The sequence below is a fragment of the Galleria mellonella genome, unplaced genomic scaffold (genome assembly GCF_026898425.1).
Source record: "Galleria mellonella isolate WM207_F2 unplaced genomic scaffold, CSIRO_AGI_GalMel_v1 utg173, whole genome shotgun sequence".
Lineage (NCBI taxonomy): Eukaryota > Metazoa > Arthropoda > Insecta > Lepidoptera > Pyralidae > Galleria > Galleria mellonella.
Genome location: NW_026442016.1, coordinates 3,657,682 through 3,729,770, shown reverse-complemented (window position 1 = coordinate 3,729,770; position 72,089 = coordinate 3,657,682). Strand labels below are relative to the sequence as shown.

Genomic DNA, 72,089 nt, shown 5'->3' with positions numbered 1-72,089 from the left:
ACGTCGGAATTTGCCAATTATTTTTCGTACGAGGAATTATTATCATTGTACGTACGTAAGACGTTCATAGAAAAATTCAATTTTCGTTTGTTTTACTCATTTGTACTAATATTATTCTATAATGTTGTTACGTCTCAGTCTTATTACTTCGTAAATTAATCAATTTAGATTTTTCATCAAAAACATTTTTAGATGAAAAGAAGGATTTTCTCGTCAATGCATATAAAAAAAAATCGAGTAAATTGCAACACATTCTAGAAATAAGAGTTTAAACATTAAAGACCGAATTTCGTCCTTAAACAATTTCTCATAAGAATGAGTTTTATGTGTGTTCATTTTGTAGTTGTATCTTATTCTTGCTGCATAAACTATTTGAAAGGTATCTAACCACCGTTCTCGTGTATTGACGAGAACGTTCTAGAATGAAGCAGTAGATGAGTAGGTATAAGATGTAAAGCGAAGCGAATTACGACCAGTAACACAGCTTCATGTTATAAGCGACAGGTGATCTAAATTATTATATTATAAAACGCTAACCTATTAAAAACAGTTCTCTAAACAACTTCTATGAACAAGGTACAATCTGGGATGGAATATAATTCATACGTTTTTAACGTGAAGACAAATAGAGTTACATAATTATGTCGCTTGTATGATGAATTTACACTTACTTCTCTCGAGAAATAAAAAAAAAAAAACTAATATATATTAAAATTTTAATTAGATGGTATCTGTACATGTGATACTGTAAATATTTAAGAAAAACTAATATAAAGGACTGATACTGAGACCCAGTTATACCAATAGATAATATGCCAATTTATTTTTTAAATCTTATCTGCCTGTCTTACATTTTTTCCGGCATCACACAAAACCTGCTATACCAAATTAGCTGCGGTTTTCACAGTTATGTTCTTGAAGATCTAATTTAAAATCTGATGTATATTTTATCTTGATATACCTTCTAGAAGTGTTTCTTTTTCATTGGTTTTCTTACTTTCATGATCCACGTGTACGAAGAATGAAGTTACAGCAAAAATCTAATATTATATAATTACGAACTTTAATTCCAGAATAAGCATTCAAAACGTATAGAAAAAACCTATTTAAGATGGTTCAAAAATTATAATGAAAAATACTGAGCCCATATTCGTTTATTAACACAACAATATTAAGTACAAAGGAAAACAGAAAATGAAATTACATATTTGTACTGCATTCGACGTGCCATACTCTCAAATAAATTATTTTTAAAATTTCATATTCACATTTTCTTATTTTGTAATGAAAATCACACTTAGTAGAGAAATACTGGCACAAAATACATTTGAAAATATTTCTATTGTACACTTATGATTGAATTCTTGACTGACTGCACAGTTAAAATATTTTGTGGAGATGCAATACTATGTTATTCAGTTTAGATTTTTAAAGTGTGTTCTCATTTCGAATTTTATCACGTAGTGAAACTCCAAGCATAACCTTTCTATAGCTCACTTAAAAACTCGGAGTATCTTATACTACAATAAATAAAAACTATTGTATATATAATATAGCATCATCTACTTCAACTAAGTAGAACTTGTACAATCAGTACTAGTTAATTTATAGATTTCTTTTTTATAAATACGTACATTTTTATACGTATATAATATTCCCATCAATATGAGCAGTCACCTGTTCAAAAATAATTAACAAGAAACAATTAGATATAAACAATAATTACCTTGTAATATTAAGGACCACGTGGACGTAACTTTCTTTTAAGTGAGTATCTCATATTTTATCCCCTTGGCTTTAATGATAGTAACAATGATTAGGAAATAAAGTAATAAAGAGAAAGAAATAATGTAGATATAATAAAAAAAAAAATAATGATGTGATATTTAAATATTACCACAAAAAATATGTGTATTGTACTTACTTAATTACCTTACCGAGAAGGTGTCGTTCTCTAAACTCAAGTTTCTAAGTCACCTTCGTTCTACATACGCACTCACACCCACGTAAATAAGTATATAAAAGTCCTATGTACTAAATTAAGATATTATCTACCCGTTTCATTCTAATCTATTCAGTAGTTTATGTTTGAAAGAGTTACAAACATCATGCTATCAATACAATTTTTCGCATTTATAATATTAATAAGTACGAGTAAGAATAGTTCACCTCCACCCCAAGTGACGAGAGAATAAAGCATAATACAATAGTGAGTTATTTACATGAATTTGCTTGATCAGCATAGGAATAGTAGACTGAAATCTTTCCATTATTAAGTAAATTTTGTACCCAGCTGTAGGTCGTTTAATGAATTGTTAAAATATAAAGTGACAAATTCAAAAGGCTATTCACAAAACGAGACTCAATACACTAGTATATTAAATTAAATAAAACACCTATTTCAATTTCACGACAAAAAACGTTGATGTCGGAGTGGTAAAAATTCACCACTAGTTATAGAATAGTCATGTAAAAAAGAAATCTAGTATCTCTGCATATCCTCAATCCAAGGTTTACTGATAGAGAGTGCTTATGACATTGTATCTGCCTTTTGTACCACATTTTATAGGTCAACAATTATATTTTGTTTACAATAAAAGTTTCTATATCTACACCATGAGAATATTTACTAATCTTTAATAAAATTCTAGTGAAAGGAACTAAATAAAAAATTCGCAAGAATTAACACCAAATTATTATTATTAATTATTATTTGACATGTGAAATTGCGATAAAGCTGGTAAAAAGTATTAATTAGAGCTACAAATAAACGGAATTTTATTGCAATTTGTTTATCCAAGCATATTCTCCAAGGATAATTTTATTATAAAATTCAAAGCCAAAGTTTAGGCAGCGATTGCAAAAGACGATGTGCGCGGTGTTGTTTTAAATCCCGCAACGAGCGTGCTGGCCGGAAAGTTCGGAAATGGAATATTTTTTTACTACGGAATCATCTTAAACTTCCGAAAATTGAAAAGAAGGTTTGAAGTTGAAAATGAGGAGTCGGAATTTCGGCAAAGGGACGATTCTGAATAACAAACAGGTATTTAATGTGCTCGTTTAGGAGTTCTTGTATCGCAACCCCCTTTTATTAGCTGCATTGAGATCATTTAAAGCGGTAACGTTCTCGACTGTGTCGCATTTGCACGTAAACTATCACAAGACTGTGCTGAAGTTGAAACTTGAAATTCAGTAAATAAAAGTTAGTGACTTTACTGCTGAAGAGTTTTATTATTCTTTCATATTTATCATCATACTTTAATTAAGATACTTAGAGAAAATTATAAATATTACCTATTACTCGATTTTCATTAAATAACCAACTTGTTTGTATTAAATTGATAAAGTTTTAATTTTTTATCCTTTATTCCTTATTTTATGTTGATTAGATACAATTAAAACTTTTATTATAATCAAAGTTATAATATAACTCGCGACTTTCTTTGCATAGTCATTGGCAATATTGGAAGAGTAAGAAAGCGATGGTGATGAGTTAGTGAGAGCAAATTAATTACTTAATTCTTCTCAAAAAATATACCATAAATATAGAACATAATTTCGATTATGAGAAAAAATACACAGTTAAATATGTTATAAGTATACAATATACAATTTATATACTATTAAATTTTTAACAGAGAAATAATGTTATATCTAAATAGAATGAGATTTTACAAGACAAATAGGAAGAGACCCATAAAAGTCTAAAATATGTTACCTGAAAATATAATGTCGCATTTAAGAATTCCCTATCAACAGCCCGCAATTCATGTCGAAACAAAAACAATGAAACAGAGTAAACGAACCAAATAATAGACCTGAATTTGTTCAATGGCTTATCAAAAGGATTTGTCACAAAAAGTTCTCATAAATCGTGCAACAAAGTTCACAGGTCGCTGAGCATTCGCATAGGCAGGGTAAACCTCATTTCAGCTCCACAAAGGATAGCTCTAAGCTGTCTGAAGCTCTCATAAGCAAGTTTCATGACGCTAATGCAAGCTGGAAGCGAAATTTGTAGCGTTAATTTTTTAATTTGTCTTTGCATTCATTTCAAAATAACTTCCTATATTTATTTTGTACATATCATAAAGTTTATTATGAGTTTTAGAATAAGTAATAAGTTAATTAACATTATCATAAAGTCTTCCATGTCATGATAGAGTAATAAAACTATGTATCATCACTTATCATCTCCATGGTAACGTATGAAGTAATAAGGTAAGTAAAGCATACAAGTAAAAAAAAAACAAGTAAAACCCTACATCAAAATGTTATTATGATAGATTAATATGTTTCTCTTATAGAGAGAAGTCCAGAAGTAATAGTGGTATTATAAAATGAGGTACTCGTAAGTGCTCGGTGTAAGCGATCACTTACTATTTACGTCACATCGGAAGACGCATCGTCTTATTATTTTTAATAAATAAATTAGTGCATATCACGATACGCTATGAACCGGGCGCATTTATAACATAAACCTTGTAATAATGTTACAAGGTTTATGTTATAAATAAAACAAATAAATATTATTTCCAATTTATTCTGTAGGTCAAGATAAATCGGGAATATTCCCGATTTATCCCGATCTACAAACGCACTGGCACAAACCATTAACAAGAAAGTCATAAGAATAAGGATGAGTAGTGTTTAAGTTTTTTAATTAAGTTTGTTATCTGTAAGTAAATATTAACAAAAAATATTTTTGTTTATTTGCATAACATATCATAAATTAATAAATTGCCGAGCAAATTATCTTTGTGAATAAATATTATTATTTTAAGTGAATATATTCATGAGAAATTACTATTATGAGTAATACAGGTAAATTATTAATTAATTCGTAATAATAGATGATTAATATTTACCATCATAAATCAATTTGTCATGTTATCTTTCATCTATCTAATATATAAAATTCTCGTGTCACTGTGTTTGTTACCAAACTTCTCCGAAACGGCTTTACCGATTTTTATGAAATTTTATTAGAGTTGATATCTGTCTGTCTACTACGTCATTATAAAAAAAATTATTAGATCGATTTCAACAAACATATTATAATAAAATTATACTAAAATTAAATAGTGTAGTTAAGTATATTTTCTTTTTAAATTATATAATTGATCATATTAAGAATAAAAAATTAATAATATTTATCCATAAAAAAATTAAATAAAATTACCTACTTAAAAATATAATTTATAATATAACCTACTAAACTGTTTATTATTTATATCAGAGGTTCCCAGACTTTTTTCTTATAGACCACTGTCAAAATTTAGCTGGTTCCGGTGGACCCTCTGCAGCTACATTTCTACCATTTTCCCAAAATTCAATAAAAAAACGTGAAGATTAGATCTAATTATGGAAATTTGCGTTACGGCTGAGTTCCAACCACGAATTGATAGGTTTCGAAAAAAAGTGAGAAGTGATTGGTTCATTAATTAATTGATTGTGCTGAAAGTGGATGTTAAAAAAGTAAAGTTTTCCAATCAAAAAAGTGATTCCAACCAACATTACTTTTTGACATCTACTTACAGCACAAGGAATTTATTTATTTATGTATTTAAAAGAACACCAAGAGCATATTGCATTATAACACATATAAGAAACATTAAATATAATAAATACAATATTAATGCGCATGCATATTAAAGGTATTCACAGCACTTTAACATAATTATACAGTGCGAGAAAATGAAGTAACAATTATAATGAATTAAATAACACTAGACTACAAATATTTAAAAAGTTGCGTTATTAGTTATAGAGATATACTACATGTATGTATATATCATACGACATACCTAAGATGTGATATATATATATATATATATATATATATATATATATATATATATATATATATATATATATATATATATATATATATATATATATATATATATATATGATCATTAGAGTTACTTATTATTAGATTATTTATATAAATATATTTATATTATTCGGAATCAATCAATTCACACTTATTACATTTAAAAAACTCCTTATTCGGAGTGAAAAGAATAAAAAGAAAAATATTATATTTTTGTGTTGTATTTATTCAAATATATAATTATTACACTATTAATTATTATTGTTATCATATTGAATTGTAATATGTTAGAATTTTCGTGGGCCCCTCGCTTACGAATTGTGAACTCGCATTTTTTTGTCACGCCAACTTAGACCCCAGTCGAGTCTTCCGTGGACTCCTTAGGTGTCCACCAGGGCCATTTTAGGAACTAAGGATTTATAGTATTAAAATAATATTTACTAAAATAATACTATTAGTACTAATAAATTATATACTCCACTAGGTTGCCTTTATCTTTAAATCCATGGATTATCGTGCATGCCCAGTGATTTGGTGTGATAATCAGTATCCCTGTGTAGTTGTTACGTCAAAGAGAACCTTTCTTTGTAATTTACGTGGAGCCCAAATAGCATTATTCTCTTGTCCGGGTACGCTTTATAATTAAATGTTACGAGCTTTCAGTTTATTATTTTACAATTTTAAGTTACAGATTTCAAAACTGTGTTTAATAGGAATGTAGGAGTATATTAGCCAACTTTGTAAATACGAGTAGAAATAAACTAATATACTAAGCAAAAAATGCATTTAAATATTAAAATGTAGTAATTTATTTATATAAACTTTATTGAGTAATAAAATACAGTATAAAAGGTGACTTTAATACTATATAAATATAAAAAAATATTATAAAATATTGCGTTTTTTTATTCCAAAGTATTTCTTTAAATCCTGATTAAAATTATATATTAAAATTATATATAGTTATTTTTAACATTTCATTTTTTTATGTTGATACTGGAGTCGGTATTTGGCCATAAAATAATGCAGTAGATAAAACTTCGTGAAAGTAGTATAAGTATTTTTAAATACAAAAGTGATATCTATTATTTTCCATTCTATATAGTACGTGTACACCAAGTTTCATAGTAATTGGTTAGGCCTTAAGGTACCAAACAAACATACTCACCTTCATATTTATAATGTTAGTAAGGATTTCGATTTACGTAGTAATTAATTAAATTAGACTCGGTATTATTAAAAAAAGGTAATACAAATGACGTCAATGAAAAGGATTGAAGTTGAAATATTGAACATCCTAAATAAGGAAAAGGCAAGAAGAACGGTGATTACAAAGACCTCTGAAATATAAGAGACCTCGATTTGTTCAGACAATAGAAATAAGAACGAAAGTCCCTTTATTTATTTTATAAAACAATATAATAGAACTTATCTTGGAAAGCGAAATATTGTTTACTTATGGGAGCTTATTAATTATGGTTTCGTTTCGTAAATGGTTCGCTCGTTATTGAACAATCTTTAAGAGTAGGTATATAGGTTTACCGTTGATCTGTATTTACAGAAAAGTTACTATGTATACTTAGTGTATTTTATGTATACTAACATTAATTGTTTATTTGTAATTAATAAACTCAACAACTACTTAATCGATTTTTAAAATCTTTCTTCGCTTATAGCTTTATTATTATCGAGTAACATACGCTATAAATTATTGTCGCAAATTATATCTATCCGTGCGTATCGGGACCAGCTCGTTAGTAACTATGCATAAATTTAGTGTAAATATAATAAAATCATAACTATGTGGCCTCAGCATAGAATAGGCTACCTCTTCTTTTTCCATGGTTTCCGTAAGAGGCGATGAAGGGAGGGCAAAGGATAGGCAGCAGCATCCCTCTTAAAACATCTTTAAAGTGTAACTAAGACTAGTAATCCGATTGCCAAGTATGGCAACTACTGCGAAAACCCCCCAAGGGGAGGCTTATGTTCAGCAGTGGACAGTTAAAGACAGATATGTTGATGATAATAAAATCATAATTGAGATGTAAGCGACTGCCTAAAGGTAAAAGTTTTCAATTTGTCAAAAATATGAATCGATTTTCACAATTCTTTTTGCATATGATAGGGTTTACTGTGTTATGTTGGTCCCATTTAAATTTTGTCACGTTTTAAGCTTTTTCAACGTAATCTTTATTGAGAAAATATACAGTCAACGAACATCATTTCAATTTAAAAGAATTAGAGTATTTTCGTAAAATATGTATTCACTGGCCCGACTGAGAATTGGTTCAAGACCTTAACTACATAAAATAATGTGCACCACCATTGAGTCGTGGAAATTTTCAAATTAATTACATTTTTATATTTTATTATTGGAATTTAAAAAAGTAAATATGTGATATGAAGTGACTTCATACCATATTAGCTATTCGAACAACTTTCTGTACTATTTTGATATTTCTTTAATTATTATAATGTCATTTTATGTAATTAATTGAATTCGAAATTATTTTTTACTGAGGAACAAAACAGTGAATGTCTAATATATCAAAAAATAAAAAATATACAAATAAAAAAAAAGACAGTTTTGATCAATTTATTTTAAATTTAAATAATACATAATTAACAGATTGTAACAAATCATCTGTTCGACGAGTGTTAGAATAATATAACCGTTTGATACCCACGGGAGCGTCTACGCCAAATCAGATTCTGATCAAATTACATATTTCATGAATCCTCGGAGAATTTGATGGGTCCACCTAACAAGATGTCCTATTTTTCCTTTTGAAGTAGGAAAGACTGAATGAAATGAATTGGAATCAGAGACTTTCAGCGGAAAAAGAAGACAAATATCATCGAGTTCATTTTTAGAAGTGTTATAAAGTTATAATTCTCATCGTACCTTGACAAATTATTATTGAGTTTAACTTAGGCCTGACTCAAATACATTATTTCGGTATGGACTTAAATTCCAGATTTAATTTATCCAGAAACATCACGTCCTTATTGTTCCTGATGTGAACTGCTGAGACGCCTATTTCCTAGATAGTTAGAATTATGAACCACGACATGAATTAGATTAAAATTTCTATAACGTAAAAACTACCTAACTTACAATTTCTAGATTTCCTTTTTCTTTATATTTTTATTATAAATACTAAAAATGTCACTACTCGTAGATGTTATTAAAACGATGAAAGAACTAATAAATAGTAACAATGGCAGTTTAGACATAATAAATCTGATGAATAGGTGCCTACCTGAATTTCACTAAAAAGGGCTAGGCATGCAAAATTGACTTCCAATTCGAAGAATTTGATTGTAAGTTTTCTAGATTTTTTTATGCAACTTAGAATACCAAACAAGCTGGCGGCCCACCTAATGGAAAGTTATAACAGTCACCTATAGATATGTGCAATAACATGGACATAACAGAGTATACTGTTTCGCCCATGATACCCCCATGCGTTGCCATTTCTGAGAACTCAGGTATTATTCCTCTGTATCTTGTAAATCCACTGCCGAAATACGAATAGGACAGAGGTGCCCAAGCAAACGACTTTTATACAAAGTCTACCTCTGGTAAATGGATCGTGTAATTTACAACTTTTGTCATGAAATATTATAGAATTGTTATATAAATATTTTCCGTCGATTAAAATGAACCACAAGCTTGTTTACCATCTTCAAAAGCAGAGACTAGAAATTATCAAAATTTAATCTGTCTAATCCCAGTTGATAATTACAAATTAAATTCTGAAAATGTAAAATAAGTTTATATACAGTACTTCGTCGAAATACATAATCCGATTGGATGATTGTTTGCAAAATTATTTATATAAATTAATATTGATTTATAAATGATTATAGCTGTGTAACGTTTGCCAAAACTTTTGATTTACAACAACGAACTAATTAAAAGTTGTTTTCATTCTTACGTCGAACCCAAGGGCGGCAGATGTCTGCAGAATACGTTTTTGTGGAATCGCTTCTACAAAGTTTCCCTATTGGATATCTAAATGTTGAACGGTCGGTCCTTATTGTTGGGCCTACTCGTATTTGTAGTTTTATCGCATAATGATTGAATATACGAACAATACAGTTCCTCATGTCCTTTTTATTGCCGTAATCTATTTATTTCATTAAGCATACTTAATTAGTATAATAATTGCCGTGTGTTCCGGGATAGAATGGGCCACCCTTTCGTTTTCCGTGAGTGCCGTATGACGCGACTAAGTGAACTTAAAGATCAAGGGTTGGGCAGCAGCGTCCCTCTTAAAACATTACCAAAGCCTAACTGCGGTTGCCAATCCGCCTACCAAGAGTAGCAACTACTGGCATAACCTCCCTTATAGAGGAGGCTATGTTCAGCAGTGGACAGTTAATGGCTGATACGATTAGTATAATAGCAATTGTGATGTCCATGGTGTCTCAACAAAAAAGGTTTATTTAAAAATTTCCAAAATTCATATCTAAATTTGATTTGTATTCAGCATGTAACATGAATTTAGGTGACATTCAATTATATTAACTATCTATAAAATTTTAATGTTAGATATTTCATACGTAACCGTAAATAAATTTTATTTATAAACAAATTAATTTATACCATCAAGGGCTAGTCTAACATTCAGTTCGTTTCAGACCGTCATTTACCACTAGGCTCATTATATTTTATCATTAAAAAATGAATATTTTATATATATTATTATTATAGTATTTATCACACGATAGTAGCTGAGTTATTTATAATAATGGTGAACTGGTATTGTATGTATGGATTTTTAGAGGCATGATATTCCAAATTAAATCTTACTGGCAAATAAATATGTCTTCTTTTTGTTGTAGACGTTATATCTAAATATATTTCTAAACAATTAGAAACTTTGTAAAGTGAAACTTTCTAAAAAAATAAATAACTATTGCATTTATGAGGTTTCGGAAGATAACAATAAACGAGTAATAAAGTTATAAAAAAGAAATACTAAAGTTTATTTAAGTGTATTGAACTATTTTCTTTAGCTACATAGGCTAGAATAAAATCTTATATAATTCTAACAAACACAAAATCGGTATATTACTTTATGTAAGCAGAAAAATGATTTTTATTCTTATCTCACAAAAATTCCTAAGAACGTCTATCCGATTTTGCTGCCTAATCTATAATGAAGCGATTCTCATCTCGTTCACGAATATGCGAGACCTTGTCTATGTATACAATGTCATATGTATAAAAGATATTACACGGCGCGCCAACCCGGAAAACCGAAATTACCTAAACGCAACATTGAATTTTGGTATATTCGTCCCGGCTGCTCCCTACAGATAGATGTGTTGATGTGGTAGGATTATACCCTATAAAGTCACACGAGCTGTAACACTCTGTAAATTAAATTAAGAACATTCGTATGATTTAGCGTGTTAAATATGCATGTGTGGATGGTAAAAGGTAGAAGGGACGAAATCATATTATATGCACATCGCGTAATTAAACATCTACCTGTGCCCTTGCAGTGCGAGAAAATAATAAAACTTTTTGTACTTCAGTCGGTCTTATTTAAAAAGGTATTTCTTAGAAAAGTACTTAACATTTTCTTCTCTTTATGCCCATAAAAAAAGAACATATTTTTAAACGGAATTTCGTTGTAAGTGTTTACGTACATTTTCAAAATTTCATATCGGTCAAATATTTGCTTAAAAGGGGCTGTAAGAGGATATATAAGTAATAGCACGAACAGACTGATAAATCGATAAAATTGTATATTTATTTAAATTTCTCGTTTGAGTAAGGAGTCCAAACAATAGTCAATATATTTAAAAAAAAATGTACCCAATAGCTATACTCAAAGTAGTTACTTCCACTATCGCATAATTATAACATTTTTTTCAATTTTTAGTAATTTATTAAAATAAACCTTTATTTTATTCTAGTAATCTATTTTTGTACGTATCTATAAAACGTGGAAAAATGTGTTAAAAACTAATAATCTATAATTAATGCCAAACTCGATTAAGAGGGAAAAGATGCGTATAATTTTATGAGCCCAAATTGCAGGTGAAGCGCACTAAATCGGCGTCAGTTGGCCGTGGTGCCACTTAATGTCATTAATGACATTCGCCTTGGGGGACCGAGTGTACAGCGTTTCCATGAAATTTCCATGTAATTGGAATACCGTCATAGTACCTACAAGATCAAGCTTTGGGTAAATTTAAGATTAATACGAGTACCTCTGAAGTATCATTAAACTTAATGATATTTTTTCAGGATTGTCAATTTAACCTAAAATTAAAGAACTCATTGAATCAAAATACTCAACAGACAAAAGATCTTTCATAAAATTTTCAAATTTTTGTGAATGTGTTTACGCTTAATAAACATAATTAAATGGTTCTTAAAATAGAAATGAAACGTGATAACACGAAGCTTGTTGTGAAGGGTGACACTGTTGAAACTATTTTTAAATAAAATTAAACAATTTTTAATTATTATCATCATCTCAACCATTATCCGTCCACTGCTGGACATAGGGCTCCCTCATAGATTACCTAAGGAATGGTCATGAGCCACTATTTTGCCATTGTTTAAAAATTTCTTTGATAACAAACATAAACGTTAACCATAGAATAAGTTGAATATAAATAAGAATTTAGCATCTATTTCATATTTTGATTTTAAAGATTATTTTATTTGCTATTAAAATTTAAATTTTGATGTAAAAAATGACACACATATTTGATATTTTGGTTAACTATCAGAGTATTTTTTAAAATAATCAGAAATGTAGAATATTGTTGTTTATAATTGAAAATTGACAGATAATTCAAGATTCAGATGTTATCACATTTCGGTAAACATCAATATGAACATTTTTAAATAGAGAATACATAGTTTTATATCACCTAGATGTTACATTCAAAAATTAACTTGTATGAACTTTATTATTATATTATTTTGTTTATTTATTATATAAAATAAGCACGTTATTGTGTACGAGTATTAATATACTGTCTACAAACTAATTTAAAGAAAATACAGCAAAATGTTAAGTTCACCATAAGAATATTTTTGACAAGTAAATAAATAATAGGCGTAGAAAAAAAAATTAGAATATTCCGTGAGTTTATACTTACATAACTTCGGTAATGTAAACCACAAAACAAATAACGCGTGCTTCCATTTTACCAAATTTCAGCCCCTAAAGTTTAACGGGGTGTTAAAGTTTGCGAGGTATAAAATTATGTAAGGCCTTTGAATTGAAACTGTGTAAACGTTTGATATCTATTTATATTTGTTAAAGAATAGATCGACAGACGTATTGATATGTAAATGCCATATATGTGTATAATATTTTGCACTAAAGTTCTTTGTATATAGGTGAAATATGTGTGTGTATATATCTATTAAAAAAATATATAGGAAGAAAATAATATGCATGTAAAACTACGGTATATCCAATTATAAATAATATAATAAAAAAAATCTTTATTCAAAAAGAAACAAAAGCCTATAAAACTTTATTTAAGAGAGGATGCACCCTTTATAAACCTTTTTTAAGCTCTTGTTATTTTCTGAAGCTTTGGGTCGTTGTATTTTCTACATATTATTGTGTGTAATTTTCAAGTTCCCTATCTAAATGCTTTTAGAAGCTAGAAGCTCGTAATGAGCACAGTACGTTGAGAGAAAAATAAAGTACTATGGAATCATATATATATATATATATAGTTATATAATAATATTGGTTATTGTGAGAATTTTATATCCTCTATATAAGGATAATCAATAAAAGATAATAAAATTTTAAGCTAAGCTAATGGGTGCTTTTATAATTTACTGTAGCGCGACATAATATTAAACGACCATCACGATACAATCATGCCACCTTGATATAAAAGCGCCGAAATATTGATATTTTATTTATCTACCATTGAAACTTACAAGCCCTAAAGTTGTTGGCTTTTGCCAAAATAATATTGTCAAATGAACCTAAACTTAACAACAATCTGTTTAGAATACCTAAAAGTAACTACAAATAAAAAAAATATATGTTTTATCGAACTACAACAATGTAAAGATACATATATGCTCCCCCGGGATGAACAAGAAAAGGATCCCTATCCGATTTATTCACAAAAAGCTAAAGGATGTCAGATTTGTGAGTCGTCCTTCCTTCAAACGAACAGTGAAATGTCATTTTTGTCGCAATCGTTTCGTAACGATGCCAATCTGTATCGTATTGTTTGTCTTTGTAATTTGAACTCTTTTATTTTTAGTATCACTGATAAATATTGTTTTTTTCCAAAAGCAGATAAAATATTGCGAGTGCAAGTCGCGTCTCGCTCTATTATAAACAGTCCTATATATAATTATGCTTACAAAAGGCCAAAAGTAATAATTTTTTTTTTATTTCACAAAGTCATAACATTTAAATAAAATTAAATTCGTACTAGCATAAGAAAAAAATGTACTATAAATTAAATAAGATATTTAGAGGTACTTGCGTAAATAAATTATGATTTTAATAAATTTTTCGTTTATAAATTATTAAAAAATGTTTAATATCATCAAAGATTAGGAATGAAATTATCGAAGCATTTAAAATAATAATAGTAATAATAAAAACTAAATAGATTATTATTTTAAATAAATCTTCTATTTGAATTTCTGATACTACATTGATCGTAGTTCTTTTAAGTCCTGTCTAAAATCCACAAAATTTTTATCAGAAATCTAAATTTTCTAGTTCTTCTGTAATTCGATTTACAATATGAATTATTATATTATTAGGAAATTTATCATATCATGTAATATGTTATTTTATAAAAGGGCTAATTCAAAGCAAACACATAAATAAAATCCCGAGAGCGTGGGTGACAGTTTTCTTTATTTTTTAATCATACGATCTTTTATGTAAAGGTCTGATTTTGGTGGTTGCGAATGTGTTGTTATTTTGTTTTAGAGCGTTATTATAAACAATACACGTTGAAAATATGTCGGATAATAAAGGAACCAGTAATTAATGTATTCACGTTCTTTTTTTAATATATTAAATATGTAGCAATACCGAGTTTTTAATATTAATAAGAAAGCTGATGAGAGGAAAAAATTCTTCAAGTAGTAGGTAGACGTGTAAGCAAAAGCAAATTTTCTCATCTCAAATAGTAGAAAATAAAGTCGCTATCTGCGTCAATTTGTTTGTCTACTTCTCCGAAACCATTTGGTAGATTTTGATATACCTAGGCTTTACTGTCATTTAGATGTTTTTGCACGGAAGATATTTCTATTTATTTATTCTTTATTGACCATATTACAAAAAACAATCTAGTACAAAAGGCGGACTTAATGCTATATAGCATTCTCTATGATTTATGTATATAATACATAGTAATTCGCAATCGTGCAAAGCCGGAACGGATTGCTAGTGTATTTATAAAAGCCACCCGACAATGATCACAGAGACTCTTTGTAGCTGTTTATGATTAGATCTAATAGCGTTTAGGAGCTCCACTAATACTTCTCTGTTCTTAAAGAACAGATTATGACAAAATGAGATATGACAGTGAATTTACAGGGTACAGAGGAATAACAACCTAAGGAATGGCAACGCATGAGGGCTATTATGGGTGAAACAGTATAACTCTGTTATATCCATAGTACTGCTCACGCCTATAGGCGACAGTTACTACTTTTCATCAGGTAGGCCTTCAGCTTGTTTGCCATTCAAAGTTGCATAAAAAAAATTATTTACTTTCAGAGCCGCTATTTTGGAATGTATAAAATAAAGATATAATAATAAAATTTCAAGGAGACAATGAAGCATAAACCTACACTGATGGTTACCATAACCTATAAGTGTCTAGTAGGGAAATCATGTGCAGATTGAAGATCCTTCCTTTTCAATCGACTTCTAAAGGAAGTTAATTCTTAATTCGATTGTGTTTTACTTTTTATTTGTTATCATAACTCCGTCAGTTGTAAACATTTGGAACTTTTTGTCCGGAATATATCCTATATCGTACAGATTGGTAGATTTTTTTCAAAATAGATTCGTTTGTTTATTTTTTATATTTAAATAACTGATTTTGCTACAATTGAAGTCAGGTTTTTTTTTTTTTTGTGGAAGACAATCTTAAATATTTATCTTTGATGTCTTCAATCTTTAGAAAACTTCGAACATTAAACTTAAAACGTGTGCCTAATTTTCAAAGTTTATTTTATTATATTATTATACTACGAAGGTCTTAAAGACCTTTGTTTAAAATAGAAGCACGTCTCTACCCCAATATGGTCCGACTTCGAACAAAAGTAACGGAGTTAACCCCTACTGAGGTCGATGGAGTAGTTCAGTGTGTTTATTAATAGAAGGAAAACACTTAATATGCTACATTGCTTGAGATTTCAAAGGCTATTTCAGACCCTCATCAAGATCTACCAAATTAAAGCTCCAGGCTTAAACCCACGACCAAACTGCTAAACCAATAGCAATATAAGCAATAATTAATTAATAAAAATTTTAATACATCGTTTATTTCTAAAATTAAAGTTTTAATAAAATCGATTTAATGAATTAATATATATATATATATATATATATATATATGTGTGTGGGTGTGTGTGTGTATGTGTGTGTGCGCGTGTGTGCGTGCGTGCGTGCGTGCGTGCGTGCGTGCGTGCGTGTTTGCGTGCGGGCGTGCGTGCGTGCGTGCGTGCGTGCGTGTGTGTGAGTGTGTGTGAGGGATAAATAAAGAGTAGTAAATAGAAATTTTAGAGACAAAAATATTTCAAAATAAATGGTAAGACAAATTGTAACGAACGACAGAACCGTTCGATTTATTTTCAAATGGTATACCGACTTAAAAGACGTGCAGAATATTATAAAGTTAATTAAATTTGGCCCATTTTAGAAAACGAGTAGGAACGTTCCATTTGACAACAATTTTCTTTGGGATCGATCACATTAACACGAACTCAAGACTGATCAGAAACATTGGTAATGAGCCAGCTTATCTCCAGTTTCAACGCTATAAAAATTGATGAAGCTTCCACAAGCACCTCCATCCCCTATCCCCTTAATGGGACCGATAATTGAAAACTTCGGTTTAATCTGAGACTGCTGCGTAAATTGAAACTCAACAGTGTGGAAAAAAGATAATTACTAGAAATCATTACAAAAACAAGACTTACCTCTGGTAGCTTTGTCGCTTTTTATAATGCTGACAAAAATTATTTGTTTTACAAAAATTTATTATAAATATTGTGTTACGCACTATCAAATTTTTAACATATTTTTATTATAGTTATTTTATCGGTAAATATATCCTCATAGTTTTTTATCTGTATATATTTTTCTACAAATATTTTACTGCGTAAATTTATAGAAATCATTTTAAATTATTTGAAGTAAATTTTTATACATAATTACTATGTATATTTACACGACAAAGTAAAATAATAATATATAAAAACAACAATCAATTACCAACTGCAAGCGTTATTTTTTTTTTTGTTGAATTTGGAACTGTCACAACGAAATTTTGTTATATAAATATGACAATATTAAAAAAAAATCTTACGGAAAAGTGAAAATTTTGTACATCTATGCGAAGCCGGAACAGGCAGTCAGCAAATAATACATGTATACATATATAACATGTATAGTTAAGGTGATCGTAATAGACAAATATAGTAAATTTTAACATCTGACAATTTCGCATTAAAACACTAAGGCCCAGCGCCCGAAATAAAACGAGAATTCCTTATTGAACTTCTAAATCAAACAATTCTCGCTTAAAATGAATACGAAGAATTTGTACAATATTTTTTCATAACGCTTCATTTTATTGTTGAAAAATTATAAGTTACGAAATTGTTTAACAAACTCTTAAAGATTTTATGAAATTCCACTTTTGAAATTATCTTAATAATTTGATTGAAATGAGATAAAATTTATTATTACTTTTTCTAAATAAAGAATGAAATTAATACATAAAAATTGTTTCAAAGTAAAACGCTGTAATTATATTATATAGTATAGGTAGGTATAGCAGGTCCATCGAAATGAAAAGATTTCCATGCTCCAAATTTCTTAGAATCACCTACCCGGATAGCCGTTATTGAGAAACTTTTTCCATTATTCGACTAGAAAACGTTAAATTGAACGATTGTGGTCATTTTCAAAGAGAAATTGCACTTGCTTCTTCTGTTCTTCCTTACAATTTAAACCTTTAAATTGTTAAGTTGTAAGACGTTTTGTGAGGTAACTTCTAATAATAATGAATGAATGAATGATTTATTTCTCTTCACGAAAGTAGGTAGTAACAGCTTAAAATGTCGGTGTAATGAAATTTGTGAGACCTTTCTTGTGAGATACTGTTGTTTGGTGGGCTGGTTTAGAGAAATACATGTGTTAAGTGGTCACCAATGTCGCGTTACCATAGTATAGAGAAATGTAAAGCAGACTTATGATTGTTAAAAAAAAAGATATCTATTTATTTATTTATTTATTTTTTGGAAAACGTACAGCTGAATTACAGTCAATACATAATCAAATTTATATCTATGTTAAGCCATGAATCGTTTTCACATTTGCGATGATGTTTCATGATCTAATGAGGTTTCATTACTTTTATGGTTATTTAATTAGTTTATTGATTTATAAAACTAGATAAACGCATGATCGAAAATGAATAATAGTAATAAAAACGAAATAGATGTTTGCCTCCCCGTTTATTATGTCATTGCGAGAAAATAGTATTTGAAAAAAATACTATAAATATTGAACTTTATTTTATATTATTAACTTTATATTATTACTAGTGTCTGTATACCATGATTTCAGCAAAAAATATAAACAATTATTATTATTAATAATTAAAGAAACAATTAAAACAATAAATAAATATGCAATCATAATTTCTTTACAAATGAATTTTTTTCATGTATATTGAACTAAATTTTACTACTTTTGAAGTAGAATAAAAAGTTATGCAAAATAAAAAGTTGAAATCTTACGTTCAAAGATGAATTATCAAAGACCCATTGAATCAAAACACGTCTTACGAATTCTATCTTAGAATTTAATTAAATTAAAAGGTATCATACAGATTTGTTATAAGACTTGTCATGTTGTAAGTATCAAAATGTTGGATAGCAGGAGTGGCGGATGGAAGACGTATGCACTCAGATGAAAGGAAAATGCTTTGATGGATGTGTAAGGTAACGAAATTGAGCAAAGTAAAGATGAATATAAACGAGGAAATACAATCATAAATAATAGAACTAAATCCATCTTAGTGTACATGTAACGTAAGAAAATAATTAGGTATAAATATATTAGTTTTAAAAAGTAATTAAAATATAACTTACGTATTTCGATGTTACCTACATCAATTCTGTATATTAACTCAAGAATTAGAGTTACGAGTATATTGCGAAAGTTATCAATTTTTTTATAAAGATAATAATAATAATAATAATAATAAACTCTTTATTGCGCACAGTAAAGATGTATATAAAGATAATTAAATAAACTTATTTTTCAATTAGTAATTTTAGACTTGTTATTTTCTTTTAATTTAAATTTAAACTTCAAGGAAAGAGACATACACGCGCATCTAAGACGTTTTTAAAAATAATAGCACTCCCTTATTTGTTATCTTGCAAGAATTTCCGTAAATCATTTTTAATGCTTACGTCACGTAAGAATCGACAGTAAAATTGTATGGTACATTTAATGTTAGTCAATAAATTGAATTTTTGTTTCAAATTTATTGATATTAATACTATTTCTGCGCTTTATTTGAATTTCGAATACCTGGAAAACATAATTCAATTTATAACGAAATTAATGAAGCATATACTATATATTTACAAATTTGTAATTTCTTGATTAAAAGGAATAATGAAATGAGATATGCACAAACTCTCAATGAACTAAAGATCGGCTTGAATTAAACATGTCTTATTTTAAAAATAATTCCGTTCGGAATATTTTTTTTAATATTTTATTATTTTTAAACAATTCTTCATCGTACGTCAATAAACGTCTACCCCAAATAAAATATGAGAATGCAAAAATGCTCGTTGCCTACATATGACTTGGTATAAAATCACATTTTATTCATTCACATCGATCAGACGGTAAGGATGGGGGAACGTGCTTCGTGCAACCACACACTTAACACTATAAATATCCTACGGAAATAAGTATTTGGCGGCACACCAAATTGTATTAGACGCATTGGGGGAGGAAATTTCCTAGGGTTATGATCGGAAGATTGCTTTTCTACCTATTGACTATAGGATAAGAATTATTAAATTCTAAGATCAATATTACATACTATATCATGTAACTTAGTTTATTTTACAGTACTTCAATTCCGTAATAGAATTTCGCCAAGAATTAATTGCTATAGAATTTTAATACATATATTATAAAAGTAAACGTATTCTGGAATAGAGTACGAATCAGTAAGCGTAGTGTGGAATGATCTACAACTAAGTGTAGCGACAAAATACATAGGGTGACTAGCAATAATTTGACCCCAAGAGTCGAAGATTGCAGTCTACAGCGTGTCTTGGGAAAGACGTATCAGACAGTGGAGTGCAGTAGGTTAATAATGGTGATGAATTATTAATAGTAATATATAAGTAAGCGTTACATTATATTTAGTGACAATATTGCATAACTACATACTCGTATATGTAGTATTTGTTTCGCTTAAAAACGTAATATAACAACATACGGAAGAGGGCACTGACTCCTGAAGCACAGGCTTTTCGTATCTTTTTTTTTTATACCACTGAGGTGGCAAACAAGCGTACGGCCCACCTGATGGCAAGTGGTATTGCAGGTGTTCATAGGCTACGGTAACGCGTGCGTTGCCGACCCTGAAGAAACCTCTTTACCCCCCTTTTGAAGAACCCCATGCTGTAGTCTCTTGGGAAAACCTCGGCAGAGAGCTCATTCCACAACCTGAGTGTTCGTGGAAGGAAACATCTCTGAAACCGCGCAGTATGCGACCATCGAGGCTGTAGGACATGAGCATGAACTCCCTGTCGATGGTGAGCCGTACGATAGTAGAAAGTGGCTGTGGGCATCATATTAAACAATTTCTCTGAGCACAATCCATTGTATTATATTATAATTGATAATAATGTGACATGACAAAACCAGTGCTGTAATCGAGAATTTAATAATATTCTAAGTTACGCGCCATATTCGATTACCAATTATATCAATATGTGTCCCCTCAGTCGATAATAATTAGTAATCGAGTATAATAACACTGTAATTTAGTATATCATGTATAATACGGGAATACCCAAAGTATAGCCCTGCTTGATTGATAGCTAACATGATTGATAACTAGGCTTAGTGAAATGTTGTCCTCTAGTCCCTTTAAAGGACGCAACTTATAAGAAGACGATAGATTAAGGCAATCAGAATTATGTAAAATGATATCACGAAATAAGTGATTCGCTACTAAAATCTATAATTATTAAAAAAAAATTATTAATTTTTCATTATTAAAATTATCGTTATTGACAAAAAGTTGAAACAAACAATGCACACAAACTTATATTTTTAAAATAGTAGTAGAAAAAAATATGCTCACGACTATAATCACTTATGGAATAGTCAGAGGTATATGTTGACTGCTGTCATGAACGTACTAACAGACGACAGGGAGCGAGCCTACCACCAGTACTCGTTTAGATATGGTTTAGTATGAGAACTTTTTATTGCCGGAAATTGGAAAGTTTAATTGAAATATAGTTTTTAGTATCGGCCAGTTCACAATATTCCAAATTCAAATAAGTCTATAAGTCGGAAAAGTATACCACCGTATTAATTTTTCACTTTCGCTTTGCATACTTTATGATTTTGCCGGGATTATCTACAGAAGTAGACTACTCTTAGTAGTACTGTACTAGCCTTTGCGCAATTGACTAGTTTCTGTGTAATTTTAATTAGGGGTAGAAAAAGATGTGCTTCCTCTTAATGCGTTTATTTGAATAATGCGTTACAAATTTTGTGGACTGGGAGAATGGGACAATGAGGTCAATCGCTAGAGCTGAAATTATATCACGCGATTTACAGGAGCCCTAATTGGCTGATCCGTTTGACGTAGAAATGGAGCCGCAACAAGTACTATTAGTGGTCGAGATAACTGAGGTATATTATTATACTTTACTTAAATGATCGCGTTTATTCCTGTCACTTATAAAAACCACGACGCATTCAATACGGTAACACAGTATAAATTAAAATAATATTACCACAAGTTAAATTTGTACAAATGTACTCTTATTTCATTATTTTATACACAGAAATACAGAAAAGGATTTCCAGATACCCATATCTATACTCTAGTATCTATACCAATCTTTTACAAACCGCAGGCACAAGCTGTGTTTATTGAGGGATGTTAAGGATAAAGCTTAGGTAGACATATCACGTTAGATACTTATAAAAGTTTGTTTTTTCCATTTCATTTTGTTAATATATTTTGTATAAAACATTTTTACAATATTATTTGTATATTAATATGAGGAAAAATGATAGTGGCTAATTTAATAAGTTTTCTTTTTTTAATAATTGATAACGGGATGACAACCCCGAATGCGTTATTGGTATTCGCTGGCGGGTACCGATGAGGGATGGTAGATGATAAAAGTAGATTAATTAAGCTATCATGACGAATTCCATAAGAATTAACCACGGAGGTTTACGGGACACCAGTAAAAGATGATAGGTAAATCAATGGACTCAATGTGATGAATTCATATAGAATTTATCAATATTGTTACCAGAGGTCACCGTATGGAGGTCGTCCTGATAGAATATGTTACTAGCAAAAAGTCTGTTAAATCTTATTACTAACAACCCCTTTCCCCTAATTTTGTAGGTTAGATAAACATGTACTCGTATATGTAGTCAGATATTAATAAAATAAGTATGCATTTGTCATAACATCCATAATTAAAATAAAAATAAATACTATATTGATTATTATAGAAAGAATGTTTAAAGCATGGCGTCAACTAAAAGATGATGTAGTGATCAAAATTGAGGTGAGTATGAGAGAAGAATCATGAAGGATATCAAGCGTAAATGAGTAGAGCTGTGAAGATGCATGTTAATGTATTCAGAGCCAAAAAAATCAAATAAATTTTATGTTTTACTCTTATGAGAGTCAGGCATTATGAATTATATATGTTTATCTGTGTCTATGTATAGATTACGTTATATCCTCAAAATTTCTTTTAAAGTGTACGAGTATAGATGTATGCCTTTACAATTATAGCTTGAACTAGTGATATTATTTTTTAGAATAAACTACTTAAAAATATCTGTGATATAACCAGATTACTATTGTCTTTATTGTATTATACTGTAAAGTAAAATTTAATAAAAAATAAATAAAGTTCTATTAATAGACATAAAAAAAGATATATCCCTATGTAAATATTTATCTACAATAGCTTATTAAACCTAAGTTTTACAAATATATTTAATGTTACGCATAATATCCTTGTTTATATTTTTTACAAGTGCAATAAAGAATATGTGGTGTGGAGATAGATTTAAGCTAACATGTATCGTATATATTAAGACAATTCCTAATAAATGTTGGAGTATTAGAACATAATTCACGTATTTTACTTGTCTTCTAGCCTTATAAATATATATAATTCAGATATTAATCATATTAGAAATGGTAGATAGCCTATTTTGTAACACAGGAAGCAAACGAGCACGCGGCTCGCCTGATGGTAAGTGGCTAATGCTGTCTATAAGCACCCGCAACACTGGACGAATTGTAGGTGTGCTGCTGGCCTTTTTAAAAAGAAACATGACGTTTCTTGAAAACTACAATGTAATATCGGTTGGGAAATACTGATGCTGGAAGTTGATTTCTAAGTCGTGTTTGCGAATGAAATAAAGAGCTTGGAAAATACTAATTTATAATTTATTTTAATAAATTTTCATATATTACATTAATACGTAATAAATATATATTTCTATTATAGAAAACAGACTTTAATTATAATAAAATAATAATTCATAATATTAATTTTACTAAAACTAAAAACGGTATTTTGATAAAGAAAATATTATCTAAATTATTTTGTAATACACATTATAGTCTATTATTTTGAAGCTATTATTTCATTCTGTCTATTATAACATTTTTCCTTATTCGAATTTTATTACTTTACGGCTAAGCTGAGCTAAGCTGCTCCATAATATATATGGAAATTATAACGGAAAAAATGATAAAGAAATATAATCTCGTATAGGTACTAATTATTTTTTAATTAATGAATAATTAATTATAAATTAATGGTCATTTAAATATTATTGCGTGGTTTTAAAAATTATTGAAATTTTAAAATAATTTTCAATTTCATAACATCTATTAAAATGGTATTATCGATCACGTAAGCAATTTACTAAAATAAAATGTTATATAAAAGTTACCTCTATATAGGAGTCCTATTCATATTTGTACCATTATGCAATTATGCGCTATTATTAAATTTACCTACTTATAATGAATACTATAATAATTATAAAAAAAAATGAGATCATACTCGCAAGAACCTTCAGTGCCAGTAACTGCAGATAAAGCATCGCCTTACCTTAAGTTCTACCTCATTGAATTTTGTAAGCACAATATTGAGCCCAAGTATATGGATATTTTTGCTGATGTCTTGTTGATTTTTTTGTAAATCTTAAATTATTATAATATTTAATTTAATATATTTTAGAAATAAATAATACTATCAATTGTTAATATTTCATGTGTTGGATAAGTCTCTAATTTATAATCCTAGTGGGCTTAACTGAAATCCAAGAGTCGTAAAAAATTACGAGTTTAGATTTTATATGTGAAACTTTGCAGAAAACTTTGTCGTTTTGCTCCCTAAATGGCTTGGTTAACACGGAATACAAAGTTATTTTAATGACATTACCGTGTTTTTATCATTATATTCACTAAAGAAAACATTTTCATAAAACTTCGGTGTTAATAAATATTAAAATTCAATTAGAAAATATTAAATAATTAATAGCAATATCAAGTGTACGCTGTCATATTTTATATTATTTGATAATTCTCGATCTCATAGTGGACCCCAATGTTTCTAAAAATTCATGTTAAACTTTAAATTTAGATGTTTAATCATATATCGTTAAAATAATTTTGTAAAAGACAATTGATTTTGTTATGAAATACACATAACAGACAGCCAACTTTATATGAAAAAAATATACATATTTCGACACTTATATACACACGACTATATAGCAAGTTTGTTTCTTTAACCTTTTAGAGACATAACGACTCAAAACTTAATATAGAATTTAGAATAGGAAATGATCTCGATCAGTCATATGTATTTCTGTCACGCGGACGATGTTACGTGTAAAAAGTAGTACGATTATGAAAGGTACATCAAAAAAGCCCCTTCTCGTGAGATGTACAAAGTTTTATACTTATGAAAAATGTAATCTTTTGAACTCGCTCTCTATAGTCAAACCGTGATTTTTCACCGAAACATGCCTTGAATAAAGGCAATCTATCAACACCTCAGCGGCAGAAGTTTATAACATAGCCGTTTGACACGAACACTTTGCAAAGATCCTTTCTGGCATCAAAGCTAAAGTTGGGAAGCTTTCTAACTGGTTGCTCGCTTGTGCTTATGTACACTTTCCGTAATACGAAACTCGTGAGAAGAATACAGCTACCTCCCAAATGGTAATCTGAGGCTCTATTGACAAGAGGGGTTACTCCCAACCATTGGTGCGTGCCTACCTTATCCTTTATTTTCTAACTCGGCCCATTCATAAGATCAATAATGACTCATGTAACTCGGTATAACATAATTTATACCAATATACATAGAATAAGTTTATATTCTTTGAGTGTAATTAAGTTAGTTATACACGATTATATATGTATTAATAAATAATCGTTACACAGATCTTAACTTCAGCAAATTAGTCGCTGTAAATTTTTCTTTTTCATTTAGTTATTTTACTAGATATTATAATGCCTCTATTTTACATAGATATTAATCTAGAGAAAATTTAAGCGCAGTGTCTCTATACTTTTAAATTTTAAGGTTTCGTAGTTAAGATTTTTTTAATGTGAGTCAAATAATAGGTATTAGTAACAATGGAGCTAAAATGCCTGCTACTGGATTTTGAAAGTAATTAATTTATTTTGAAAGGCATAAATAAATAAAAATCATAAATTTATTTTGTAAAGAACTTAAAATTGCCACTGTCTTTGGATATACATTTTTCATCTTATTAGAATACACTTGCGTTTCGCAACACTATTACTCATATTTACATTTATTACATCAGATGTCGAAGTCTCGACACTATCTACAGAAAGTTCTAAACAAGACGAGTTTCCAGGTGAGGCAAAGGCACTGCCTAAGGTCAAGTTCTAAATTCTGAATTAGAACCAGTCTAGCTTTTCGATAATTAATTGCCTGTAGTTGATATGTCAATCGATAAATATCCGAAACTAAAGATTATAATACATTTATTACTAACATTCATTAAGTATGATTTAACCAAAATAATCTTATCCTACTTTCACAATGCATCTTGGATCAAAGTTTGATTTTCTCTTTTCTCAATCGTATAGTTTTTTTATGAATATCATATCCATTCTGAACAAAACAGAAAGCTCGCCGTACTGATTATATACTAATTGTGTCATTCAAAAAGTTGTTTTTTTTTTTTCGTGGAATAAAATTCTAACTTTATCCATGATTTAGCCACAGTATAAATAATAGTACAATATGGACAGCCTAGCTGTCGTTTCGAGCCGACCTCACCTCTCTCATCTATCTGTTCGCTGCCTATTAGAAAATAGATGCCTTTAGTCTACTCTTCAGTGGCTGCTGATGCCAAAGAACAATAGAAAATATAATATTAACAGGCTACAAAGGGGCTAAATAGTTTCAGCCAGTTTAAAATTTTATCGATATCGAAAGTTTTTTAAAACTTAAAATTCGAAATCGACTGTCGTTGCTTCGCACTAACCTTGTACTTTTTTTGAAGTAACTAAACAATTCACAAGACAACAATATACTTTGGCCTACCTGATTAAAAATGGTAACTATACCTTACAGACATGAATATTAAGTACCATGTATGTCCCAGTACCATGTGTACGTTGCTGTTACTAACAACTAAGGTGTTATAGATTCGTACTCGGTAGTTTGAAACTCCTTTTTAATATAAAAAAAATATTCATAATAGTAATAAAAAACAAAGAATAAGTGAAATACTGGTAATAATAAAATCATTATAATATTTATTTATATTACTGTTGCATTAGATTAACGAATTTTTTTAGCTTATATATCTGTACTAATAACTATATTGTAACTAAGTAGGTGTAAAATAAATTTATTTAAATATTGATAATATGATAATAATTAGTACTGAGGTAACTAAAGCGCAATTTAATGAAAGCCGCACAGCTTTTTTTAAAGTCACAGCTGCACTCCTCTTTCTACAATTATTATTAAAGCGCGCTCCTATTCCCGCGCTAAATGTGTAGTGTTCGAAGCGTAGTTTAAACTTAACAATGGGGTAAACTCTGTCGGTTGCAAAAGAAATCATTAAAATTGGTTTACAATTGGCCAATATATCGTACGTAATATATACTAAAAAACATAGTCAAATTAAGAATTTTTGAATGAAAAAAAATTTCTCATTTTTAAATTGGTTGAAAAATAACACAACCTTTTATTTTTAAAATGAGAGTATGATGGATCATACTATGCTAATATATTATGCTCAAATGTAATTTACGTGTGATAAAAAAATGTAAATTACGACGCCGTTCCTCCATTTTGCGTACACATGATTACAATCTTGACAAAGATATTTGTTAATTTAAAATAAAAGTATTTTATCTTCGCTATTCAAGGGTATAACAAAAACTTGGGGTAAAGGTTTTTCCGGGTCGGACAGCAGGCTGAATCATAAATAAAGAAAGCGCAAAATGTGAAGGCCCATGTATACACAACATTAGGTCGTTTTTCAAAAACATTACGCAGAAAAGCTGACATTGGGGGAAAAAGATGTCTTTTAACAAATTCATAATCCTACTAATATTATTATAATGGATTTTCGTAAACATGTTTGAATATTTATTATTCAGTGACGCTTAAACGTCTAAACGGATTTGAATGAAGCCTGGGACAAAGATTAGATCATCTCCATGTTTACCTATAAGTTCTTGAACTACAGTCAAACATTATCAATCTGAAATATCATTATTTAAACGCCTTATGCTTGCACAGAGCGGCACGGAATCTTTTTTACGCCTGCGCATAAATAAAAAAAGAAATTCATACACAAGAAAATAATATAATAAACAACAAAACTGCTGTGACAAATGAAATAATCACCAGAATACAAAACGTATTAGTGTTAATGTCAAGAAACAGCGAGACGCTTTATGTACCTACTACTTCTGTGTTTTTGATTGTTGATATAAACTTAATGTAGGCATAAACATGAAATGAGTATGAATATTTTGCTTAATAAAAGAGGCATTGTGGCTTTTTGAGAGGCTGTCAAATCCAAATGCTTATTGTTAGCGCATATCGTAATTTTTGTTGATCTTTTATTAAACATATGTACATAAGTATATTACATTATATGGACATATTGTTACCCATATTGAGTTAGTGATTGATAATTTAAATACTTAATCGTCTTATAGCCGTATTAATCTCTACACAGTATCAATATTTTGTATTCATATACATTTCTATATTAGCATATTAGTCTGAAAATTTTTATATCATCATCTTCCTGCCCTTAACCCAATCATTTGCTGTCGGAATAATATGATTTTATCCATATTACAAAAAGATTTGGTTTTTTCATATGAATTTTTTCTTATTATTTGAAAATTTTTATATGTATAACAAAAATATAAATAATATAAATGTTAATAAAATTAATATGAAAATCATATCCCAATAATAAAACCCGTACTTTCTATGTCATATACATAAGGTCGTTTACTATTATTACTTATTTCGAATATAATCAAAGATTACCTACTTTATTTAATTATTATCATTTATTTTAAACATTTCCGGTGCATTTACCTTTATACAAAGAACACAGATTACTGTCAAAGTTGTTAATTGCATGGCGGCACCCACAAACTGTAATAAAGCGTAACTTATGAAGTTTATAATGGGCAAGTAAATCCACAGGTTGGCTACCATTATGCTAATTGTACCCAGCAGATGCATAATACGGGAAACCCAGTATCATGTAAATCTTGAGAGCGATGTTCAGAAGGAAAAAAATACATTTCATTAAGCATTAACAAAAAAATTAATAATATCTTTTGATCATCATCAGAACATGTTTGAAAGTATATTTAATTCCTTAAGTAGGTGTGTTTTGATAATCGAAGTCTACGAATTTGACTGCAAGAGTAATAATTTTCTGAACTATCTGCTAATATATATTTTACTAATATTTTTTACTTGATTTGGAAAAAAAGTATTTTAAAATTCTTTTATGTCCATATATATGTTCTTTTATGTCCATATATTTTATGTAATAATATAATTTATGTAATTCAACAAAAAAACATTTTTCTTCATTGTATACCTATAGGATGAATTTGGAATTATTAGTATATATGTGTTGATTATTATATGTTAGTACTTTTATAAAAGTGTTCAGTTAGTGAAACCGATCATTTTTCCCAAGTATAGGTTAAAGACTATAAAAAAATTTTTAGCCCCTACTTAGTCAAATTTTTTGTCGTCGTCGTATTCTTTTTTTCTACAACAAAGGTGGTAAAGAAGCATACTCGTACAGCCGGTCTAATGATAAACGGTAACTATAGCCTATGGACGCCAGCAACATATGTTGTGTCACGAATTGAATTCATTTTTATTGGAACAACACATATAAATTCATACAATATTAAATGATAATTTAAATTAAAAAATAGTTTGTATTTCTCTCCGTACGTACTAGTAAGTATGGCCACTCGCTGCTCTTTTCACATATTGAGAAATTGTTTGTTGCTGCTTCCAGTAATGAATTAATGTGTCAAATATCCAATATAGGTAACTCAAACATATCAAAGTAGAATCGATAGATCAATTAAACTATTATCCATAGATAAGGTGAGAAACTACGTGTCGTATTAGCGGAGGTGACAACATTGAACTAAAACAGATTATCTCGTGGAACCCAATTATCAATATTATTAGTTTAATAACATACATGGTTAACTATAATTATTCGTCGTCTATTCACAACCCAATATACTGATTAATTGACGATTACTGTATTGAAATTGCCTACAGGTACTATCCAAATTATGTTTATTTATGATATATGAACGATTTGGTAACTGTACTTTCTGTGTAAATAATATCATACACCTAATCGCTTCTTTCCTGTAAATATTATATTGTACTAATACTACTTACTAGGAGGGGAAGGGAAGGGACTATTAGTAATGCGGACTACGAGCCTTATTACTAGCAATATTCCCTGTCAAGTTGACCTACACGTGTTTTCCTCTGGAAACCATCGTGCTGAATTCCAGGCGTATTCATCACGACGGGCTAACAAACTTGCCTCTTCATGCTCAGTTATTATCAACGCAGGTGGAGTTACCATTCCATTATCATTCATTAAAAAAATACTAATTACTAATATGCCTATTATACCAATGCTATAAATAATATCATTAATATTATAAATATTCTTCATATCAGCTGTTAACTATCCACTGCTGAACAGACCTCTCCCCATAAGGCAGATTTTGCCAGTAATTGCCACACTCGACAGGCGGATTGGCAATCGCAGCTTAACTTTTGGTGATGTGATCAACACTGCCAATCTCTTGATCTTTCAGTCTTTCGTCCTTACGACATCCACGGAAGTGGAAAAGGTAAGTTCTGTACCGGGACCACAAAGTTCATTTATAGAAATAACTAAATGCTAGGATCGAACCTATAATCATCACAAAATGAAGTAGTGTATTAAGCTGATACACTATCAAGTTATCTGGAGTGAAAAACACAAACATTGATTGTACCGATAGTACCACTGATAGGGTGTTAGGCCTACCTATTACTTTTTTCTATACCAGACACGTACGAGGATAAAGATTGAAAAATATCTCCCTATTAATTTTAGGTTCGCACTATCTTTTTAGCTATAAGACGGAAATAACAGGCTATTTTCCTTACTCCGCGTAACTAGAATAAATACAGTGGTGTGTAATAATGGAATTAATTTCCTGCAACAAAGACCTTTATTTTCACAGCAAATTAATCGGCCTCGTTTCCTGATAATACAAGACACATTAATTACCCTATATTGGTGGTAGGAAATGGTAACTATGCGGCAGTTCACAATTTGAAAGAGGGATAATTGACTATCAAGGGAGTTACTTCTACTATTTGTGAGATGAGGTATTTCTCTTGTACTAAAAGTTTCCAGGTTGCTTTCGTTATGCACCGAAGTCTCTTATTTGGCTCACCGAACGTCGACATTACGTGCCGAATTACAAAGTAAGTGATATTTTTTTAAAAATAATTTATTATTTTAAAATTATTTAAAAATAATTTAATATTTTTAAATAAAATTCAAATATAAATTTCTAATGCTGAGGTGTATGTTAGAATTCGATTTTGGGATCCCCAGAATGCAATCAAGCGATGTCCGACAAAGCTTTTATCGCTCAATCGAGTGAGGTAATAGTTGTAGGTTATAAAATAGTCAGAAACCCACCATAACAACCAATAAACGTCCTACTACTGGGCATGGGGGAAAAAGAATTGGTAGCAACGAGACTACAGCCCCTTTACTAGCAATATATCTTATCAGGTTGACTTTCATGCAGTTCCCCTGGAAACTATCGTTGTTACTTTTTGTGGAATTCATCAAGATTAGCTAACTGAACTGTTTTTCATCCTCAACTATCATCCCTTACTGGTACTCCGCCAGTGTACCAGTGTACTGATAGTGCGGGCGGGGATCCCATTCCATTTTCACTTATTAAAAAAGAACTGCTGAGTTTGGATCTTTTGCTTTTAGAGAAGAATATTGACCTCTAATTATCACGCTGGCTAAGTAGATTAGTATACAATTTTAATTTTGAGTTTTTCTTTATTTTGCTTTGGTGTTATTATGATTTTGTTTCTTTAATCACCACTGTATTCTTACTTCGTCATCATAGATAATCTAAGAACTACAACAATGTAAATATTACCAGATAGGCGATCGATAGGAAAATGCTTTCTAGTCATATCTAAAGAATCTTCTGTAACCGATTTTCTCCTAATAGTAATAAATAAATGGAGAAACGATCAATTTAGATTTACAGCAATCTGTGGCTCATAAAAATCGACTGTGGCCCATCGCATATATCTGATATATTTATATCGATATCAACTTTTGAAGGGTGAAGCAGGTGTTGCTGAAAGCTACTTTTAAGAAAACCCATAAACTTCTCGTTATTTTGTTATTTACATAGAACATGTTAAATATGCATGTCATATATTCCGGAATATGATAAAGAAATTTGTTTCGGGTAGAGTAAAACACATCGCCTTTGATACAAAATTGCTTCATTTTCATGATGAAAAAAGTAATAAAGTGTTATAAGATAATTGAATATAATATTTTTCTAATAGTTCTCACTAAATATATTTCTTTTATTAGCTTTAAAAGCAGAATGTAAAAATAAAGAGTAAAAGTATACTCGTAAATATTAATTAATAATGATTTTTTAGAATTTCGAATGCTTTGTTTTTATTTTTTCCTATTTCTCTTTTATGAAAAGGCTATTTAATTATTTTTTCTTTTTTTAACACGTTGGAAAACAATACTGAAATAGGGCAAGAAAAACTTTACTGCTTAATTAGAAACTTCATTTTTTTATGCAATTCGGAATGACTAATAAACGTCTACTTAATGGAAAGCGCAACTGTCGTCCTGAAATATAAAAAGTACCGTGGTCATGAACAACAAAGTACACTACCATATTCATGGCATCTGCAGGCGTTACCATTTTTGAAGAGTAAAATCTTACATCTTAGTATCCCATAATTTCATTGCTATAACCCTCCCTTCAAACAGAAACACAGCTATGCAAGTACAGCTGTACTTGTAGCCTACAACCTAAAATCAGCTGATTTTGGGGCTGTAATACAAGTACAAGACAGAAATTATCAACAAGCATACAATTTCTGTACAATATCTTGACAAGACAAATCATATCAGTAGTTTTATGGTCAAAAGTTTCGTAAGTAAATTTTTGATTTTTTGTTTTTGATATATATGTGTGTGTGTGTGTGTGTGTATGTGTGTGTGTGTGTGTGTGTGTGTGTGTGATATCTATTATCTGCATATATTAATAATGATTTATAAAACACAAAAACTTAACATTAAAAATGCGATAAATACACCACAGTTTCACATTATTCTTTCAACCTATATCGTCGATATTTTTCAAAATAATAGGTAGCAGACGTTAATCACGTCTTGAGCTGGTATAAAGCGTTCAGTTCAGCTTACTGCAGTGAGAGCGTTATTTGTCCTGTGCTCTGTTATTTAGCAGTTAAGCTACAAACCTAAGTGCACCAAATGGATGGTAATGGTCAACAGTCTGGCATGTTGAACTATAAATTTATAAAAATGCCATTCAGACCCCTCTGCGCTCTACGACTCGCTACTTAGTTGTCGCTAATGCAGTTTGTGTGACTTTTATTTAACTACTTGTAGGTACCTACTTTTAGTATTACATTTTGTACAAAAGGCAGAACGCTCTAGTTTGTTTTTAATGCGTATTTACAAATGGGAAAATGTGATTAAATTATATTTTAAAACATATTTTTTTAGGAAAATCATAAAAATATTTATGTTGTTTATTCGTTTTTCACGTAATGGACTTCTTAACAATAATTTAAGGCGTGAAGATACTGCCTTAAACTACTAATAATAGTTACAGACAATTAGTATCTAGCTCACTTGATTTTATCATCAGTATTAACTGATAAAAACAAAAGTATTGAGGTCAAGAAATAAGGATATATACTTACAAGTACATGATTAATAATATATGAATTAGATATACATGTAAATATATTAATAAAACTGGAGTTGAATTTAAAATAATTTTAATTAGTTTGTTATTTTAGCCTTCAATCAAAAAGTACACAATTTTGACCATGAAGTATACTCATTCACACCATATTGCAGGTAACAATGAACGAGGAAAAATATTTCACCATAACAACCCATTAATGTCACACTATTAGTCATGGGGCTTTGTTCTTACGAGACTTTGTAGAAATGAATTTTATCTCATAAGGGGTTCGTGTTTAACCACCAATATTTTATACGGTTAATTTAAAATTCATCAAGGATGTTTTGATTAATTTTGAAATTTATAATATAAATTTATTTATAATTAGATTAATAAGGAAGTTTATTACGGTTAACCTGAATTCAATCGGCAGTATAATTATAAATAACAGGGAATTTGAACTTTTTGTGATAAAGTTACATTAAAAAATACGTATTTCTTACTATTGGCTGGGAAAGTTCTTCGAATAATACGTATTACAAAAATAATTTACATGCAAATGATAGATTTTTATACGTTTTTCTACTTATATAAAAGTAACAAAGAGCTTCTTTTTGTATTGCTTAATATTTGTATATCACTTTCAAAGTAAGTGTAGTTAAATTAAATAAATAGAAACGTTTTTGATTAGATAATAATATAGGTTTGAATTTCATTTAAATAAACTCCAATCATTATGATTCATATACATTCTTGTGCAATGCAATACACTAATAATCCCTAGATATAAGCTTGTAATAAAATACAATAATTATAAGCTAATATATCATAGTCTAATACAGAACCTACATATATTTTTTTTATGTTTTTCTTTTATTCAAAATTAAAAGTAAAATAGTAATGTTATTATATAATTATGTAATCTTCATTATTATGTTGTTTTGTCAGATGTAATATGTATAATTTATATTATTTTTCTTAAGAGCAATTGTATTTAACTAATGATATCATTTAAATGAAAGGTTTGTTTAGTGTATGTGTAAATAAATAAACATATTGTATAACTTAACAAAGGTACGGCAGACGAATATACAATTTCTTGGTAAATACGACATAGTTACGATGAATTCGTAATCAAAACGAAGTTAAAATATTGATATTTCAAAATCTAATCTAGAACATGCGATTTTTATCTCTAAAATGACGCTCCTCGATGACTGTACTGCGTTATCTAAGCAATTTTAAAATAAACTTCCTCAAGGGCGCAGTTTGTAACTGTACGCTATATCTAAAGTTCATGTCTACTTCGTCTGACGGTATTGTATGTATAAAATTGGATTCTAAAACTACAATAAATGTTTTTTACATTTATATCAAAAAATAAGAATGCGGGTTCCCTGAAAAGTGTTAGCTATTGCCTTTATGTAATATAAAAGAAATTCGTAAATTATGAATAATATAATTAAAATATGAAAGGATATTTTAATAGCTTCTATTCACTGTTTTTTTTTTATGCAACTTTGAATGGCAAACAAGTTGACAGGCTACCTGATAGAATGTGGTAACCGTCACTTACAGACATGAGCAGTACCACGGGCATAACAGACTATACTGTTTCGCCTATAATACCCCCCATGCGTTGTCACTCTTGAGGACTCAGGTGTTATATTTCTGTAGCCTGTAAATTCACTGCCATATTCCACTCTTCAAACCGAAACACAGCCATGCAAACACAACTGCTTCACGGTAGAAATAGGTCCTCCCTCTGGTAGTTGGTACAGTAATTTAGTATACATTAAAAATAATTACTTGAGACACATCACACAGGGCCATTTAGGCCCAAACTGAGAATACTTATATACCTATTATTTTTTAATACTTAAATACTTTCGTTAAAACAACGAGACCGATACACACATATATACTCATGTAGGTATATAAATGTTTGTACTGTGCGGGAAGTGAACCTGTAACCATAAAAAACTAAAGCGTTGCGTTAAAGCGCTAAACCAACACTAACTTTCATTTTTAATATTATTAACAGGTACAAAGAAAATGTGAAATATAGATACGACTTAAACCTTCACTAGCTGGGATGGAGTACTAGCGAGTTATACTATTAGCTAATGCTCATTCATGATATCGGATGAGCTTAGTACTTAGTACGCGCATAGTAACGTCGTCTGTAAGGTATCTATGTATTTTTGTGCGTTTTCTAGTAAAATTATAAATATTAAAAAAAATTTACTCCGAAAAGAAAAACAGCAACTTTAGACAATCATAAAATCAATATGGGACCAATAACGGAGTAAACATTACCGATCGGAAAAAGAGTCATGAACATCGGTTCAGTAACGGCGTAGTTATCACTAAATTGACACTAAAAATATGTATATATAAATTAGGAAGTCTTAAATTTGAAATACACATTAAAATACACATGGCATCGTCCCGTTATGCAACCACGGATTTGATTGTGTAGTGTGATAATACGCACGGCGAAGCGTGATCGGCGTCGCGCGCGTGGAATCCATTTTACGGGTCATGCAGCGTGGTGCACGGCAGTGTTATACATTGTATTCACAAAAATATGTATAGAAACATATAGGTATATTTGGCCTTAACAATATCAAGTAAGATAATGCAAAACGCATAGGGAAGGGGAAGGGGGATACCTAATAATCGGGTCCAGCGTCTTCTTTGACAGCAGTATACTCTATCGAGTCAAACTTCTCGCGATCCTATATGGAATATATCTATCGTTATAATTAGTTCAGTTAGACCTAACTTCATGCTCACCTATCATCACTAGTACTGGTATTCTACTAGTGTATTCTGATAGCGTCCAATGCTAAACATAGGCCTCCGCTATAAGGGGATTTTGCCAGTAGTTGCCACGTTTGGTAACGGATTGGCAACCACAGTTAGATTTTGGTGATATTTTAAAAGGGGCATTACTGTCCATCTCTCGACCATTAAGTTCCTGTAATCTCTTATTACGCTAATCGGGAAAAAGAAAAACTCAAAGTCGATTAAGAGGGTGGCTCATTCAATGCCGGACTACACAATATAGAGGTAAGTGGGGTTAATATTTCTTTATTTAATAAAAAAAAAAAACGCACGACAATCGGTCGCGATCGAAGTTACATACGTAGATATTATTCTACACACCACCCTGTGTGGTATATGGCAATGCTTTTATCTTTATTCACATCTAAATCAACAATCCTATGTCTTCCTGACCTACGTATAGAAATATAAACGTAAGTTTTTAGATAGATCTCATCAATATCATGCTGTAGAATGCTAAAATAAGGTAACTCAGCATTCCCCAATAGTATTTTCACCGCTATCATTACCTTTAAATACTATACCGTAATACATGTATATATAAGTATAGAACTCAGCCTATATCGACTCTTCTCCCTCTTTGAAATCGTCACCATCACTACTTATCTTAATTAACATTAACCTTGTATACATACATTTTTGAGTCCATCTCCCATATTTCGAGCTGATCCTACACCTGTCTTCAATGGCGAGAACGGATTGCTCTGTCATTTACGCGACCCAAAATTACGTAAAAGGTAACCCTTTGGGCAAGTGCAAAGGAACTATTAGTAACTGAATCTAACAACCCTACTGCTAGCAATATACTCTATCAGGACCTCAACGCGGTTCTCCCTGGAAACCATCGCGGTTAATTCTTGTTGAATTCATCACGATGCGCTAACTGTTCTGCTTTGATTTTCCTCTACCATCATTCACTAGTACCTTGCCAACGTATACTGACAGTGCCAGCGGAGTTTCTATTCCATATTCACCTATTAAAAAAATAAAGTGCTCACTAACTGAGAAATAGTGAAACAAAACGGTTTTAGCATAGATTATGCGTAAAAAGATCTATTTGCTTTGCTTGAATTTGTATCCTAATATTTAGATCAGGCAGGATCCCATTTATTTTTATTACGGGCCCGATATCAGCATACGAATGTGTAACAAAAAGTCCAATGAGATGTTATAACTCTACTCGAAGCTCCAAGGCGGGTATATAAGATAGGTATACTATAAATTTTCATTCATTCAAGTTTGTAAAGATGTTCGGATATTTGTTACTGAGTCATGCTTAAACGGCTGAACGGATTCAAATAAAACTTGATAAACAGATAGACATCTTAGATAAACACATGGATACCTTTAGCATAAGGCCATTATTTAATTAAATTTAACTAGTAATTCTTAATTTTGATAATAAAATACAAAGGTACACAAAAAGTATAATTACAAGAATAGAAATTATCAATTGCTAAATTTGAATATTCATGGTGTGTAAGAGGTGTATTAAATCTTACCTACATACCTTCCACGCAAAAGACAAAGTGACATGCATTTTATTTCAGTTAATATAAAAATGATTTTGAATACGTTTTTAGGCTGGGGTTCTATCTTGAGATTTCAAACCGCAGTGAAGCATTCCTCGACTGAGCTGTCAACGCTATATAAATCCAGGCGACAGTGTTAAGCTTATCCTCTTTTACGCTAATACAAAAGCAATATGTATAAAAGCGAAGGTGATATATAAATATTATTATAATATGAAAACTATATTCCAATATTTATTGAGTCAAAAGTAATTGCGCAAGCATACACTAATAATAGTGTTTACGCTACTCGTAGTACACCAGATGGAAAGCATGTATGCTACTGACCTCTTAAGACGAATTATGCTATTGAAAATTTCGATGTTGTATCTATTCAGTAATCTTATAATATTTTTATTTACTTTTAATATCGTAACTGTAAAACCACGGGGTATTGTTAAAAATTATAATAGTACCCCATGATATTGCATTGTGTGGTGTTCATAGAGTTGTACATATCTATGTAGAAACTAACATTTGCCAGCGTCTTTGGCAAAAATATAAAAAATGCCTATATAAAGTATGTATAATTTGATTAAATTCTAATATTTTTTGTATTTTTAAATAAAAATTAATAAACTACTAAAGAACAATTGAATTATCGTGTTACTGGAAAAATTCTTATTTCGTCCACAAGTCTAATTTTAACTTCAACGCTTGTTGTCATTTCAACTTTGAACTTAGTAAGACAAAATGATATTTTATTCATTTTACTTGTTTTAACATGAATAATTGATGATTATTCAATCAGTGATAACTTCTGAATTACTGATGAAGACTGAATCAACATTGATTAATGCGTAATGTTCGAATCATTGACGCATATATTTATAATAGTTTTTAAGAATTTTAGTCATTAAACACAATATTCATAAATGGTTTTACCTGTTATGTTCATATTAATATCTATTGTGACTCAACTCGTAGAATTATGACTAACTACCGTTAGTTTAATCGTAATCTGCCTTCACAAAACAAATAGGCATATAATGTTTTGATATTTCTAAGTGGTCTAACAAAAGATACCCACTATCTTATTATTAAAGACAGACTCATGTTAATACTAGAAATAAACCATAGACTAATTGTTTAAATTTATCTCTTACTCTTTTTTCTCCATTTTTTAATCTTTAATTATTTTCCTGTTATGCCTTGACCAGACACAATTTTAGTTATTCCTCTCCATCCTAAAGTTGCCTGGAAGAGATCGCTATTTAGCGATAAGGCCGTCCATTGTTCTGCTTTTATGTAATTAAGTTTATGTTATTAATTATTCATTTTGTTTGTATGCGTATTGTTAATCTTTATAATCTGTATAATTTTTTGAAGGGTACAATATAGAGTTTTCATTCATTCAAAGCAATCGTCATTATAAAACACTTTTTCTATTTATTTATTACTCAATTCTGTGATCAAATGACAAATAAAGGTATATTTTTAGTCCACAGATTCAATGTTTCATCTACCTATGGACTAAACATAGAATTTTGATGTATTTAAGTTAACTGCAATAAGACTGCTTGCTAAATCAGCGGTATTAACTCAGAAAGGACAAATCTCACTTTTCGCTGTTGCTATATAAATATCAAAAATGATTATTTCTCTATTCCTTTGTCATTAAAATATTTTTTTCTGCTCATATATATTTATTAATATTCTCAAAAATTATCAGTTTTGTTATCTAAGAAATCTTCATTTATATAATGACCCAAATAAATAATTTACGTATTTGATATTTAAGACGCAAGTCGAGATTATTTATATGAGAAATTGAGATCTGTTTCATACTAAATAATGAACGACTAAAACAACAACAAGCCAAAAGTTCTCTAATTAGATATATTAAAATTAAATCAGTTTGAATTGGTGTACGTAATTTATAAATTCACAATTAATAATGGGTCGCGTAATTCGAACAGCTCGGGTGTTTACGAAACCGAAGCTGATGGGGGTAACACATTAACATTCTCATTAGCGCAGATTACCCGCTCAATGGTATATGAAGCCAGCTGAAACGACTCAAATACCCCTGTTTATTATTGTGTTTACGTTTATGTGGCGACGTTGCGATATCGTAAAGTTACAAACAGGTACATATATTTTATCATGTATTTCGGTTAAAATTGGTATTTTAAATATACAATATATGTGTATTTATAATTTTTTATATGTGCAACTTACAATAACAAACAAGCTGACTGCCCATCTGATTGAAGGTGGTAATCATCGCCTATAGACATGAGCTGTATCATGGATATAACCGAGTATACGGTTTCGCCTATGACACCCTCCATATGTTGCTATTCCTGAGGACTCAGGTGTTATTCCTCTATATCCTGTAAATTCACTGCCATATCCCACCCTTCAAACCGAAACGCAACCATGGAAACATAACTGCTTCACGATAGAAACACGAATAGGACAGACGTGCCCAAGCAAATGACTTTTGTACAAAGTCTCCCTCTGGTAAGTTATATAATCCTTAAGACAGCCTTTTAGCAATCGATTTGCTACCGTAGCACATGGTAATACTATATTCGCTCAATGTCAACTTTGATGACCATAAAAATCTAGATCATAGTTACTCAGCAAAACCATAGAAAATACCTATTTGTTTATTATTACCTAAAAATGTAAAAATGAAATTAATTTTCAAGATAACAGACGTACGGATGACTAATTATATTGTATCTAACCATAATTATTACATTGCATCTGGATTATCTAAATTATATGGTGTACAGGTAATGTTAAAATGTCAAGATTTTAATTTGAACAGAATTTTGAAGTATTTTAAATAATAATAATAATAATAACTTTATTGCATAACCATGATTGTAACAAACTTAGCACTGGAAATTACAGTAAAAGTAGGTACGAATTCATTTGTACATTTAGATCAACTTAAACATCTGTGTCTGAACTAGGTTATAAAACCTGTATCTCAGACAACAGCGCTCAACCCTCATTTTAGTTAATTCATCTAATTATAGCTATTAGTAGTAATAAAAATTGTGAAAAAAATGTGCTCGCTGTATATAGAGTGTAATTTGAATGTATGTATGTGGGAAAGTTCGTAAAATTATTTGTATAACTGTAATATTATTTAAACAATTTGAAAGTTGAACTTGAAATAATCAGACACTGGGCAAATGTACGTTATGATAAGGTCACGCCGTTTATCACTACATAGTATAAAACAAAGTCGCTGTCGCTGTCTGTCCGTCCCTATGTATGCTTAAATCTTTAAAACTACGCAACGGATTTTGAAGCGAGTTTTTTTTTAATAGATAGAGTGATTCAAGATAAAAGTTTATATGTATAATATATGCATAATATAGTAGAGAAACACTGATAATTTTAAAGGTTTCTAATGTGATGTGATGCACCCGTGTGAAGCCGGGGCGGGTCGCTAGTAATACAATAATTTGTTCTCTAACAGATAATTCACTTTGTTATGGATACAAGACCGACTGATAATAAAGAAGAGCAATGAGTTTAAACATATGTATATCCAGAGCTGTGGTAAAATGTATAGTTTGAACTGTTTAATGAATTTTAATACTTATAAATATCATTAAGTTATATTTGTTTTAATTGTGGGAATCGTGTAAAATTATTGTGCTTTGATGTCCACCTCATTTCTTATGTGGCTTATCAGATTTCGACTTTATTTACCCTCCAAATTATGCCATCAATTGTTTTGCTATTTTTATGATTAAAATTTGTGCAATATGCAAAATAAAAGGATTTATTATCAATACTTAATTTGTGACTCAATGCGTAATCCTTACCTCCTTATCTTAATATTATTACGCTAATCTCCAAAATTGCTCAACCGATTTTAAGGAATTTTTGTGTAACTATGTGTATTTTTTGCTCCAACTTGAATGATGATTAGAATAGATTTTACGATGAGAAAAAGTGGATTTGGTAGCTGGCATAAAGGGGCAAAATAATAAAAGCTTAATATAAATAAAATAATTAAATAATAAAAATTTAGTAAACTCATACTAAATGGACAAAAATGATTTGATTTCATGAAGATAAAAGTAACTATCTATACGTAAATATAAATGTATATATGTAAAGATTCGATTGTTTGTTTGTAATGAATAACCCAAAAACTGTTCAATATTTTTTTTTGCCTATAGAAAGCTAGACTATCATATGCTATTATATGGTTTTTAAAAATTGTGTCAGCCCGTAAGAAGCCGGGACCGAACGTTAGTCTTAATACAAAGTCAATAACTTTATGTAACTTTTTACTGTATCCACGAAATGAAAGATCACTCGACTAGTTCATGACCCGAATATAATTCATTGCAATGTTTATTTCTTTAATTTCTATTCAGAGCAATAGATATTGTTAACAAGGTATAACTTTAGATAACTGATAAAAATGATAAATATAGATATATCAGTAGTGACTCACATAGATAAAATACTTTACTGTTGTATATATTATCGACATACTAATAAGCGGTTAGTTATATTTGTATATTGTAGTTCGTAAAGCGAGAGTGCGTGAGTGTAGTCACAATGGGAAAAATTTTATATATACTGCCGTTAGTTTTTATTTGTAAGTTAATACAATAAATTAATATTTATTTAACTCTTAGATTACAATTTTATATGGATGCCCATAAGTACCTGTGACATATCTATAACTTAGACAACTTGTTACTTTCCTTCATCTGTTTGTTTTACATTCAGGGTTACATAAAAACCATTTATGAACAATTATGAACAAAACATGAAAATTGGACTGAGAAATCAATCAATGAATCCAATTTAGTTGTATGGTATTCGAAAAATTGCGAAACGTTTTCATCCAAAATATAATGAAAGTCTTTAACCTATCCGTGTTACTAGTAATAACTATATTCTATTTCTATGGAATAGGAATATACTTGTAGCATTATGAGAAAGCTTTAAATTACTCAGCGAAGTCATCACTTGTGGTTTTTCTGTGTAATAAGCGACCGATCTCGTTGCTGAAGTGACAAAAGGCGGACCTGAATAACTGATAATGGATTAGAAGAAAGTTCGTAGTTTAACAACCATCTACATTAAAGGAAAACGTAATGTAAAACGACACACTACTAGATTAAGTGATGAACTTTTGACATTAATTCGTCTAACGGCATTTAATCGGCAGCGAATTTATGAGTTTATTATTTTATGAGTTTTTAATATCATGTATCATACTCGATCCTATACTCGCGCAGTTAACGCGGTCCGCGTAAACTATATGGTTATAAGAATAATAATATACTAGAAAATCCTTAACGAAATGTGTGTTAGAAAGTCGATGAATACAAGTGGTTTAAAACCAACCATTTCACATGGCAGTCCATAGTTGGAACCTATGTTCAACAGTGGACGATAAATGACTGAAAATAACTTTTACATACCATTACCATATTAATTATAAGATTTTACAAAAGCACTTTTATATTGACATTAGTTGTAGCCCCCGACTTCGTATATGTGGACTTTAGAAGTTGATATATAGACCAATTAATCACTCTACGTATTACTTTTATGCATACATTCATATTAAATTGCATTTATTATTCTCTATTTAACAAGGAAAATACTATATACTCTTTATATATCTCTATATACTCTATTTAATAAGGAAAAATATAACTACATACATAAATGATTAATATAGGCAATTATATTATTTCCCTATTTAAATACTGTTTTAAAGCAAAAGATTATAGAAACTTATTTACTATTATATCAGCCGTATTGCTGGACATAGGTCTGCCCCATAAGCGAGTGTTGCCAATTGTTACCACGCTTGACAGGCGGGTTGGCAACCGCAGTTTTGGTTTTGATAATGTTTTACGAGAGACGCTTAGTCACTTAATCGGCTCTTACGATACCCACGGGACAGAAAGGAATGACCCATTCTATACTGGGACCAGACGGCAACACCTTACGTATTGTAAATAATTCATTTCCAAGAATTTATGGTAAATATTTAATTAGGTATATATGATATATAATCAACTTTCCCAATTATCTATATTTTTGTATTATTGATATCAAACATATGTTTAATATATGATATTGTAATGATAATATATAATAACGTATTTAATATTTATATATACACTAATAGTATAGTTATTTTAAAATAGCATGCTAAGAATGTTTATTAAATGATAATGCCATATATATATATATATATATATATATATGTATATACAAATATTTAGCGGTTTCGATATTAAATAGCCTGTATCCTTCTTCCCAAATTATACGCAACTACGAATATACCAAATTTCACAAGCAGTCACACAAACGAGGTAACAAATAAACAAATAAACTCACTTTTACATTTATAGTGTTACTTAGGTTATAGTTATTATAATGGAAATAACTTACGAGATTCTAACAAGATTTATTATTTTTAATATTGACATAATGACTGTATGAAAAAATATATATATGTATATATATATATATATATATATATATATATATATATATATATATATATAATTATATATAATTATGCATATAAAATGCATAAATAAAAAAATTATTAGTAAGTTTAAGTTGCAAAATTTCAGTTTATAGGCACTTTAGAACAATCAGCATATAAAATAAGTAGATATATTATACTCTTTTTCTTTATTGCCAATAATAATCATTATCATTTCAGCCATTATCCGTCCACGGCTTGACATAAGTTTCCCCCATACATTGCCATAAAGAACGGTCCTGACCGACCTGCATCCACTGACTCCCTGCAATGCATTTCAGAAAGTCACTCCATCTAGTTATAGGTGGGTCGTCCTACACTGCATATACCCGTATGCGGTTGCCTCTCAAGAACCTTTTAATTTGGCAATAATAGCCACTCATTATTTAAATTTCACGGCGCTGCTATCCACTAATTTATAGGGGACTGAAGTTATGATTTTAAAAAATATGCTTATATTTTTTACAGGTTCATATGCAGGCCCATTAGATCTGACTCTAACTAAATCTGCATCGGAAAGAATTATAAATGGACAAAACGCCACAAATCTTCAGTTTCCATATGCGGTAATTTTTTTTTTGTCTTATTTTTTTTTAGTTCATTATAGATTAATTTTTATTTGCGAAATCGTTAGTGTGATCGAAATATGTTTACTGGTCGGAATAAAAAATAGCTTATATCCTTCTCTTTCTCGTATAGTACGGCTATACTAAATATCATAGTAAAGTATCATAGTTAAGCTATTAAGACGCTGTAAGGTAACAAAAAAAATCACTTTCACATTTATAATATTACCAGAGGGAGACTTTGTACAAAAGTCGTTTGCTTGGCTACCTCTGTCCCATTCGTGTAGCGCCATCTACTGGGTGCAATTTTTCATATCAGGATAAAAACTATCCTTTTTCTCAAGATGGAGCAAAGAATACGCATTTACAAATTTTTATTAAAATTGGTCGAACGGGCTCTAAGATTAACGTGAACGAATATCGTGTGTGTCACAGGCTTCATAATATAAAATATAGAAGTAAGAATTACGTATTGAGTCATGAATTGGGTAATGATCATAATTCCTGTTATTTTGCATAGTAATAAATATTCAGTGTCATTTAGATAAGTGTTAAGAATTTAAGATTACATTTGATTAGGTACAGTTTTTTTTACTATATCATTGTCAAGTATATTATTATTATATTTTAGTGCATTATTATATATTAATATATTTAAAAGTTTATTTTCTTTTAAATTGTCACTGTAACAAAATAGTCCAAATATCTATTGATTAAACTGATAGTGATAGCTTAATAAAATATAAATACAATGTTGTGTACCAACTCACTCTTAGGTAATAGAAAATAATGATAATAAATGCATAGAAATAATCTTTATATAGACTTTTTGGAAAATCAATTGTTGGAATAGAAATCTAATTAGGTACTACATTAATTGATTCAATACATTATTTATTTATTATATATATAACATATATATATATAATATGTTAGAAAATAAGAAAATAAATGGTAATTATTTAGAAATAAATAAATTTGTAAACTTACAAAGAAATAACTTATGTAGCATTCGTGTGGATTGCCATAACGTAAACACATAAAAAAAGAAAACCTTTCTTTTTTAATATTACGACATTGTTTTATGATTTATTATTATTATTTTATTGAAATGAAAATGAAATAATAACATAATTTATGTTATTAGTATATGCTATCAGGACAGCAGTGAGGAATGATAGATGAAGATGAAACAAGTGAATTAATCAAGATGTTACCAAGGGCGCGTCAAGATTCACTGGACATAGTATGATATTAGCGCTGGAAACACTTTTTTCCATTACTAACAATCGCCTTCCTTCCAGTGCATTTTTATTTTGACACTACTTGTCTATAGTAACAACATAACTTATGTTTACAGGTTTCAATTCAACGTATTAGTGATGTTTCAAACCCAGGACATGGGCATACGTGTGGTGGCGTATTGATTACTCACCGGCATGTATTGACAGCCGCCAGTTGCACATATAGTATCAATTACGCTAATAAGTAAGTATTTTATTTTACTATATGAGGGTAGAAGGGAATCCGGCTCACCTAATGGTGAGTCATTACTACCGCCGATGGGCACCTTCAACATTAGAAGAATTGCAGGTGTGTTGCCGGCCTTTTAAGAAGGAATGCTCTCTTTTTGAAGATCTTACTACTATTATAAATGAGAAAATTGGTGGGAATATTTGGATGAATATTTGTTACTCTTTAACGCAAAAACTACTAAATTGATTTGAATGAAATTTGGTACACGGATAGAATATATCCTGATTAATAACAAAAGATACTTTATACATTCACGTAAGTGAAGCCGCGGGATGCGGACAAAGTTTTTATCATTTAATGTTTGTGTTGCATTGTGATTTCTTGGTAGAGCTTCAAACGAGTATATACGTACTATGGAAATTGGTCGCGTGTATAAAATAATAAAAACAACGGAGCAAAGTAAAAATATTTTAAATAATATTATAAGACCGAAATATATTTCAAATATTTTTACTTTAAATATATTTTTAATATTGTTGCTGGACTTTGGAATTCCCTCGCAAATGATACCAGAAAGGCGCAGACCGTTCATGCTTTCAAAGCTCAAACAAAATTCTTTTTGTTGAACAATTGACTGTTGAGTTACTTATATATTTAATAGTTATTCTACGTTTATATATATATATATATATATATATATATATATATATATATATATATATATATATATATTTTATTTATCAATACTCTTTTACTATGTAGCAACTAATATATTATTTACCATATTATTTTTGCACCATATGTTATGCTTTATGTACAAACACTATAGATACTTTTTCTTTTCGGGTTCTTAATGTTGACTAGAAGAAATCCCTTTAAGGGATAAGTCCGCCTGCGTACATTTTTGTTATAACCTAATATCTATATTAAAAGTGAATTTATAAAAGCGTGTAAATAAATATTTTAATTCCGTCCTTTTCATAGCTTTGTATTATCAAGTAGAATTATTACTTACTAACTGTATTTGGGACTTCGGATGACCTGCTCATATTGATTGACCGTGATAAAAAAGATAACCTATCTGCATGTACGTCAAAATAAAAACGATTAGTTGAAATGTTAATAAGCCAAGAAACAAATAAATCAAGATCACTTTCACATTTTATTATTATAAACTAAATCTAAAAAAAGTTTTCTTTATTACTTTATAATATTATTAAAAGTTCTTTTATTTTATTAATTAAAATTATTTTATTAAATAAAACTATTTTATTTACAAAAAATACATAATGTATTTTTTTTTAAATAACGCTATAGTTGCATAATCGTTTTTTTTTCAGACAAGTAATACCTATTATAGTAAGTGAATTTAGAGTATTCGCAGGCTCAGCTTTTCTATCAAATGATACATTAAACGATAGAGTAAGGAATATATTGAATTACACAACGCATCCGCAACATTTAATAGAACCGTCTCATGCCAATGACCTTGCTGTTATTACTGTAAGTATATTTTTATTCGTATTGTATCCCATCCTCTCAGAAAATCACTATTAGCTTTTGTCTATTTCTATAATGAATTCAACTCATAGCTTATATCATACTGCATATACGAGAATCTCGAATAATCAACAATGAATAAAACGAACAATTGACCCCACCATAAGACAGTAAGATTTTCAATAAAAAAAAAATCAAATCAATATCAGTTAAATTATTAAATGTTTCCATCTGTTATTTACTAGAAAGTGTTTCTGTAATTATTTTAACAAAACTTAGGTGTCTTTTCATTAAATTCTGTTGAAACAGACTATACATCAAATGAGTTAAGCATATTTCAATGAAGTCAGTTTTCGTTTGTTTTTTGATATCGAGATTCATCTCTAAATGCAGGTAAATCAAAGAATCAAGAAAAATTATATATCGTTTATAAAAGCCGTTAGCTATGAAAGTTATTCTCAGTTCGATACAATATCTTGTTATATTCTTATTATATTAATTTATTATTCTTTAATGTAAATATTGTTTAATAATAAACTATGTACGACATAACTCTTAATTAATTCAGGCATCTGTCATCTTCTCAATCCTATTAGACTAAACCAAAATGTAGCCCCAAACATTAGTATTTGCATAGTATTTATTTGTATAAGCAAATCAAAACAAAGCGATTACTATCACAAAGGAATCAGTCAATCTCTGTCACGATGCCTGATTGAGCTGCCTTTCTGAATTAGACATCCTTGAACTATTATGACCACATAATAGACTGTATACCAACACAGTTTGCAATTAATTAAGTATAGACAAATTTACACTCCTGCCGTGTGGTTTTAACATAGAAGGGGCTACCCCTTCTTTCCTGTACTTGTAGGATCGTAGGAGGCGACTAAGGTAATTTTCGAGGGATGGACAGCAGCGTCCCCCTTAAAAAAACGTCACCAAAGCTTAACTGCTAAATGTGGCAACTACTGAAAAAACCTACCTTCTCCCTCCTTAGGGAAAGCTTATGCTTAACAGTAGACAGTTTACGCCTGATGTTATGATAATGATGTTGATGCCAAAAAACTGCCATATATCATTCAGAAGGAAACATTGCAATACAACCACAGCTTCTTCATAGTATACTCGTAAACATAATTATTAATTTTAGTATTTTTTTTTTATTTTCAGTTAATAAGTCCGTTCCCAGAAGCAGTTGTAACTCCACTGGCACTGCCGCCTTCAGATTACGTACCAACTGATTTTACTGTATGCACAGTCGCTGGGTGGGGTGCAAGAACTAACACATCATCTGTATGTACTAAACTAACAACATATATATTTTTTAGAGTTCCGTATCTCCTAAGGAAAAAACGGAATCCTTATAGAATCACTTCGTTGTCCATTCGTCCGCCCGTCCGTCTGTCAAAACCCTTTTTCTTAGGAACGCGTGAAGGTATCAAGTTAAAGTTAATATCATATACTCAAGCTTGGAATCTCTTAAAGGAGTGAAAAAAATCAAGCTTCTAAATTGACACAATCAAAAGATACAATTTATTGAAACAATTTGACATTCGCAATAGGAATTAAAACTTATAGGGTACTTTCCGTTAACCAAGAATCATAAAATTTGGCAAGAAGCAATGTCATGTAGCACAAGTAAAGTAAAAAATCCGAAAACTATAACATTGTAGTTATTTCACAAATTAAATTTTTTTTAGACTTGATGATTTTGTACGAAACCCTCGTTGCGCGAATCCAAATCGCACTTAACCAACTTTTTTTTATTATTAAAAAGAATGACTTAAAACTAAACAGATTTTGCATACCTTTGAATGACCTCTTTAGTTTTACCTTAATAAATCACCATTATAATCTGTCTTACTACATAAAAGTTTAACTTGTGATAGATAGATGTTGAATACATGTTTAGTCATCTTACTACAAAAGCGTATCTTACATTCTGTTTAACAAAAGAAAGTTTTTTTTTTATACAACTTAGAATAGCAAACAAGCTGACGGCCCTGATGGGATGTGGTAACCGTCGTCTATAGACATGAGCAGTACCATGGACATAACAGAGTATTCTGTTTCGCCCATGATACCCCCCATGCGTTGCCATTCCTGAGGACTCAGGTGTTATTCCTCTGTACCCAGTAAATTCACGCCATATCCCATCCTTCAAACCGAAATAGCCATGCAAACACAACTGCTTCACGGCTGAAACATGAATGGGACAGAGGTACCGAAGCAATCGACTTTTGTACAAAGTCTCGCTCTGGTGTCTATGGTATTAAAAATAAAAGATATTTAAAGTAATAAATTATAATAGTTTATAGATGATAATTGTTTGTACCAGTACATAAAATTACAAATAACTTTATTACACCGTTTAAATTAAATTTATTCACTGAGAGAAAGTTTTATTAAACTTTGTTTACATGGATAGTGATATAAATTATTTTTGTAGTAAGATTGTATGAGACAAGAGAAAAAAACATTAAGAGAGAATTTCGTTCCTTGACTGTAAATGCATAATCCTATGTGAAATTAATGAACTATCATGTCATAAGTATGATGACTCTCTTCTTATTTGGCAGTCCAATGTCAAAAGAGTGCATATTTTCTAAAATCTATATTTCAAAAGATAGAAAGATATATGGAGATATACTAATAATCTATATGATACTGCTGATATATATAGTTCACATAATTTCAATTCTTGCTTCTTGCTTATTATTCTAATATTTCAACATACTTTAAATTATTAAATATAAAAATTATATAAAAATTACGTTTTACATAAGTATTTATTTTTTTTCTTATTATTTTCAGATGCCTTCTACCCAATTGCAATTTATCAACAAATATATTTACAATCAAAATTTGTGTGCATCAGTGTTCAATGACCTAGAACATGTGGAAAGAATTTTACCTACCATGGTTTGCACGACCAGTGAAGATATAGTTACTGGAGGTTGCATGGTTAGTATCACTGTTTATCTATTATCCTACCAAGCTCCATACAGGGTAGGCAGAGAGAATCATGTGTTGAAGTCCTTTATCCTTATTAACTTCTGCCTTCATTTACTTCATAACTCGTCGAATGTTGTAGAGAGTTTATTTTGTGCTGTCTATTTAGGGAGAAAATATTTTTGTTTGTGCAAAAACTTAAATAAATATAATTAAATTAATAAAATCTGGATAGGTGTACTTAAACTAATAAGAACAAACTTCTTTGCATCTTTGCGTCATACAGGCTTCGAAAATCCAATAGAATAGTTACAAGTACTAATTGCTTTATGCAGAATATAAAAAAATTACACACAAAAACAGAACACATTAATAATGGAATAGTAAAATTAGAGCATGCAAAGTACAATTAAACTTCAAGGTTTATTTTCATAAAAAAATTAACCCTATTAAAGGGATTTGTATAGTCTATATTGTCCATGGTGTTATTATATAGGCGAGTTTTATCTCTTTGCATCGGGAGAATTGCCATTGTAAAAACAGACATAGAAGAAATATATTGATTTTCTTTATATTTTATTCCAGGGAGATCAAGGTAGTGCATTAGTTTGTGGCGGCGTCCTTACTGGAATCTCATTTCTGCCAAATGACTGTATGAGCGAAAATAATGTACGGCCAGAAATATACACCAGAGTCTCAAATTATACAAAATGGATACAAAGCGTTACAGACTCCGCACCGAGTGTCAAACCTGGATTTATGGCTTTATTAATACTCACAGTCTTTCATGGGATTTTTCAAAAAGTTGTAAGCTAGTTTTAAGCTTAAATTGTAAAAACATATGGTTTGTTTTATCTGTATTTATTCTGGATAATTGTAAAACTAGTCGAGCTCTCTCAACAAAAATACGGACATAACTCTATCTAGATATTCTTATAATTAACATATAATGATGTACATAAAATACTTCATATTTTAGAATACGTATTAAGAAAATTATCTAAATAAAAATTGCAACTGTACCGAATTGAAATAAAAAATACGTTGTTAGATAGAACAAGGTATGGGTAAAATCAAATATTTGTTCTAAATATAAAACTCTCTGTTTCCACGTTATATTTTATAATATTTGTAAGAACCTTAGGATATATTTAGGTTACTACAAAGTTACTACTGGTGAATGCACAATTTATTGTACTCTATTTCAAGTGTCTCTCTTAAATCGCTGATTTTGAGTACATCTTGAGTATTTAAGCTGTATTAATATGTTGTTTATCCACAATATGTTTATAAGTAATATATAGACTGCTAAGTATTTATTATCTACATAATTATTTATAGTGGCGTCATTAGTGCATCCCACCTAACTCTAATATTATATTATTTATACCTTAGTCTAATCTGAAGAATGTGGAAGAGTAGATAATTTATTGACACAATAAATAATTTCTATTGAAAATGCGAGTAAAGTACTTGCGTTAAGTAATGTTTTTTGGTTGATTCTTAATAGTATTATTTTTATAATGAACTAGAATATAAGTATTAATAAAATAGATTTTTTTTTTTCATATTTCTTTTTTAAGTCGCTCCACCTTTTCACCGAATTGTCATATTCAGGATATTTAATTTAATATTATGCTAATATTTCCAAGTTGATTAATTCCGAATAGATAAATATAAATATACTGGTCATTACAGGGAATGTATTTGAGGTAAAATTTACTTCTTACAAAATAACTAAAAGGTTAAAGGCGTTATAAATTTTGAGCACGTTCATTAGTCCCGCATGCAACCCTCGCTCCAGCTTTTAGGTGACGACACACGTCGGAATTTCCTAATAAGATTTCCTTAATTTAAGACTTCCCCTGTACATGCTTCTGTGCACATACAACAAGTACATAGAAACGTACGTCCTCATCGAAGGCTGTTCGGCGCAAACGAGTGAACGCGTATTCTCAAATCAACACGTCTTCACCTGAAATTATTTGCTATACACATTTTAGATAATTTGCATTATAATGTATGTATAAATGTACACTTTATGTTCCAAATTGGTAGGTCTCTATTTTTATAACCGATGCAATAAAGTGTAAATAAATAAAAATAAATACATGTAAGTTGTATATCATCAACATAAATGAACATAAATAAATAAGTTACCTCTCTATAAATGCATCGCCAAAAACAGTACAACTTTTTTATTTTAGTGTAAATGGATTTCTAAGATAAATTGCACGTTAGACTTACACGATTTATCAATGTGTGTGTATGACTAGAGTATTATACTAATATCAAAATATTATAATAATTATTTTTAACTCTGAAAAATTGTGTGCTTTGTTTTGGTATAACTTTAAAAAAAAAACTTATTATAACTTTGTAAAAATAATGTAGTTGCCTCAAAAAATCATGTCATTTCTGCACATGTCTATAGGCGACGGTTACCATTTTCCATCGGATGGGCCGTCAGCTTATTTGCCGTTCTAAGTTGCAATAAAAATGTCATAACACAAATAATGAATTATAATAATGAGTTATTTTCGCTTTTACATTTAAGGATGTAAATATTGAAACTAATTGCTAAAATTTTTAATGTAATAACTACTGGTTTAACTTACATGTAATTAGATCGAAAAAGATAGACTAGTTTCGGGATCAATTCCTGATCCTTTGTCATGAGTAACTGTGACGCGGGCACGAGCCAGCTTGATACTAATTGAACTTTTTCGATTTAATTACACGTAAGTTAAACCGGTAGTTGTTACATCAAAATTTGTGCTTACGAAACTTTTACCAATAATGATTGATAAATGCTCATAAATTTTCATTTATTCCATAACTCTCAAATGACACACCTACACCTGATTTCATATTCCAATATCCGACTTTCGAGAACCCATTCCGGGCGTTTACCCTCTGGCTCACAATTGCTAACAAGATCTCAAATGCAGACTTCTACTATTGATGTCATATATGTTAACGGATGCCAACTACGAGTACGTATTTCCTTTCCGTTATGGTACTCTTTTCTTATTATTTATATAATACTGTTTATACTAGATTTTCATAGCTTGTATACGATTATATCAACATGTTCTTACTAAAATTTGTGTTAATTAAAACGCGCCGATAAATCCTTATTAATAATATATGCGTGAAAGTTTATTTAGCCTTTTAACGTCTTAGCGACTTAACCAAATACTATAAAATTTTATATGTATGAAAAGGGCTACATATCTTTTTATCCTGGCCAGTGAACATATCCGGTCACAGACGATGTTACGTGTAAAAACTAGTAAAAAAATATTTCTTTATAATATGTATAATATTAAGTGCAAAAACAGCTAAAAACCCAACATTACAATAATTATGTACGCCGATGTGTATTGAAAATGCGGTCCAAAATTAGCATAGATATTGCGTAACAGACACAAAAAAATACGGGTGAATTTAGTAGGTACCTCGCCTTTTTGAAGTCTCTTAAATGTGATGCAAATGTAAGTAAACATAAACAATATGAGGTATAATATATAATAATACATACATACATATAATACATACTCTGTAGTCTTGTACATTCTAATATTGAACATAAATAAATGTACGAGAATGCGTGTATGTTTAAGATATGATAAACTAACACGTTCTCAAGGATAAAAGATACTTAAACGAACTGAGGGATAAAAATGACAGAAGTTGGTATCAAGTACATAATAGTACCTAGTAGGATTTCCCTTGTCATATTTTATCAACAGTACTTACAACTCAAGGTTATATAAACTTTTTTTATAAGTTGATGAATATTCTATATATAAGCTTGTTCAAGATTTGGCAGTATAGACGTTTTAATAAAAAGTAAATTTTTCGTACTTGCAATATTAGAACCATAGATATAGACCGTTTAACCGCTAGAAGGTCAAACATTCAAATTTTGTTAACGGATAGAACTACACGCACTTTTGTATTTATTTTAATTTATTATAAAACTTGAGGCACGGACAAGCATTTCATTTCAACCAAGAGCTTCTCACCTTCAAGCGCAAACATACGTGTTTTGGACCTTCGTTGCCGAATAATAATACGCAAAGTACGAGTCAGCGACCATTGGACTCATCGTATGCCAATTCATCGCACAAGTTTTGGACTACGAGAAGTGAGAAGACATCTAGTAAGGATCGAGGTTAAGGCGTCGGAGGAGCAGCAGCAGACAGCAATCGTCCATAAACGCATTCCGGAACGGTCTGCCATCCTCCCTAACCCCATCTCCTTCGCTTCAATTGTGTCACACCGTGCCTTTAGTCACGTTACAATTCTTGTGTTCAGCAATAAGAAGCAGCTTTGTGTCGCAGCTAGCACAGGCTGATCTTACAGACCAAGAATCAAACGTAAGTACCTTCATAATTTGCCAAAATGAGTATAAATGAGGCTAGTGTTAAAATAAATCGTGAAAGATCCCCTAATAGGCTAGTCGCTAATAATGAAAACGATAATGAATTGCTAAAGGATCTAGTCAAGACGCGTGGCATATTAAAAAGCAGGCTTACTAAATTTTCTAATGCCGTTAGTGATATTACCCTCGAACAATTAACTAATCAAAAATGCGCCGATATAAAATTACGCATGCAAGGTATTACAAGCTTATTTGCAGAATTTAGCGATGTTCAAACAAAAATCGAAAAAATTGTACGAGATTCAGATTTAGATTCACAGCTGACGCAACGAGAATTGTTTGAAGATTGCTATTATCATGCACTAGCTCAAGCTGAATGTTTGCTCAAATCGGTAGAGGTCACTAGTGCGTCCAGTAAGGGCAGTAATAGGGCGTCACAGTCTATAAAACTTCCGACCATCTCCCTACCTGTATATGATGGAACGTATGAGCATTGGATCGAATACAGAGACATTTTTCTATCTCTAGTACACAATTCCGATGAAATTAGCGATATACAGAAATTCCACTACCTAAAATCGTCACTAAAGGGAAGCGCGGAGTTAGTTATCGATTCCTTAGAATTCTCTGCTAGTAACTATGTGGTAGCATGGGAACTACTTCTCAACAGATACAACAATAGCAGTCTGTTGGTGCATAACCACGTTAAGGCCTTATTCACTATTCAAAAACTTTCTAAGGAATCACCACATGCACTCAGAAAACTGACAGATATTATTCTTAGAAATTTACGCGCATTAAAAATATTAGGTGAGCCTACTGAGTACTGGGATACGTTAATTATATTTATTATAACGTCTAAGTTAGATGAAACCACCGAACGTGAATGGGAACAATTTAAATGCACCACACGAAAATATATTAATGATATTTCTTCACTGAAGGTAGATGATTTACTCATGTTCCTTAGAGACAAGGCTGACATGTTGGAAACATTGCTAGTTTCACACAGAGTTAACAGTGACGTTAAAACTCAAAACGCGACTTTACAACAATCGTCACATTATCCGTCACATAAAACATCACATCATAAAGTGCACTGCAATGTTTCCACCAATAAGTCACAGCAAGGTCGAATCACGTCTACTAAGAAATCGTGTTTAATGTGTAACGCCGATCATCCACTTTATTCATGTCAAACATTTTTGGACACTAACTTAGACGCTAAACTGCAATTTATAACCGCAAATAAATTATGTGAGAACTGTTTACGTCCAGGGCATTCAGTTAGTATGTGCAAATTTGGACCTTGCAGACTGTGTTTTAAAAAACACAACACGCTTATTCATAATAACGTGACTGATCGAGTAGCGGTCGTATCAATGCATCTAGCCGACAACGAAACCCCGGGTTCTAGTCAAATGACCCCCGCGACCGTCGCACCGCCCGCGCAGTCCATCCCCGCGCAAATTCATTCGTCTCGAGTAAACAGTACACACATAGATAATTTTAATTTAATTCACAAACAATCTACTATGCGACCCGTTTTATTGTCTACAGCTATAGTCGAGATAGCCGATAGGTACAATAAGTTTCACTTAGCACGCGCGCTTCTCGACTGTGGTAGTCAACATTGTTTTATTTCTAAACCACTATGCGATTTAATTAATATAAATTTAATACAGTCCACTTGCGAAATTCGAGGTGTCGGCAACACAGTAACAACGTCATCACAGATATGTGATATCGAGATCAAATCACGCATTGACAATTACTCCGCACGCATTAAATGTTTTGTGTTGCCGCACATTACATCTACGCTACCTACTGCTATGTATAGTCAACGCGCGCAGTCGTTTATGATACCTGACTATATACAGCTGGCTGATCCACAATATTATGAATCTCAAAATATTGATATTTTAATAGGCGCAGACTTATTTTGGGACTTATTATGCGAGGGTAAAATGAGATTACCCAATGGACCCTTTTTACAAAATACAAGGTTAGGTTGGATTATTTCAGGGCCTATTGAGTTTAACACGCACAATATCAATACGTCTGTCCAATGTAACTTCACTCAATCTATTGACACTCAGTTACGACGGTTTTGGGAGTTAGAAGAGGTGCCTAAAACTAGTGACATACAGACTGACGAAGAACGCTCTTGTGAGGAAGCTTTCATTCGTACTACCACGCGCAATAGTGACGGAAGGTTTTGCGTCAGCTTGCCACTGAAACAGTCGCCATCTGTTTTGGGTGAATCTTTGTCACAAGCTGAACGTCGTTTTTTGGCACTAGAGAGGCAATTAGAACGTAATTCTAACTATAAAAAAATATATTTTAAATTTATACACGAATACATCGGATTAGATCATATGACGCGAGTAACTTTATATGGAACCCCACACTTCTTTTTACCTCATCACGGCGTGTATCGTGAGCACAGCAGCACAACAAAACTTCGCGTGGTGTTCGAGTCGAGTGCCGCCACCAGTAGTGGAGTGTCTTTAAATGACATTCAACAAATCGGACCTCCAGTGCAGGGTGATTTAGTTGACATTTTGCTTCGTTTCAGACAACATAGGTACACTGCTTGTGCAGACGTCGAAAAGATGTACAGGCAGTGTCTCCTAAACGAATTACAACGCGATCTCCAGTTGATTGTGTGGCGTGACAATCCATCTGAACCGTTAGGTATTTATCAATTAAACACGGTAACGTATGGGACAGCCTCCGCACCGTTTCTTATTGTTAGGTGTCTAAAGCAGCTGGCACTCGAATGCAAGGTCTCAGAAGAAGGACTCTTCTATTTAGTACAAAAAACTTTTGTACAAAATAGAACGGCAGAAATATATGAGTTGGGGAAGGAACTTCCATGGCGTCATGTCAGAGAGAAGGAAAACCCAGCTGATCTGATCTCGCGCGGTATTCAGATGGAGGATCTCTCATCTTCTGCTTTATGGTGGGAAGGCCCATCTTTTCTTCGTCACACTAACTTCAGTTGCAATAATGTATCGTTAAATTCATTTGACTCTCAGCAACTATTGCCTGAGCTGAAATCCAGTGTGACACATTCCTACGCTACTGATCAAGACTGCGAACGTACATTATTTCCATTTGTTAGATTTTCTCAATATAGTCGCATGAGACGAACTGTCGCATATATACAACGTTTTATCCATAATACGCGCAATAAAAATACTCAACGGTCAGGTACTCTCACTGTCGATGAATTGAGGGAATCTGATATAACTTTGGCTCGACTGTCTCAACTAGAATCGTTTCCAGATGAGTATAGGTTACTCACAAATAATAGTACTCTAGTTAATAAGCATAATTTGTCTAAATTAAATTTATTTATTGATAAAAATAAACTAATTCGTGTTGGTGGTCGGATTGTAAATTCTCCCGACTTTAATTTTGATAAAAAACATCCGATTTTAATTTCATCTAAACATATTTTCTCCCTACTACTATTCAGACACGAACACAAGCAGTTGTTGCACGCAGCTCCACAGGCGCTTCTTTATAACTTACGTGAAACGTGGTGGCCAATTGGCGGTAGAAACTTAGCAAGGAAGGTTGTTTATGATTGCATTATTTGTAAACGCTTGAGAGGTATGACCCCTACTCCCCTTATGGGAGATTTACCAAAGGAACGCTTAACTTCGGGCTTTCCTTTTATGCGTTCTGGGGTGGACTACGCCGGACCAATGCTCATACTTAATCGTAAGGGTAAGGTGCTAGGACGACAAAATGCTATGTGTGCTTATTTATTTGTTTTGTAACGCGCGCTGTACATTTAGAACTCGTCAGTGACTTGTCAACAGATGCATATTTATTAGCGTTAAAGAGATTTATATCTAGGCGTGGCAAACCATGTGAGATTTTTTCTGATAATGGTCGAAATTTTGTTGGATTGATGAATGACTTTAAACATTTTTTAGCTAATTGTTCGTCACAGATTATAGAATATGCCACGGCTCAGAATATTCAATTCACATTCATACCGCCTTATGCGCCTCATTTTGGCGGATTATGGGAAGCTGGAATTCGGTCCTGTAAGAATATTTTACGTCGTATAGTAGGAAACGCGCACTTAACCTACGAGGAGTTCAGTACAGTGTTGACACAAATTGAAGCGGTCCTGAACTCCCGTCCTTTAAGCCCTATGTCCTCAGATCCACAAGATTTGTCGCCTCTTAGTCCAGGCCATTTTCTGGTGGGACGTCCACTTACTGCGCCTGCTGGTGATGACTTCACTGAGACGCCTGTTCATCGACTGACACGTTATCAACGAGTTGAGCAGATTCGACAGCAATTTTGGTCCCGTTGGGCGAAGGAATACGTGTCAGAACTTCAAATAAGGACTAAAGGAAGGAAGAACACACTTGAACTGCAGCCTGATATGCTAGTAGTTATTAAGGACGACAACCTACCGCCGCTAAAATGGCATCTCGGTCGAATAGTGAAGATCTTCCCTGGCAAAGACGGCATCACTAGAGTAGTCGATATTCGCACATCGTCAGGTGTCGTGAGACGCGCTTACAGCAAGATATGTCCCTTACTTGATGACTAATTCTAGTTTTAAGGTTTTAAAATTGAAAGCTGAAGCTTCCAAGGCCGGGGGCATGTTCAAGATTTGGCAGTATAGACGTTTTAATAAAAAGTAAATTTTTCGTACTTGCAATATTAGAACCATAGATATAGACCGTTTAACCGCTAGAAGGTCAAACATTCAAATTTTGTTAACGGATAGAACTACACGCACTTTTGTATTTATTTTAATTTATTATAAAACTTGAGGCACGGACAAGCATTTCATTTCAACCAAGAGCTTCTCACCTTCAAGCGCAAACAAAGCTATTAACTTTTACCCGCGACTTCGTCTGCGTGACCGGGACATGTATATAGACCCGGATTTAAAGTAGCCCATAATTTTCTCCGACCTATACAGTGCGTGTACAAATACCAAATTTTATAGTGATTGGTTAAGCCGTTACGGCGTTATAAGGTAACAAATGAACAAACTCATTTTAACATTTATAATATCAGTAAGGATTAATGATTGAGCAGTCTGTTAATAATAAAAATTTTCACAGGTAGAAAGAACCTTGAATTTACATCTGGTTTCGGAAGGAACAAGATATATAAAAGTAGGGCAAACGAGGTCTGAAGCTGGATCGAATTTGCTGGAAGTTTATAGCGTGAGTTGCGATTCGCAGGCGAGATGTTAATCCCGGACAAGGGTTATAATATGTTTTGTTACCTCTTTGGGTGTTTATAACAAGATTTTCTTTAGGGTGTAGCTTAATAATGAAATCATAATTATAAATAAATCTTCTGTTTGTTTCATAAATTTTATGTATGTATATTACAAAATACTGTACCTACTCACTGTTTTCTATGTATGTATTGAAAGACAGGCTTTTCCAAGCTGGAAAACGTGTGACACCGTGACCTTTCATGATCTTTCGTGTTCACCCATTTTTTTAAAGTTCGCTGCTAATTTTTATCAGTGATAAGAATTTTAAGATGGTTTTTGTAGCGATGTTTTTATTTTCTCAAGATATAAAGTGTATTATCCAAAGGAGATATATTGGCTACAGCCACAAATTAAGTGCTGCGCCGTTTCTTGCTAATTGTGACAAAATCTGCAAATACTTTTTGGATATAAGCCTAGTTGGGCCATGTGCTTGTTTTCGTAAGAAATGTATCTTAAATCTGTAATATAACTTGAGACTCTCAAACAAATTTACTCGAATATAAAACTTTTTTTTCTCCCGTTTTTCCCCACGTGATCAGGATAAAAGCAACGTATGTCCTTCTCCATCCCGCCAAATTTAAAAACATGAAATTTAAAAAAGGCCGGCTGGTCATGTTATCAGCAATACACGCTACGCCATATAAGCTTAGATCCATCGGTTTAGAACAATGAAATTTTTCATAGAACATCCTTTTATATGTATGTAGGGGAGCACTAATATGAATAAGCTATTTGGGTTTGTGCGGACAAACCATCAATAACGATCAACACATAGTTAATAATAGTAATTCTCATCTAGGTATGATAATTTAGAACTTCGATCGGCAAATGTAATAACGTTTCAATCATGACATAAATCAAATGGTATTAACATGGGAATAAACCTAATAACCACAATGGCAATATATAAAAAAATTCTTAAAAAATATTTAAATTATTTTATATAATTACGACATGTTATAAAATAAAGTCCACCACTATCTGTCTGTCTGTATGTTTGCGATGATTATAAAAAACTACTAAACGTATTTACATGCGGTTTTAATTCGTAAAGGCTTTATGTAAATTGGTTGAAATATGATGATAATTTTTAAAGATGTCGGAAAAAATTGAGCCGTCTGGGAACTTCCATCGAAAATGCTACATACTCCATTTAAGATAAAGCAATATATGGTAAGATTGTGTCTCTTTTATAGATCTACAAAAATACCATATTTACGTATGTTTATCTGATTATATTGATGTCTATCTTTTAAAGATAGCTTACAATACCTATTATGGTATTTGCAAAAGCTATTTAAGACACAATATTAATCATTATCAAATACTTGCACAATAGGAAATAAAATACATTAAAAGTATTCCAAATTGTGTAGTAATATGTTACATTTAACTCGTATTTATATTTTTTATTCTTACACATAGGATTTCCCTAGAGACTACAGTATGGGGTTTTTCAAAAAGCGTAAACTAAGGTTTCTTCAAGGTCGATAACACGCACTTGACATCCCTAGTGTGGCAGGCTACAAAAACGGTTTATCATTAGACGGGCTGTATACTTGATTGCCACATTCGTAATTAAAAAAAAATATTTAATGCAACAAGCTAATGCAAAAAATATAAACACATCTGTTCTGCTACCCGTGCGAAGCCAGGGCGAGTTGATAGTATTGTATAAATGTTAAATCAAATACTTAGTGCAGTAAGTCTGTGGTATAAATAAAAACCTGACTACTATCGGCAACTGGATCTTTAGATGTTTGTAGGTTTGTTATTCTATTACGCTTAAACGATTGAAGGAATTTGAACAAAATTTGGTATACGGGTGGGTTATATTTAAACTTAACATATAGGGTACATTATATACTGATTCACGCAAGCAAATTCGTAAGAAACAAATAGTACACTGTAATTATAACAATATTATTGTGCTCGTATACCAACTTTGCAGTAGAACCTTCACTTAAGAAAATACTTATACAAGTCGCATATGGAGCTTTCATCCACACTAACGCCACAACGCCAATATTAAATAATGTCATATGGGCTTTGTGATTTTTTTTATACCACTGAGGTGGAAAACAAGCATACGGCTCACCTGATGGTAAGCGGTTACCGTAGCCTATGTACGTCTGCAATACCAGGGGTGTTACGCGCGCGTTGCCGACCCTGAATAAACTTCTTTATCATCCTTTTGAAGAACCCCATGCTGTAGTCTCTTGGGAAAACCTCGGCAGGAAGATTGACTAATAAATAATAATGAAGTTGAAGCAGTAGCTTTTACCGAAATCGGTCATCATCATTATCAGAATATGTGTTATTGCTATTAAAACTGTTGTTTTTAACAGAAGGTAAATAAAAAACAAAGTGTCGTTTGATAAACTTCATTTAATAACTCAATTTCTTTAATTAAATATATTCAAACCCTAAATAAATTTTAAAACTGAATCAGGGTTTATTTGGAATTGTTTGGTGGTGATTGAGAAATGACTACATTATCGATATCTATTTTACATTAGTTTAAAAAAAAAACTAAACTAGTAAATTTAGCTTAAAATCTAAAGGCATTTTGTAAAATAATAGGTAAACAAACAGGCAAAAAAATGTTGTTTCTACTTTTTAAAATATTCAGAACATATAAAACAATGAGTAGTCTTTCTTGTTTTCTTTTACATACTGTTTTATTTTATACTGTATGTAACTTTTTGTTGTTGTCAATAAATGTTTTCTTTCTTTCTTTCTTCTTTCTTTCTAAATTCCATACATGTAAAATATTGTCATGAATCTATATAATTATTTGACACTTTTGGAAGCTCGTAAGCAAACTTACAAACTCTTAAGGTCACAATAAAGAAGTCACGTAGAAGGACAAATGTAACAATTTATTGTCGTTACGATAAACTCGGCTTCGAAAACTCCTGGCTCACCTTTGGCTTAGAACGGATAAAGGGAATCGATAAAGATAAGTTTGTTATTCTGATACTTTAAATTCGTTTTCAAATGAGTTTTTGTTAGTTACTTATTTACGCTGTATTAAATTCTTTTTAATAGAATATTGGTCGTATTTTTTACTACTTAGCTGTTTTTCGCAATATTATCCGCGTGAATGAATATGTAAAATATCCTTTATATTTCGTTTGGATATAACCTAGCCGATGTAGGTCTCGGCATAGAAAAGGCCACCCTTTTCTTTTTTTTTGAAATTTCTTTATTTTTAAATGGCATTCATAATAAGGTGGTTCTCATTAGGTGTGATATTTTTTATGATATATGTTTGACGAGTATACCTCACTATACCGAATCGATATTCATATTCATTTCTGCATTTCAAAGAACGTATTTTATATATACTTGCTTTATTTTTCATAGCTATTAGTTTTTTGTCTCCACCAATTCACAATTTTTATCAGATATTCAAAGATTAAATGGAAGAAATCCATTATATATATAAGAATAAGATAAGTCTGTCATTATACTCATTATTTTCTTCTGCTAGAACTCTGTATCCTATAATTTAATTCTTTACTATAAATAAACTGTAACGAACGAACGAACAATCGAACAAACCTACTCCTGTATTATTTTTATTTTAACTATGTGATACAGCAGCTTTAGTACTGCTGTTTTCATTTGTGGCGTAAATAATTTTTTCTTTTGATGCAAAATATCTTGAACGCTGGCATTTCCTCGTTTTAAAATTTTGAATGTAATGCATCTTTTTTTTATGCAACTTGGAATGGCAAACAAGCTGACGGCCCACCTGGTGGAAAGTGGTAATCATCGCCTATAGACATGAGCAGTACCATGGACATAACAGACCATACTGTTTCTCCCATGATATCCCCCATGCGTTGCCATTTCTGAGGACTCAGGTGTTATTCTTCTGTATCCTATAATTTCTCTGCCACCCTTCAAACCAAAACACAGTCATGCAAACACAACTGCTTCACGGTAGAAACATGAATGGGACAGAGGTGCCCAAGCAAACGACTTTTGTACAAAGTCTCTATCTGGTAATTTGTGTATGTAATATATCTATAGCATATCTATTACATATTCATCGTTGTAATGTTCTCGGGTGTACTTGTTTAAGAACGTAATTACTTTTATTTATTTATTGGAAACTATTTGGAAAACAAAGGCTTAGAAGCATGAAATATAAATAAGTTACATATAGTAAAACAACTAAACTTTAAGACAATTTTAGACAGAAATAATGTGTAGAATGTAAAAACACTTACATGAAACAAATAAATGTTAAGATAGTGAATACAAAATAAATAATTTTCTATATAATCATATCATCATCGTTGTGATATGGTAGAATTATCATAATTATTATCACTTCACACAAAGATAATAGAATCATATGTACATGATTCATATTAATAGGGCCTAAAAGTTGTAAAAATTATAACAATATAACGTTATATTACTATAGTGACCAACAAGTAAACATGCTTGTGAATAAAGCCACTGTTTTGGCATCACATGAAAAGGACTTTAATTGCGTTTGCGAACAATTAATTTGCGATAGAATATTTTTAACTCGATTACAATTACCAAGTTTTACTCCACAAAATATAACCGATTTCAACAGTGAATAAAAAGAATATTTTTATTTTAAAATTCAACCACAGATTGATAAAATTTCAAAATGACTAAAATAAGAGTATATATATATGTATATTTCAGATAAAAAGCATTTTTCAAATCGGTTTATAGTTGTCAATAACGGGGTTCAGTGGTAACAATAATAAAAAAAAACAACCGAATTGAGAACTGTTTCTTTTTTTAAGTTGGTTGAAATTATACTAACACGTGAGTAAATTTTAAAAATTTAATGTTAAAATCTAATCAAAATTTCTATATATATTCTTTTATCTAAGGTATCGCATTAAAAAGAGAATTAATCTTCAATTGTGGTTACTTACTAAAACTATTTACATATTCCTTTTTCTCAAAAATATAATTCTTATTTTACTAATATTATGAAAGTAGAAGTGAGTTTGTTTGCTTTTTACCTGTTAACGCCTAAATATCTAAACCAATGACTATAAAATTTGATATAATATTATAAGGGATAGACATAGGCGTCTTTTTATTTCACTCAGTAAACACCATTCAGTTCACCCGTATCCTGGTCACCCGAACGAAGAAAATGCTTGTTATATATAAAAGTGAGTTTGTTTGTATGTCTGTTATCTCTTAGCGTCTTAACAACTTAAGGATACTTTTTATCCTGGCTATTGATCATTTCTCAGTCACGCAGATGAAAAGTCGCGAGTTAAACCTAGTTCGTTTTAAAGTTGCAGATATATTTCTTAAAATTAGCTGCCATAACTGTGGAATGTATCATGGACTAAAATTAATAATATCTGATAAGTAAAATACGATAAACTGATAAAAACATAATGACTCAAATTAACTACTTATATATTATATGTATTATCTAGTAAGGAACTAATTTGAGGTGAACAGTTCAGTGTGTGAAGTTAGACTGTGAAAGTGATCATGATGCAAAAAATTATATATATTTTGTCATTAACTTTTGTTTGTAAGTTCTTCATAATAAAAATTATGTATAATTCGACTTAAATATTCAACTTTTCTTTAATATTTATTTTTAAACAAATATTCAAAAAAAGGGAGGAATTCTTTTTGCGATTAAAAATTTACTTCTACGTATTAATTTATTTACTAAATTTGTTATAAATTATTGTAAAATTATATAAAATCTGTATACGTTTGATATTTGACATATAACGTTAGCTTAGGTAATTTTTATTCCTTTACAGGTTCATATGGAGGTACATTAGACTCAACTGTCACAAATTCTGCATCGGAAAGAATTATAAATGGACAAAACTCCACACATCAGGAGTACCTGTATGCGGTAATAATTATATATTTGTTATATTTATATTGAATGTTATTGATAGGTTATTGATAGATATTAATGAAGTCAATGGTATTTTTTCTCATACTTGACTACTTAAATTATATGTTAACGATAATTTTTAAAATGTAATTGCTAATTATATGGTTAATATGAATCTAAACCTAGTTAGAAGTAAATTTTCCTATTTTTTCATTATATGATGGGTTTCCGCTTGGTCTTATTTGATAAATAGAGAGGGCAAGACTTAATATGAAATACACGTACCCAAAAGATAACTTCACTATTGACTTAAAAACATTTTTGAATTTAGAATCGTCGAATATAGATCATCTCAATGCATTAAATACCTTACAAGATACCTTCTATATCACTCCTCAATAATACCATTTCATCTTCGTCCATTTAGAAACTCGGTATCAGTCTATTTATGTCTAAACCCTAGCTAACTAGGTCGCATTCGGGAGTAATTTATTCTTGAATCTCGAACAAAGTCTGGCAATGGTCACGAAAGTGTGACAACTATATTTAGCCAGACTTTTAAGCTTTTATAACGTCCAGGTTTAGAAGGTGTAATATTAGCTAAACTTGGACTTTTTTACACAAGATATTTTGCAGTCGACGTCTACAACCTAGACTATAAAAAATAATCGAATAAATAATGCCTAGTGATGTATTAAATATTTCACTTTATGAAAACTTAAATCGGAAGTGTTCAATGTGGTTTTTTATCTGCTATTTGTACTCGTATAATTCTTCAGAACTATACAAACAACATAAAAAGAGTTTTTTTTTTTATGTTGCTTTAGAACTCCGGCATTATAAAGTGTTTCGGATTTTTGTTTTATTCAATTGCATTTTTATAAATATCTTAGTTTTGTTTTATTTTGTAATATTTTAAATTCAAGATCGCGATTGAATCCGACACGATTATAATTACGAGTAAATAATTCCACGTGGAAACGTCGCCAATAAAAATTAGGTATGTAGGTAGGTACTATTTACCTGTAATCGCGTCGCGTCCTGACTGTGAACATAAAATATGGTTAAAAACCGCGAAAGTTTAAAATTAATTATGTTAAGTAATATTAAAATATATACATATATGTATATTGTATATAATCATGCTTGATATATATTTACTTGCCATTATGTGATGAAAATTGTTTAATTGTTTAATAAATAAACGCAGGTATACCTGCGTATATTTATTCAACAATTACTTTCAATAGTATTTATTTATTAAGATTTTAAAGCAATCACAATTTTGGAATAAAAAATGTGTTATTCTCACAGGTCTCAATACAACGTATTAGTGGAAATGTAGCTGAACATGCGTGTGGTGGTGCGTTGATCACATACCGACATGTCTTGACAGCTGCTAGGTGTACCTACAGTATCGGTAGTGCAGGGTAAATACAATGAACATTTATATATATATATATATATATATATATATATATATATATATATATATATATATATATATATATATATATATATATATATATATATATGTTATATATGTATAGACGCATATGTAAACACATGGTCTAGACCATACACCGAGATAGTGCGGGCTATAAATGCGATCAAAAAAAATTAACTATTCATTTTTTGGAGGAATAAGCAAGCGCTCTACGAGTTTTACTATGAAGTTTTACTAGCATTAAATAATGTTTAAATAAAATAAATATAATATATATTGCTAAATAATAATATAAGAAAATTATCTCGCACATAAGTAAAGTCCTTTTTGTATTATTTGAAATCACTTCATTAAATTTAAAACCATAATAAATTATAATTCTGACAATATTTCGGATATAATTGTATATTTTAATATAATTTTTATAATAATTTTCCATTAATCATATTGAAATTGTAATAATATATAAATACCAAAATAAAGTCTGTTTATTTGATATCGTTTATTCTGCAGGAATGTGATACCAATTGTTACAAGTGAACTTCGAGTATTCGCAGGCGCGGATTTACTTACAAATACTTCAAATGACAGAATAAGGAATGTAGCAAACTATACTGTGCATCCAAATCATATAGTCCAGCCATCTCATGTCAATGATATTGCTATTCTCAATGTAAGTATGATTATTTTGTTGAGTTCAACATAATTAGTTACTTATTAATATGAACATCGCATAAAATCATACTAATATTACATTTAGGAAAATTTGTAAAGATGTTTTTATGTTTGTTACTCAATCACAATTAAACCGCTGAGTGGATTTGAATGTAATTTGGTACATGTCTAGGTTATATCTTAATACATAGGATACTTTATATACTAATTCACGTGAATAAAGACGCAGGAAACAATTGGATTATAATAATAATACGGTAAGTGACCGATATAGGCGGGCACAGTATGAAAGATAAGTAAATTGTATGGCCGGAAATGTAATTCGAAGAAATTAGAACAAACTGAGGAAGATTGTCGAGTGGCCGCCCAGTATAGGCAAATTCTGAACGACTAATCAATCCTACCAATCATTATTAAACCTTAAACCTCGTGCAAGGTACCGCTATCTCAAATGTCGATTCTGGGGTTTATTTGAGTTTATATATTCATTCTATGAAGAAAGTCTTATGGTCCCGGCATAGAATTGGCCACTCTTTCCTTTTCTATGGGAGTCGTAAGAGGCGACTAAGAGAACTAAATGGTCAAGGGATCTCTCTTAAAACATCACCAAAACCTTATTGCGGTTGCCAAGCTGCCTAACAAGCTTAGCTTACTGGTAAAACCCATCTATGTTCAACGGTGGAAAGTTAACGGTTGATGTGATATTGATTCATTCTATGATATATTCTTTTCATAAACTTATCATTTTTCTTTATTCATTCTTTAAAGATTTTTAACTCCATTTTGATATTTTTCTGTGTATAAAGTGTCACTTCCAACGACTAGATTTGTTCCTAAGATTATGCCTAAAAAAATGAGAGGTTACTATGTAAATTATTTCTATTTAATCTTTCAAATAAATAAAATATGAAATATTTAAATTCAAGTAAATTTAATATTAAGCATTTTTGAATGCAGTTCGGCTTGCAATTTCAGATGAGAGAAGATTTATGGAACAACCTGTTTATCTTATAGTATCTAATCTAACATTAAATTTTCAGTTAATCGTCCCGTTTCCAGAAACTGTTGTAAGACCACTGCCGTTAGCGGCTGCTAACTCAACCCCTGCCGACTTCACTGTGTGCTCTGTTGCTGGTTGGGGTGCACGAACTGTCGGATCCACAGTAAGTTTCCTTTTTATATAAGGTGTTTAGTATATGCTTTGCATCGGCGTGTGTAGAGACTTCGCGACTTTCATATGCCATTTTCATGCCATTTTTATTAATTATATTCTATATATTATTTCCTAGTGGTTCAACGACGCTAACAGCATACCACAAGGGTAACAATTAAGCATATGATGACAAAAAGTCACTGTAGCCTATGGACGCCTGGAGATGTTACTAACTAGGTGTCACGTGCACATTGCTGACCCTGAAGAAACCTTAAAATATCCTTTTTGAAGAACCCCGTACTGTAGTCTCTAACAATGTTCCTTGACGGGAAACCATAACCTAAGCACTCGCGGGAGGAAATTTCATCTAAAATGAAATGGCAGATCAAGAAAAGCATACATTAAATATAATAAGATTTGCTTTGCATAACTTGCCGACTTTTTGAGCCTCTTGTGATCATAGCGAGAAAGAGAAAATATTAATGAATTAGTACATTTAACAACATGGATATAAAATAGTGACTGTAGCTATCTAATCATGAATAGGATTATGGATGTTAAGGAATACATACTATGTCGCTCATGATGCTCTTCATGTGATACCGCTTTCCATCAGGTGGGCTGTCAGCTTGTCTTACAAGTTGTGTATATAAATATACAATACAATTGCATAATTTGATTGTTGTATATTTTTCAGACACCTTCCGCTGTACTACAAATTTCTTCTACATATATTTACAATCATGATACATGCGCGGCCATATTTCATAGTGTACAGAATTTGGGAAATGTTTTACCTACCATGATATGCGCAGCAAATTTTAATGCCCTTGCTGCGAATTGCGATGTGAGTACCATTATTCATTCTTACACTTTTTTTTATTGTATCAATAATCTACTATTAATAGATATAAGTATGTTACTCATATCAGCTTGTGATTGATATTAGTTACGTATTTATTTATATCTTTAAAGTATTTATTACTTTGACCACTTGGATTTATAGCAGTTGCTATACCTCTAGCTTTTGACTCAAATCGGCGACTATACATTATATTACTATTTCTAATATGACCAAAGTAATATCTATTTGAATATTGTAAACTTTTGTGCTATACTTTTCCTGTAATATATAATATTACTGTTTTTATGTAATAGGTAGTTTAATAAATTTTAACTTTTTCTTTTAAAAAATACACAAACTCAGGATCCGTATCTGCAAGAAAATATTTGACGTGTAAATGTGGTTGGGATACTTAAAAAGTTAATAATTTTATAACTAATATTTCAGGGTGATCAAGGTAACGCGTTAGTATGTGATGGCGCATTAACTGGAGTATTATTTTTACCGACCGATTGCCTAAAGGGTGTTTCGATAAATCCAGTAATTCCAGAAATATACACGAAGGTTTCCAATTATACAACATGGATACAAAGCGTCACATCTTCCTCATCGGCTCTAAAGTCAGAGATTTTCGCTGTATTAATACTAACTATATTTCAAGGGATTTTTATGAAAGTAGCAAATTAAATTGGTTAATTTTTATTCAGGTTTAAAGTTATTACTAACATAGTTATTAAATTTCTTAATCTAATCTAACATAATTGATGGAACAAAGTAATTGTTATTTACCTTGTAATAATCTAGGTAAATCCCCATTTAAACATTATTTTTATACGTGATATTAACTTGATGTAAAAAAATAAATTATATAGTTTTGATAAGATACTTAAGATACTGTTTGTAGAATTACGGCTTATTTATTTATTTTTATTTAACTCTATTGCACCAAAAACAAAACAATAAATAATGGCATATACACAATTAAACTGAAATACAGTAGCATGAAGTACAGGTTAAAATATACAATGTAAAGATACAAAAGGCGGTCTTAT

At 30.6% G+C, this 72,089-nt stretch overlaps 2 protein-coding genes across 2 annotated transcripts in view; both read left to right on the top strand.

The window, feature by feature from the left end:
• The first annotated feature begins 42,852 nt into the window (after positions 1 to 42,852).
• Positions 42,853 to 52,943, top strand: LOC113515392 (trypsin beta-like). Its single transcript, XM_026899577.3, has 7 exons — positions 42,853 to 42,961; positions 45,350 to 45,447; positions 46,808 to 46,935; positions 48,264 to 48,426; positions 49,597 to 49,719; positions 51,241 to 51,390; positions 51,964 to 52,943. Exons 1-7 carry the CDS (start codon positions 42,922 to 42,924, stop codon positions 52,192 to 52,194), a joined length of 933 nt encoding a protein of 310 aa, XP_026755378.1. The 5' UTR covers positions 42,853 to 42,921; the 3' UTR covers positions 52,195 to 52,943.
• Positions 52,944 to 66,451: 13,508 nt separating this feature from the next.
• The window catches only part of LOC113515393 (trypsin delta-like), a 5,894-nt gene continuing 256 nt past the window's right edge, over positions 66,452 to 72,089 (top strand). Inside the window, exons 1-7 of the mRNA XM_026899578.3 lie at positions 66,452 to 66,594; positions 66,836 to 66,933; positions 68,233 to 68,348; positions 68,879 to 69,038; positions 70,081 to 70,203; positions 70,891 to 71,040; positions 71,485 to 72,089. The exon at positions 71,485 to 72,089 is cut by the window's right edge and continues 256 nt beyond it. Coding sequence (XP_026755379.1) covers positions 66,552 to 66,594; positions 66,836 to 66,933; positions 68,233 to 68,348; positions 68,879 to 69,038; positions 70,081 to 70,203; positions 70,891 to 71,040; positions 71,485 to 71,724 — 930 coding nt within the window. The 5' untranslated portion in view covers positions 66,452 to 66,551 and the 3' untranslated portion in view covers positions 71,725 to 72,089. The remainder of the gene's footprint in view (positions 66,595 to 66,835; positions 66,934 to 68,232; positions 68,349 to 68,878; positions 69,039 to 70,080; positions 70,204 to 70,890; positions 71,041 to 71,484) is intronic.

What these genes read in the sequence shown, in the direction of transcription:
- LOC113515392 (XM_026899577.3), top strand. Translation starts at nt 42,922, where the DNA reads ATGGGAAAAATTTTATATATACTGCCGTTAGTTTTTATTT. An exon ending in AGTATCAATTACGCTAATAA is followed by an intron (nt 46,936 to 48,263) that starts GTAAGTATTTTA and finishes TTTTTTTTTCAG; the next exon opens with ACAAGTAATACCTATTATAG. An exon ending in TAGTTACTGGAGGTTGCATG is followed by an intron (nt 51,391 to 51,963) that starts GTTAGTATCACT and finishes ATTTTATTCCAG; the next exon opens with GGAGATCAAGGTAGTGCATT.